Genomic DNA, 50704 nt, shown 5'->3' with positions numbered 1-50704 from the left:
ACTATTTCTCCAGCGACAGTAACCAGGGGCTGGGCTGTGGGTGGAGCTGGGCGAGTTTTGCAATGTTGAGCTAGTTTTCCTTGCCTTTCCCACGGCCCTCACATTGTGCTTAAGGTATAGGCTGGGTGCTCTGAGCTGCTTGTTCTGCTGGCTCATGGGTGTTTCTTGACTCCAAAGGCTCATGGGCACTTTTCTTTTGAGATTCCATGTATCTTTTTTCTCTATGTCCCTAGTTCCTCTCTCAGTATCACCCATTACCAGCTGTATGACCTTAGGTTATTTAATTAGCCTGTGCATCTGGTTATTCATCTGTGAAATGGGAATAATTTGGAAACTTCATTACATCGGGACCTCTCATCTATGAACATGGTATGTCTTGCTGTTCAGCCCTTCTCTGTCTTCTCATTGCTTATTTGGACTTGACACTCAGAGGCAGAATGGCTAGGTCCAATGGTGTGGCCATTTGAAACTTCAACACTCAGGTTTCATCATTGCTCAAGGCCATTCCTTGCTCAGCCTCTCCTATTACTTTGATCCCCAGGTTGGGCTCCATGGCCCTTTTGTTCCCTCACCGTTCTCTCTAGTTCTGCAGATGGAAGGGGCTGGTCTCTGGAGTAGTCCACGAGTTAAGAATGTATTCATCCACGTCCAGGAGAAACTACCATTCTCTTGGGCATTTTGTCAACAGACCAAGAACAACAGACCTGGGTGTAAAAAGTAGAGTGGGGAGAAAGGATGGGGCTGGGGGACCCTGACCCAGGTCTGGAAGGAGGAGACAGTGGAGGGCACAGAATGTGTGGAATCTGGGGTTGTCGTCTTCATTGTATGCCCTGCCCCCACCCCACAGCATAGGAAGTCACCCAAAGCTCCTGTCCCAAGACTGCCCTGATTCTGCAAAGAAGTGGGGTGGAATAAGAGATCTCAGGGGCTGGGGCTGGGGCTCAGTGGTAGAGTGCTTGCCTAGCATGCACAAGGCACCAGTTTCGATCCTCAGCACCACATAAATGTAAAAATAAAGATATTGTATCCACCTAAAGCTTAAGAATAAATATTTAAAAAAAAAAGAGATCTCAGACAGTCATGTGTCTGCTGCAAAGATCCAGTCCAAAGCCCTGGGGGAGGTAGGAGAGCTTCTGCAGCGTGCGGCAGGAGATGGGGGCCAGGAGGGTCTGCACCCATTCACCTTCCCAGGCACCGCATGACATGAATGTAGAAATCAGCACCTGAGGCCACGTGCTTTGTTCATAATCAAATACAACAATATTCATGACATTATGACAAAAGCTAGTATATATTCTGAACCTGAAATTCAGAATGTGAGAGTTCAGCATTATTAACATTTGCTCTAGACCCCAGAAAGCAAGACTGATCTTAATGATCACACACTCAATTCAGCTCGTGGTCAATTTTGAGGAACTTGGGTGTGCAAACACTTCAACTAACTTGCAAAATGAACCCCCCACACACACTAGAATTTCTTCTTGCTGTTTTCATGTGAGTCTTCGTAAACAGGAATCTGGAAGCAGAATTTTAGAGGCTTTTGATTTTTTTTTTTCTTAAAACACAATCTCGTTAGTGTTTAATTAACCTTACCACTGGAAAGCTCTTCCTTAGGATTAAGTTAAATCCTTTTTGCTTTAATTATCATTCATTTTCTTCGGTTCTACTTTCTGTGGAGATGGAAATTTCCTGATTATATTCCTTCCTGAAAGAATCCTGCCAGTCCCTAAAGCTGGGAGGTGGCTGATATGTTCTGCTTTTGTTCTGGTGCTGTGGGGAGGAGGAGGAAGGTGGGGGGAAAGGCCCAGCGTCCAATGGATCTATATCCCAACCAGATAGATGGATCTATGTCCCTCCGCCATAGCTGTGTGACCTTGGGCAAGTTCTCTAGTCTCTCTCTGAGCTTCACTGATGTACCTCGTAGAATCGTGATGATCATGGTCTGTCGGAAAGCTCCTAACCTTTAAATGTTCCCTTGTCTCTACAGGTTAAAATGCCCCCTTAGAAGTTCCATCTTCCTACCTTTGTAGACTTTAGGAATAGCAGCTCGGGTCAGGGATAGAGCTGGAAGTCAAAAGTCCCATGTGAGGGACACAGACGTCGGTCCTGGCCCACTCCCTCAGTCACTGGCCTTTGGACACTGGTCACTACCGTGGTCCTGTCAACACCCCAAAGGCCTCAGAAACCACCGTGTTACAATGGGGAATAAGGATTTGGTTTTCGATCCTGGTGCCGAAAACCCTTGGCATTTCCTGAGTGACAAAGGTGAAAGGATACCTTCCTCTGTGCGCTGACCTTGGTGGTCCTCAGCAGCTTCAGTGTGGTTTGAAACTGGAGAGGCTGGGGAGGCTGGAGAGGCTGGAGAGGCTGGGGAAGCTGGGGAGGCTGGAGAGGCTGGGGAGGCTGGGGAGGCTGGGGAGGCTGGGGAGGCTGGAGAGGCTGAAGAGGATGGAGAGGCTGGGGAGGCTGGGGAGGCTGGGGACTGAACTACCAGGATGGTTCAATCAACATCGCCTACGTCAGGAACAGGCTCCAGGGAGCTTCTCAGCTGGCGGACACACCCAGGTGCCAGGAGGGCAGCACCCAGCTCCACTGGGGACAGAAACCCTTCCAGACCCCACCCTTACGCACCTCTTCATCCGGCTGTTTATCTGTATCTTTGTAAGAAGCTGGTGACCATAAGTAAGTGGCTTTCCAGGTTCCATGAGCCTCTCTATCAAATCATCAGGGGTAGTGGGACCTTGGCCTTGCAGTAAGCAGGTCAGATGTGCAGGGGACCCAGGACTGGCACCTGCACTGAGGATGGATCTATGCCCCAACTAGTGGACTGCAGATGGAAAACACTGGAAGGAGAACTAGGCGGGAGCTTGGCGGTGGGCACTGTCCCACACGCCCCAGGCCTGGGGTGACCCCGTGCAGTGGGACAGACCCACTGGAGCACCTGCCCTTGGCGTATCCTCATATAATAAGATGCGGATGATCTCGAGCTTCACTGAGTGCTGTCCTAGGCGTGCACGATGGGACAGGCCAGCTGCAGGGCCAGCTTCCATGCTGTGGTCAGGCTGAGCACCATGAGGGAGCCCCTGCCAGGAGGGCATGTCACTGCCTGTCTGGGTGTCCGGGCTTGGCTGCCCCATGGGTCCCCATCTTTAGACATGCTGTGTCCAACAAGGGTCTAGGCCACTAGTGTCTGCGCTGAAGTGACCTCAGGACTCCTGGCTGGGGCAGAATTGGCTAGCGTTGGGGAAACCGCTCCTCAGGTGCCAGCACTGGAGAGCCATAGTTTGGGAACTTCAGCGCCCACTTGTGCCACGGTGTCTGAGTGTCTGGGTGCATAGCTCTGCTGCTCCCCAGATCAAGCTGCTCAGGCTGCACCCAGGGCCGATGGGCCTGGCACTCTGGCTGCCGTAGCCTGGCTGGGCACAAAATAACTGGGAGGTCACAAGCCACTTGTAGGTTCAAACAGGAACTACTTTATTGCCCGAACCTAACGGGAACTCTCCAGAACTCCACAGAAACTCTGCAAGAACCAACGAGAACTCAAGGGGAACTCAAAAGTAGCGGGCACCCGAGGTAGCAGGAGCCGCCTTATTGCCGGATAGCAGAGGTTTATATACACAACTGAATACATAGCTTGTTTCAATTTAGCATCATCCAGTTACAGCAATCAGTCATTATCTTAATAATTATACACAGCTTAACTTAATTATCATCATCTTAATGGCTCGCTGGTGTTACTTCTCAACCACTCCTTCTGGCAAAATGCCAGGCGCCATCTTGACTTGGTTGTGGCTCTCAACACTGGCCACACCTGGGTCTTTGCTAAGCTTACACAGCTTTTGGCAGAACACACTTCTCTATTAGGGTGGCACTTGCTTCTTCCAGCCCAGCAGGGAAGAGGTGTCTCTTTGCTTGAAGCCTCTGATGGTGCAGGAAACCGTGGTGCTCAGAGAGCACTCTCTGCAACCTGGATGCTCTCATTCCTGATGGGGGACCTCAACGACGACGATGTCTGCAAACCCCTTCTCAGGCCACAAGGTGATGTCATCACAAGAGAGACAGCCCCTCACCCTGGACGTGTTCTCTGTAAGAGGCAAGGCCTGGATCTGCCTGTGCTCACAGACAGAGTGTATAGAAGTGCACTCAGGAGCAGGGTGTATGCACCACGCCCCAGGGAGTGATCTTGGGCCCTTCATTTCACCTCTGTGCCTCACTTTCCAGCCTTGTCAAATGGAGATGGTCACAGTGACTACATCATGAGGTTGTTAGGAGTCTTAACACACATAAAAATACATAAAAAGGGACACGTACCGAGTGTGCAGTGATGTTTAACTGTTTCACTTTAAATAGGGACCATTCCTGCCCCGTGACCTCCTACAGTTGCTCCAAACCCTGGGGTGGGAGGTCTCTGTAGGCCGAGGGGCTGAGCAGACAGGGTGGCCTGTCTTCTCAGGACCCGGACTGTGAGGAAGAGCAACTCCGTGGGAACTACCTTAAGCAGAATTGAGGAAAGAGAACCCAGGAGTTCTTTGATTCCCGGGGAGTCCTACACAGAGGTGGCTGAATGTGCACACTCGGGTGACACTGTTGGGGTCTGGCTGTCCCCAGCCACGCTTGCTGAGTCTTCAGAGAGACTTTCCCGGGGGAGGAAGGCAGTCGGGCCCACTTTTACCAGCTCAGCCCCTCTAGCAAGAGCACACCTATTTCTGGTCCCGTAAAATCGCAGGGTGGATTCTAACTGGGTCATCTCATAGCACCTGTGGTTGGGGCCACGTGGATCACTGATTGGCCAGACCGAGGAGGAGGACCCCAGAGACTGGACCCCAGGGACTGAGGGTGTGGAAGGGAGCATCATCTCCAGGGGGAAACCGAAACGCTGGTTCCAGCCGGGGAGGGGGTGTCGGCTTTACAGAGTGTGGGCCCCAAGACCAGACCCGCCCTCCAGTAAGACAGGGTCAGGGCTGGGGTGCAGCTCAGCAAGAGCAGTCGCCAGCTCACGCCTGACCCTGGGTGCCAGCCAAGCACAAAACAGCAGCAGCAAACCGCCAAGAATGAACAGAATGCAGGAGTCACTTCTGGAAACACCTGTGGTCTGGGGTCAGTCAGACCATCTGCCGCAGGGACCCCACAGCCACCTGGGCCAGACGTCACCCTTGCCCTGCATCTCTGATGACAGTGGCAGGCACCCTGGGATGCTGCCAGCTGGGCTGCTTTCTCTCACCCCCCTGCCCTCTGCATGTCTAGCCAGGGCAGCGGCTTGCTGGGCATGCCCGGTTTCCTCTGTCCTTGCTGCCTTAGCACCCACACCCACCTTGCATGCCTGGGGTGTCTTTGGGTGAGGCGGGGAGAAGCGCTCAATGGGCAGGTGAAAGCACAGCATTGGATGAACCCTAATCCATAATGGGCCAGATCACCAACAGTATGCAATGCTCACTTTAAACCTGTGTGTGTGTGTGTGTGTGCCGTGCACACACATGATAAAATACACCCCAACTGTGACTTCTGAGCACACAGCATTCCTGGGTGGTTGCCCATTCCTGTTGTCCAGGAGCAGATGTCCAGGTGGACACGGCCACAAACCCGAAGGACCTCCTCCTCAAGCAGTGGCTTTGAAGTCCTTTCCCTGGAGGCTCTGGACCTAGGGAGCCCGCTATTCTTCACAGTTTGAGGGAAAGCCGCCCCTTCCTCTGCTCTCCCGTGACTGTGCATGGCAGGGTACACGGACAGAAGCGAAGGCGGGTTGGCCTCACCACCAACCCCGTTTCAGGGCTGCCTGGGCCTAGGAAAGGCGGGCGGGCGGCCTGTGATCGCTGTGTGAGCCCAGAGCTCACCTCCCTCCTGCGGGGACAAGGTGTGGGACACATGGGGTGGCACTCTGGGCCATCTGTACTGGCCCTGTGCTGGACCTGCTCTGGCTCCCACGCGCCCAGCTCCGCCTACGATCTCCTGCCTCCAGTCGCCGCCGCCCACACTGCCCAGGGTCACCAGATGCTTGGTGTCCCTCTGCGGACATGGACTGTCCAGCGTTCTAGGCACGAGACGGCCCTCTGGACACCGCGGAGGAGCCAGGTTCCTGGAGCCAGAGGAAGAGAGCTGGGGAGGCTGGTGTGCCAGGCTCCCAGCTCCGCAGCCCGCTGACGGTCCTGCCCGGAGCCCTGCCGCTGGACCTGCTCGCCCCTCCAGGGGCAGCGGTGGCCCGTCGGTCCTCAGATGGCAGACCAGGACTTCCACTCTCCTAACTTAATATAATCAGGTCGCCCACCCTCTCCACTGGGAAATAAGTTATAAATAACAAGCCAGAGAGGCTGTGGTTACTAGGAAACGGCCCGCAGTAGGGTTCTCAGCTGTCACTGTCACCATATGGCAGGGGATCAGCTCAGGTTCTCTGTCCTTGGCCTTTCCAGTGGTTCTCAGATGACAATTCCTGCAGATGACAGGATTCTTTTGTGCACTATAAGGGGATAATTCTAATTTGGTTTGTCGTTGATTTGCTGTGCGACTTTGAGTCAATCAGTTGGGCTCTCTGGTCCCCAGTTTAATGCTCCGTGAAAGAATTGTGAAGGTTGGGCTAGGTCAAGGTTGGCACGCGGCAACCACAGGCCAAATTGATTCTGCCATGTTTACGTATGGCCCACAAGCTAAGAATGAGTTTTACATTTTTAAATGCCTCAAAACCAAAGAATGATATTTCATGACACAAGATGCAATACTTTTTTATAGCTTAATATAACATATAACATGCTAATAATAATAATATAATACATAGTTACATATAATTATACAATACAATTTGCAATGATATCATACTTTGATGTTTATGAAATTTAAATTTGTGCCATAATAAAGTTCTGTTGCAACCCAGCCTCATTCTGTTGGCATGTTGTCTATGATGACCTTTGCCCTCCACAGCAGAGCTGAAAACAGCAACTGGACTCTGTGTTCCGACAACCTTAAAATGCGCGTTATCTGCCCTTTTGTAGAAGATACTGACCACTGAGCTAGGTGATCTTCAGGTCCCTGCAGTAGATCTTACAAATGACCTAAGCCTGGGCACAGCTCCATCTGGGCTTGGGACAGGAGGCCCAGGCCCTGGCTGCCCCTCCGGGCCATCTGGCACTTTTGCCAGGTCCTGAAGAGGATGGGGAAATGTGTTGGCCAGAGAAGAGACCACAGCTGGCCCTGCCCTGGGGGGGTGCCGGCCTGGAGGCCAGGGCGGTGAGCCGTGGATGTACCTGGAGAAGCAGGACTCGGACCAAGACAGCAGAGCCGGGAACACACGGAGGCCTGTGGGTCTTTCCCATAAAACTCTCTTTCTGTGCATGAGAAGAGACACGTCAACCGTGAGAGGCGGGATTTATTTGCATTCTACAGAAAAATCATGACATATCTGGGGAAAGTTAAACCCTGTATATATTCAATAACAATAAAAAATTACTGATTTTTTTAAAATGTGGGATAATGTTATTGTGATTATGCTTTTAAAATAGAGTCCTGAGATACATATTAAATATTAATGGATGAAATGGTATGATATCTTTGCCTCAATATAATCTGGGGGGCAGGGTGGAAGTGATTAAGACCATATAGATAAAATAGACTGGCCAAGAGCTGGTAGTTGAGGATATGTAATGGGTACTGAGGGATTCGTTATCTAAGCGTGCAAACATTTTAAAATTTCCACAATTAAAAATGTAAAATATTTAAGGTTTATAACCAGTGATTAGAACTTCGTGCTTTAAAAAAATTTAGTCCAAGAAAAACCTCACACAAGGGCCAGAAGTCTACACTTACTTCGTACTTCTGTTTATAATAGAAATATCTGGAAATAAGTTTCCCTATGATAAAAAAAAATCCTTGAAAAAGAATCGCCATGTCAGAAATTCAAAATACTTAGATTTTTTGATGGATGAAATCAACTTCATTAATAATTTTTTATTGCATATAGTCACTTCAAAATTTTAAGTAGGTAATGAATTAAAACAGAAATTGCCACCGATGTCCTTGTCAAATAGGCCTATCTTGTTTTTCTGTATTTTCAGTCGATATTGATCATGAGAACATTAAGCATTTGCAGGGTACTATGAGACTGTACAGGATATGTAGCATTTTATTACTTCAGCACATCTTGGCCTTGGAAGCAAGCCTGGCTGGTTGTGCTGGGTAGATGCTTCTAATCCTCAGGTACCCCTGTCCTTCCACTTTGTGGCTCTCCCATACTCTGATCGGACTTTCATCTCATGGTCCAATATAGTTGCTGTGTCTCCTGCCATTAAACTGAATTCCAGAGTGAAGAAAAGGGAAAGAGAAAGGACATGCCTCTAAAGGGCATGTGTCCCTTTTGTTCATATCCCTCGGGCCAGAATCATGTGGCCACCAGTTGCAAGGAGGTTGTACATGTGGCCTCCACGGGGCAGCCGTCCATTCTGCTGAGAGCATTACTATGACACAGGAAGGGAGGCTGGCTAAAGCAGTGGGGTGCGCCTGGCCCAGACGCCCTATGGCGAGGTGGGGTGCAGCTCCAGGGCCCCGCGTGGTTGGCTGAACCTGTTCCTGCCTTTCCCTCCTGGCCTGCAGACACCAGCCCTCCTCCCTCCCCTGCCTTCTTGACAGCGGCTTGGGTCAGGCCTGATGCCCCATCCATCCAGCCCGGGTGGTTCTCTGCCATCTGCTGTTGTACTGGACAGTCGGCTGCCCCTTCCCCACCCACAGATGTGGTTTTGGAGCCAAGTGGGCTCGAGTCCTGCCTTCCTCATCCTATCTGTGGCCTTGGGAAAGCCACCTTCCCTGCGTACACCTCGTTGTCCTTGCCTGAGGAAGGCCTTGCTGCATGGGGCGGGCAGGGACAGACCCCGGCTCCACCCACTTAGTGAGAGCGTCCTGAGGATGCTGGCGGGTCAGAGGGTGCCTGCTGCGAGAGGCCTTGTGGGAGCCCTGTGCAGCGGGCCTGCCCCTCCGTCCCACTACCTGACCCTTCGTCCCATTGCCTGCCCCTCAGAGGACTGTCTGCACAAGAGCTTACCCAGCCAGGCTGGTTGGCACCAGGTGGAATCTGATTGTGTCTTTGGACTATGGCACTTAGACTGGCACAGAGTCCCATTAGTGGCTGAGGATTGCGGGGACCATGCACAAACTGTAGTGCTGTAGTCTTTCTCCTTGAGCCACGGAGGTCAAACGTCCTGTGTTCTGAGCGACGCCTTACTCCTTGCATAAATGTCATTTCTTTCCTTAAATGTTTTAGTGTACTCTGTCCCTCTTACAAGCAACCTAGCTAAGCAGTTGGATCACTGGCAAAAGTGACAGAGTTTAACATCTGATGTCACCTAAGCCTGTGCCCTTCCACCCTCAAAACAAAAGGTGAATTGCGATTTCTTCTCTGTTTCATGTTCTTTCTCTAATCGAAACTTGCCATTAGAAGAGGCCCCACCAGCAATGACGTGTCATCCACATGCCCCCCGAGTGACCACATGAGCCTTCCTTCTAACTATGTCCTAAAATGCATTTTTACTGATGAGGAATTCTACCTGTTGGAGAGCCAAGGAGTTGGGCTTTCTGTAGGAGGAAGAGCCCTTGAGCTCTGCATCTCCTCTTGCTCCATGTGAGGTGGACTTCCCTGGTTTGCCCACACTGTGGGCTGGGCCAGGCTGCCCTGAGGCCAGCGGCCCTGCTCCTCCTTGTGTGGCCCTTTCTACCCACCCTTGGAGGCATCCCCCAAGCACCGAGATACCTGCACGGAACCGAGAGGTGCCTGGCCTTGGGGCCTCCCCCAGTCTCCAGCTCTGCCCATCTTCTGGCTCCTGGTCCACCTTGCAGTGTGTGGGTGGCTTGTTTGGGGTGTCATGAAAGGGCTGTGTACACACACCTGGCAAAGCAGCAAGTCAGACTTTCTGTGAACTGCTGCAAGAGGGAGCCAAGCCTCCGTGTGGACCGAGGGGACCCCAGCTTAGCCAGGTCTGTCCTCACTGCTCACACTTCTTGTCACCAAGTCCCGACTGGATCTTCTTGTACCTCTCCACTGTCTAGTCAGTCCTCAGCCTGCAGGTGAGTTTCCTTGAAGTATCCCACTGGCTGGCTACTCTCTGGGCCTCTCCGTCCCCCTCAGGCCCCGGAGTGCTGTTCAGTCATGCAGACCGACCATGTTAAGTGCATTCCAGGGCCTGCTGGAGAAGACCCCCCCCCAGCCTCCCAGGATCTGGGCTCATGCCCCCGTGGTGCCTGCAGAGGGGACCTCCACCAGGGCGCCAGCACCTCCTCATGGGCACTGAGCATGCCTTCCCTGGCTCTTGGGCCTGCACATCACACTCTCTCCCTGACTTAACCAGTGTAGGGATGTGGCCAGGATTAATTTGACTCGGATCTGCAGAGTTTGCAGCTCAGGAAGGGACAGAGACTGAAGCTTCTGAGCCAGGAGCAGATTTGGAGAAGCGCCTGACACCCCAACTGCCCGTTTCAAATTGGCCACGTAAAAGTGTAAAAGATGTGAGCCTTTCGCTGATCAAAGAAAAGCGAAAAGGAGCTGTGACCTAAAGGGAGAAGGGAAACGCCTAAGGACAGCTGGGGACAGCAGGCACCCTGTGCAGAACACACTGCAGGATGCCCCTGACGTGAGACGTCCACATAGGGCGGCCCTGGTGCCCTCTGTCCACCAACCAGGGCAGCAAACGCTCCCAGCGAGGGCTGCCCCCATCAGGTGGTGGACTGCTCCCGGCCACTGGCCATGCTAGCACGAGGGGCGCCATCTTTCATGTGGTAGATGAAGGCGCTACAGGCTGAATCCTGGCTCTGTGGAGTGTGGGCTGGAGAACCTTCTAGATGCATTGATCAGACATTGATGAGAATGGACACGCATGAGACTTCTCCTTCTGCGTCGGAGAACATTTTGCAGCTGGGTGTCTGGTGGGAGAAGAGCTAGTGTGGGTGGCCCTGTGGCCGCCCAAACAAGAGCCAGGAAGGAGGCATCTCAGCGCTGGCTCCTCTCCACCTTGCCTGCTCCATCATGGCCTCACGTGCTCCACAGCTGCGACTGCACAGCGTGTCCCCATCGTCCTGGCCAACAGTTTTCTCCCAGGCGCCTCAGGTGGATGACACACTGAATTCTGAGGACCCAGGAGGACTTTGAAACTCCCAGAGTGACATGGCAGGGACTCAAATACAAAGCAAGATGGGAACAATGCCTTGGTTTTCTATTTGTAGGGGTGTTATTGTTCCCACCTGGCATGTCTCCCAAAGACCCACGTGTTGAAGGCTGGATCCCCAGGGCAGCCCGGTTCAGAGGTGGAGCTTTGGAAAAGGCATTGGATCAAGAGGGCACTGACCTTACCTATGGATTGATCTATTAGGGATGCATTGGTGGTGGTGGCATTATTGAAGGTGGTGGAAACCGTAGGAGGTGGGACATGGAGACCGTGTGGGTCCTTGAGGGTGTGTCCTTGAGGACTATCTAGTCCCTGGCCCCTTCTTCTCCCTCTTCTTCTCGGCTGCTGTGTCCTGAGCAGCTTTCCTTCCCATGCCCTTCCGCCATGATGTTCTGCCCCACCTCAAGCCCAAGCAATGGACACGGCCACTACTGACTGAGACCTCCGAAACTATGCGCCAAACTAAGGCCTTCCTCCTTCAAGTTGTTTTTCTCAGGGATTTTGTCTCAACAAAAGCGGACTGACGCAACAGCTCCCAGGAGCCATCGAAACTTGGGAATTAAGACTAGCGCGGTAGTTATTTATGCTCATGCGCTGGAGGAGTCTGGAGATGTTTGGATTAGTTCTGGACAAGAAAATAAGGGTCAGGAAAAGTTAGTTTACATCCTAGCATCAGAGACCTGCATGGAGGAGAGCCTAGGCTTAACCTTCTTCCCTTCCCCAGTTCAACAAGCTGGGTCAACTGGAGAAACCGTCCCCACGTTAGGGGCAGTCTGTGGTTTTTGGAAACTGATTGAAGACAGGAGCTGGGACCTGCACTTCTGTTCTGCAGGGCCCATGGTCGAAGCTCATTCTGCATCTTAGGAGCCGTTTTATTCCTTGCGAGATGCAGCACCGCGGTCTTCCCTCCAGGCAGAGCATGGCAGCATCGTGGTGGTACCTCTCACACGACTCCCTCCTTCAAAGTGGAGGTGTGGTGGTCTAATCAGAGCTAGATGGACGTGGAGGAGGAGGACATGAGTGCTGGACTGTAGCAGGATCGCTGGGCGCAGGGACTCGTGCCTCACAATGTGTCCAGCAACGTTCTGGGTTCAGCAGGGCAAAGAAACTGACCTCCAGAGACCCCGTTTTGAGAATCAAGCTACATGTTACATACGTTTCTCCTCAGTCCTGTACAGCTTGGTTTGCCCACAAGACTTGCAAAATGTGTATCCCCCCTGTCCTTTTCTGGGGAGTACTGGGGATTGAACTCAGGGGCTCTCCACCACTGAGCCACATCTCAGCCCTATTTTGTTTTTTATTTAGAGACGGGGTCTCACTGAGTTGCTTAGCACCTCACAATCCTCCTGCCTCAGCCTTCCGAGCTGCTAGGGATTACAGGTGTGTACCACCGTGCCTGTCCCACCTTGCAATTTACAAAATTGTGTGATTAATAAAGAGACTATGAATTTGAAGTAGAAAAGACAGATGTTAAGTAAATACATGGCTCCAGAACTTAAACTTGAGCTAGGAATGCGTTGCTGGTCCACAGATATTCCCTTGAAATCCTGAACACGGGGCTACAGATGCAGCTGTGGACTCCCAGAGACTACCTACAGCATTGGCTGTCCCACCCCGGGACAGACAGACAGCAGCAGCCACAGAAGCAGCTGTGGAAGGGGAGCGGTTACTTCTGGTACTCAGGCCGGAAGGAGACGCCTCTGAGAGTCCTTCAGAAGTAGGGTGCTCGGTGGGAATGGCTACAGGACTGTGTCAGGAACAAGATGCCCTGTGCGTGCTGTCACCTTGAGCTCAGGGGTGGACCTTGTGAGCTGATGGGGCACCTCCAGGTGAGGTCGCCTGCCGTGCGAGGTGGCAAGGACGTTCAGCCCAAGCGAAGGTGCATCTATTGATCCTGTGTGTGTCTCTAGAGATAAGGAGCTTCTGTGGGATTCACAGCTGGGCTGAGGCCAGGTGGGGGGGAGATGAGAGGCTCGGTGGCAGTGTACTGCAGAGAGTGGCGCATTGGCAAACTTGATCAGAGCATTCTCAGCCCGGCCGGCTGGTTCACCGGGTTCCTCTGGTGGCCACAGGTGTGCTGTGGGGAAGGAAGAGGGACAGGATGCAGACTGTCACGTCACAAGAGACAGAGTATGTGCAGGAGGGAAGCCTCGAATGTGCAGTGCGTGAGTCCCGGGGGCGCTCCTCAGGCAGCTCAGCACATGTGGACAAGGTGCACACAACGTTGAGCTGTGTGCAAAGTGGCGATGTCTTTCTCTTTCTGACTTTAGAAAACAATGAAACGAGTTGGAGATTGTGAAGAACTCTACAGCAGGAAGTCCTCTAAGTTAGTATTAAGTAAAGGACACAGTGTGGCCTTTAAACATCCCAGCCTCTGGGTGGTGTGGGGTACTTGCCAGTCCCAAATTCTCCTCTCTGAGAACCAGGCTGTCCCCACTCTGCCTCTGCACCCGGGCCCTGCAGCCCTGCTCGTCCCCCTCACCTCAGGTGTGCAGAGCCAGGATGGCATGGGACCTTGGGGCCCTGGCCACAGCTGCTCTGGAGCTGGAATCGGGTGACAGAGTGAGGCATGGCAGGCGAGTCCAGCATCAGACGCAGGTCCCAGGATGGAGGGGGAGCTCCGGGGCTTAGGAAAAGCAGAGGTGAGTGGGCAGAGAAGGGAAGGAGCCAAAAGCACAGGGAGAGTCGAGGCCAGAGTGTGTGGCCTCAGACACACACGGACATCAGGCGAGCGTGCGCACACATGCACAGACATGCACACACACGCGTGCAGGCCCCACCATGCCATGGGGGCAGGGAGGGAGAGGGAGCTGCTCCTACTGCCCACTCCTGCAGCCACCGTCCCCGGGAAGACACTCTCCACCCGCATCCCAGCGTTGTGGGGGACCCACGCTTCTTCCTGCTCAACTCTGCCTCTCCCCCGGTTCTGTCTTCAGGATGGTGTATGTGGGTTTGGGGTCTCACATTTAATGTCCCCCGACCAGAACATGGAGTCAAACAGGAAGCCTTTCTTTTCTTTGAAGTAAAGGACAGAGGTAATCACTGTGGCATGCATGCTGTGGTTTGTACACTTATATTCTTTGAGAAAGAAATAACAGACTTGTTTTGGGAAGGGCAGCCTTGAAGTTTGTCAAATAGCAGACAAGGAAATCTGAAGGGCAGGATTCCTGTCTTAGTGTTAATACGTGTAATGAGATCCTACATCTCGTTGGCTCTAGTGGACGTGCTCCTTGCTCCCAGATCCTCATTTCACTTCACCAGCGCCCTGGAACCTCTGACTGGCCCAGGGACTACACATATGCTTTGGGGAGAAGGGGTTGATCCTTTTTATTGTTGTTGTGTGTGTGTGGTGCTGAGGATTGAACCCAGGGCCTTGTGCATGCAAGGCAAGCACTCTACCCACTGAGCTACATCCCCAGCACAGGAGTTGATTTTTGATGCAGAGAACAAAAGTGATTTTTAAGTTCAATAGCATATCAGGAGGCTTTTCATTACTGTAACAAAATACCTGAGGCAATATAAAGGAAAAACAGTTTATCTTGGCTTCTGATTCTGGAGGTGTCAATCCAAGATCAGGCAGCCTCATTGCTCTGGGCCTCTGTGGAAAGCAGCACATCACTGTGGGAACACAAGTGGAAAAAACCACTTTCATCATAGAACTAAGAAGCAGAAAAAGACTGAGAGATGGGACTTCTATAGTCACCACCCTGTAGATCAAGACTTTAACACATGGACTCTCAGGGGATGCTCATCCATGTCATACCCAGCTCAGGTGTAAATCATTCCTGCAGAATGAGCTTGTTTTTGTCCTCAGACTAGTAGAGAATTCCAAGATCTGGAACAAGCAGGACGAATGTGCAAATCTAGATTCTGTTGGAGCCAGGACCTGAGTCGGCACCTCTTCTGCTACCAAGCCAACAGGGAGCCTGGCGACCGGCCACCACCCTGCAGGAAGGGCTCCTCTGGGCTCCAGGTGCACTCTGATCCAGAACTGTGGGCAGTCTCCATTTCAACGCTACCTGCCCAGGGGGCTGGGAGCAGCCTGCTTCCCAGAAGGAGCCAGGTGGGGCTCCCAGGGCTACCGAGACGGAAGCCTCCCACTTCCCAGTTAGCTCTCTAGATATATTTTTGAAACTCTCCTTCACATTACTGGATTAAGTAGCTTCTTAGAGAATTTGTGAAAATTGAAACTCTAGGATAATTGTTGATTTTTTGATATGACTTAAACTTTTCAGGAATTTCACCTGATTTTTTTTTCCTGACAAATTTTCAAAACTCTTTCTTTAATAATAAATTAAAATTAAAAAAAAATAAGGAGTCTTGAAGGATATTTTTCTCTGCAGTCAACTAAAGATCAAGAAGACTGTTTTTCTCCAGTTCTTCTATACTGGCTTCCCTCATCTTCAGGGCCTGGTACCTGGCACATCAGTAGCAGATGCAAGATAAAATCTTTTTGGAATAATGAGAGGAGACACATTAATCCACATTTGGAAAGAATCCTAAAGAGGCCAGCAGCATAAGCAAAAAATATTTATTTACTCCTTAGATATTTTTTCAGAAAATCCATTCTTCGGGCTTCATCTCAGCAGGTGATGGCAGAGGCCAGAGGGCCACACAGCACCACGGAGGGGTGGGGAAGCCGAGGATGCACCTGGCCTCAGGCTGTACCCAGAGCCCTGGAGAAGCCACTGGCTGGCGGGAGTGGAGCCTTCCTGGAGAGCAGCGCCTTGCTGGCCGGGTCAGGACAGGCTGGGCCAGGGCAACAAGCAGCCATCAGAGCCCAGCGACTCTACAGGAAGCCATTTCTCACCCTTGTCATCCCCCAGTGCCACCACCAGGCCATCCCCTGGGAAGCCACCTCCCCTCTGCAGCCCACAGAGGACCTCTCAGCTGCCCAGGCTGCAGCACCAGAGCCAGAGCAAGTGGTCTGTTGCATGGGACAGTTCTCAGGGCCATGCCTGAAAGTGGCCTCTCCAGCCTACACCCTGTGGGCACAGGCTCTCAGGAGGTCCACCTCCCTGGAGGCTGGGAGGGCAGCTGAGCTCATGCCCAGGAGGAAGTGTGGAGAACAGGTGGCACTGTGGCGTCTGGGGGGGGAGAGGTGGCACAAGGGGCATGAGTACCAGCAAAGGCAAGTACACACCAGGTCCCCAGGGCCTGCGGCTGGGTGTGGACAGTCCTGCTGGTCATCGGTGGGCAAGTGGAAAGATGGTGGTAAGTCCAAAGCCGACCATGGCAGCACCAGCACACTTGCCCCTGAGTCAGCTGAGACACTCTTTTTGCATATGTCACATCTATGATAAATGTGCATCCGAGGGGTCTCCAGGACAGGGCCAGCAGTCCTGTGTGTGCTGAAGCTCATACCTCTGGAAGGGCACCAGCTTGAGCTCCTGCAGGGCACAGCCTCCTCCACAGCCCTCTCACCTACCAGACAGGGAAGGGAGGGACAAAGGCCCTGGCTTTCTCTGCACAGTGGGATCTGCGACCAGCTGTGGGGGTGGGGGGCGGCGCTTCCCTCTCCTTCCCTCAAGGGAGGACCACCTATCTTTTTTTTTGAATTTTTTAATATTTATTTTTTAGTTTTCAGTGGACACAACATCTTTAGGACCACCTATCTTGCAACCCACTGTCCATCATCTTTGGAATGAGGCCAAAGCCCTTGGACCAATGTCCTAGCCGAGAAGCCCAGTCCCTGGGGACCCTCATCTACTCATTGCCGGTGGCTGTCATAGCACCATAGCTACCCACTGCCCCCAGCCTCCAGCCTCCAGCCCCCAGCCCAGGGCCTGCGGCCACAACTGAACCTGCCATTAGCGCTGGCAGGGGACTGGCTGGTGCCTCTGTCGTGGGTCTTTAGACTTTCCAGATAACCAGCTCTGGGTGTGACCTCTACAGGTATGTCCAGCTGGGGGCAGGGGCAGCAAAGTCTGTAAATCAAAATATAACTCCGTTTGCTTCTGTGGCTCCAGGAGCTGGAGGGCTTCCCCTGAGGGGCCCCAGAAGCTTCTCCCTCCCTTTAGTTGCAAGAAGTGGGCCCCTTTTCTCTAAGATGACCAGCATGCTTGGTCCCTTGTCACTCAGAGGTGGCCCCTAAGCTCTGAGCCATGGCCAGCTGTCAGGTTGAAGAGGGTTGAGAAGGACATCAGCCAAACGCTGACCACGGAGACAGTGCAGGAACGTCATCCTGTGTCCCTGCCTCTGAATTCCATCTGATACACTTTCTTTTTTTTATAGAAAGGGGAGAAGGGGCAAAAGGCAGAAAATCAGGGCAAGTGGCTCCAGACGGGTCCCAAAACAGCCTTCTGTAATAGCCACTCTGCTATGAAGGACACCAGCTCCTAGAGGAGGTGTCCCTCTGCCATGTCCCCCAGATACTTGGTCAGCCTTCTGCAGATACACAGCTGGGTGAATACCCATCTAACGGCAGCCCATGCCCACCTTGGGGCTTGTGTGCTCTCCTGTCACCCGAGTTGGGAGGCCAGCCCCTTGTCCCAGGCTCTCTCCCCCAGGTTGTCAGCCCGATGCCCTGGCTTGTGTAAATGTGTGAGCCACCAGCCAGTCAGACCTCCCTGAACACCTGTGAGTGAGGCAAGGCAGCTTCCTGGAGAGCAGGTGGAACCAGGAGCCCAAGGTCCAGGACGCACCACCTGTACCTGTGCCCACTGAGTTCTGGGCCCTCCCACCCCAGGCAGCAGCAGGGTCTACCTGGAAGGACTTGGGCTGGCTCTCATGGACTCCCCTGCCACTTCTTCCTGGCGACATCATAAGTGCTGGTGTTCAGGTGACTGGTGAGAGTGGAAGGCCAGCCAAGGCACCCTGCAGGCTGCCCCCGAGCCAGCAGGGGGCCCCACTTCCTCATGAGAATGCTGGCTGCCACTTCAGGGGAAGAGGCGGTCACAGCAAAATGAATGTCAGTCCCTGGGCCTTTGGTCCCCAGTCCCTGCAGAGAGGGGCGGGTGAGGGCTGGCCAGAGCCACCTCCAAGGGTGACCGCAGGCAGGGCGAGAAGAGCGAGGTGTCGTGCACTGCTGCGAGTGACCAGACGTCTGGTTCAGTTTGCAGGGATGTTCGGGGACTGTGACAGCCCTGCCTCCACTTCCTGCTGAGACACATTGCTGATCTGTCTCTGAGGCCCTCATTAGATGCCGAGCGGCCACTCCAAAGTCTCTTTCTCTTTTTATAGAAGAGAGAACAACTGGAGACTTGTTTTCTAAAGAAGAAAGCTTGGTGTTGGAGGATGTCTCAAGCCCCTGAGAGGAGAAAGAGGCCGCGCAAAGCTGGGCCTCAGGCACCCTTCCCGCCACCCCTGTGGCTAGAGTGTCACATTCACTTCAACTGGACCTAGCAGGCCTGCGGGCCTTGCAGCTGAACTGACCCTGGGCTTCCAGGGAGACCCAGGAGGACTGAAGATCACAGTTCTACTGGAGACTCAGGGAGCGTTGTCCACCTGTGAGTGGCAGATCACCCAGGAGTGGCTCTCAGGATCCCAGTAGGTGCTTCCTCCTTGTAAACTGTTCCAGGAGGAAGAAGACGAAATAACACACAGAATAACCTCCTGTGGGGCTTTTTGAGTACAGAGCACCTGTGGCCGGGGGGCGGGGGGGGGGGGGCGGGGGGGGAGACTGGGGCGTGTTCTCTCTGTTTTTTTTTTTTTTTTCCAGAACACTTTTCTTCTCTTTTTGGCACTGGGGAGTTGAATCCAGGGGTGCTCTACCACTGAGCTATACCTCCAGCCTTTTAAAAATTTTTTACAGGGTCCCACTAAGTTGCTCGATTCGACCTTGAACTTGCGGTCCTCCTGCCTCAGCCTCTCGAGTCCCTGGGAGGACTGGTGTACATAAACGTTGCACCTGGCATGAACAGTTTCTTGAGCTCAAGAGATTGAGCAGAAGGAAGGGTCTGTTCCAAGCTCAGCTGTTGGCCTTTGGTCAGCTGCAGGTCAATTTCATAGGTATTTCAGGGGAAAGTGACTGGGTCATGTGTTGTCACAGTGAAGGACCATGGTGACACAGTGGTAGCATGGTAATCCCGGGGTAAATCTGCTTTACAGTCAGGCCTTAGTGCTGCTTAGATGCTACTGGGCCAGTCGTTTTGCATCCTATTTGTCAATAGAAGTCACTTTTCCTGATTCTTCCTTTGGTGGTCCCAGCATTTATGTCCAATGAAAGTGCTGCTGTGGGTGTGGGCAGGGCCCAGCACCTGGGGGACATTGCTCAAGTCACTATTTCTCCTTTTTTGTCTTTTTGAGATTTGTCGATTCTGGCGTGGTTCATAAGACTGTGCTTTAAGCAAACTTAAAAAAAAAAAGTGCCTTGGTACATTTTGGAGCTGTTCATTTGATGCACTTTCATTTTAGGAAGGCAGTCACAGCTCTGCTTTCTGGTATCTGGGGCAACAAAGATGTGACTGTATCAGAAATAGTATTTGTTTTTATGAAAATATATCCTTCGTGCCTGTTGATGGCTCGCTGATGGAACTGGCGTCCTGCGCTTCCGCCTGTCCTCTCCCCAGCCTTGGCCCAGCTGGGTCAAGCACCTTCCCCCTCTCCCGGGAAGCACGTGCCACCCCTTCCTCTGCCTCCCTTACCTCCCACCCACATCCGCAACGCAGTGTGTAAACACCACCATGAGGGGTCTGCTGCTTTATGTTGTCAAAGGAGGGACACAATCGACGGTCTCTAAAAGTGACCAAAGCAAGTCCACTCCTTACCTGGGAAAACCACAGAGACCGTGGCTCTTCAGTACATCAAATCCGCGGCGACGTTGGTTGTCCCTGTATCTTTGGATTTTGCAAAAGGAAACTGGAATCCCGCGAGTCGTATTAGGAGCCCGTTGAGAAAGTGAACCAAGCAGCAGGTGAAAACCACCCAGAAGGAGGTAGTGTAGCTCTCCCGCTGCGTTCTGTAGGCGTATGTCCCTTCGGCATAATTTGCAATTTTTTCAGAGAGATGGTGGATTTTCACTTCAGAGGCAAATAAGATCATGACCAGACAGCCACAGGAGCCTGCGACAGAAGGGACAGACACACGTTGGACAGAGAGCCCCTGCGTGCAGGGGACAGAGAAGAGGGTCAGTGAGCCAAGCAGGGACACCTTCCACCATCATCCTCACCCTCTTCCTTCCGCAAGCATCTGGATCATTGCAAATCTGAGATCAGCAGCCTGATCCTCCAGCCCACGGGTGGTGGTGCTGGTGACAGGCCCAGGCCTCCCCTTGGAAGGGTTACCATGACCCCTCCAGCTCCAAACTGGCCACAGCGGCCAAAGGAGCACCTGTCTGTCACTTCCCTGTCACTCATTGGTAGCTGTGGGGGAGATACGGAGGCAGGGCACATCTTCTTTTGTTTGTTGCTGGATTCCAGGTTTTAGCTGGGCTCATGGCTGTCTTGAATTAAAACCTTATGTGGCTGAGATGAGGGTGACTGAGATGTAGGGCTGGAAAGTTTTCTTGAAGTATAAGATATAAGGGACCTACTCTGTCTTCCCCACTTGCTCTTTCCTGTAGTTGAAATATGGATGCAACGTATGGTTGGAGCACCAGCAGACATTTTGGATCAGGTGGCCTCAGAATGGAAAAACAAGAAAGGAAGAATATGGACCCCAGACATCTAAAGCTACCAGATCACCCCTGAACTTAACCTCTAGGCTTCCATGTGGGAGGAAAATAAACATTAATGTCATTTAATTCATTGTTATTATCTCCCTGTCACTCATTGGTAGCCTAATCCAACCTCACTGCAAGTGTGGTCTGGGTGAGATCTCTGTAGGGTGGGGTGTCCCACACTGTGTAGAGCCTGGAAACCTGGAAGGGTAGTCTCCCCTGAGTGGGAAGGACAGGAGACCCCTGATGGCTGGTCTTCTACAGGGGCAGAAGCAGGTGGAAGTAGGGTGGAGGGCCAGGCCCCCACAGGGCTTCCACGGGTACCGCTGTACCTGGGTTGCTGGGAAGAAAGTGCAGACTATAGGACACTATAGGATGAGTTTCTGACTCAGGTCAAGCCAATCTGGGGGTCAAACCTAATTCCTTCACTTACTGTGTAAAGTGGGCAATTTGAACCCTGAGTGTCAGTTTCCTGGTCCATTCCAGGTGGTTAGCACAGTGAGCGTGACTGGCGTGTGGCCCTGGAGTGGGAGTGCTCACCATGACCCCTCACTCACCCCGCCCACTCGAGGGGCGCTTGAGTCCACCAGGGTGGACTCCCACCGTGAACCACAATGCCTCGGGCCCCAGGTACCCTGCCCTTCAGCTCACCTTCCTTGAGGAAGGCAGATACTTTGCCTTTTTCAACCACAGCTGCCACCATCCTGGGAGCAGGACGTGTAGCTACAGCTCCCAACCATTAATTCACTTATTCATTTCTTCCATCACAGGCCAAGGTCGGGATGGTGGTGGAGACTTAGAACATTCAAGAAGAGACTCATGTTTCTGTGCTCTCAGAGGATGATTGTTAAAAGCAGCTGTGGTGTCCCCGGAGCTCAGCTACAAGAAGGTCTGGAGGAGAAAGCCTGGGCCGTACCCTTAGCCTAATCAGAGAGTCAATCCCGGTACGAAGGCAGGTGGGTGTGGCCGGAGAAAGCAGCTCACGGGGCACCTGGCTGCAGGGCCCATATTTGTATCCAGCAACAGAGATCCCTCTCTGCTGCCTGGTCACTATGGGAACCGCTTCCCTCTGCCACACTCTCCTACCATGATGTTCAGCCTCCCCTGGAGCCCGGGGAATGGAGCCAGCCACTTGTGGACCAAGATCTCTGAAACCAGAAGCCCTAAATAAACTTTTCCTCCTCTACAATTCTGGTTGGGCCTTTCAGTCGCAGCAGTGAAAAAGTTGACCAAAAAACAGTGACCAAGCCAGGAACGCAAAACACCTGGAAAACTAGCCACAACGGTATGGTGCAGGGGTTGGTGCCATTACCAAGAGGCGGGCAGCACCAGCACCAGCACCAGGATGCTGCCTGAGAGGTGACCAGAAGGAGCCACAGGAGTTGGCCTTGCAGAGAGAGATGGCCCCATGGAGGACAGGGCAGGGCAGGGCAGGACAGGGCAGGACAGGCATGGGAGCGCTCATGCCAGGGTTGGCCCCATGTCTTTCCTAAAGGTCAGGGTTGTATGAGGATGGACAGAAAAGCTGACCTTACTTTCTTTTTCCTTAGGGTTCCATCTGGGACCGGTGCATCAACTTGGTCACCGCCCTGCCACACCCCAGCAGTCAAATGAAGCGATGTCCTTAAAACCTCCCTTTTCCTTAGTAAGATTTGTCAGCCTAACTATTTTTGCATTCCAGGCTTCAAACCAAAGCTCTCCCTTGCAGAACCACACTCTTCCTTTATTGTCAGATCCCAACAGAAAGGCCACCGCGCTGTGCTCTCTTTATCTTTTATTTGAAAATTGTGGTGAAAAGCCATTGCTTTTACCCTAAGAGCTCCCTTTGTCTGCAGAGATGGGGATTTCAGAGGCAGCCAGCACTGTTTCCCTAGTGTCTGAAAGGGAAATTCAGGCTCAGTTTCCTTTTCACGTTGTTAAATATTTTAAAGGGTCTACTTTGTTAAGGAGGCAGCATTGTGAGCCTGCATTTCAAAGTCCTCAGGTGGAAGTCACTGGTCACGTCTGGGACTCAGAGCCTTTGGCTGTGACCCGCCTGTGAGGTGAGGAGGCCCAAGATGGAGCACTGGTCCAGGAGATCCCAGATGGGCTGGGACTCCGCTCTGGACCCGGGTCGACCCTGAGGTCACTCTTGTCGCCTCAGAGGCAGAGGAGGGCAAGCAGGGCAAGCCTCTGATGCCCTGTCCCTGACTGCCCAGAGACCCGAGGGAAAGCGAGCTCGGTGCGGATTTAGGATATTTCCCCTCCTCTCTGTCCACTCCATAAAAGGGCCATAGGATCAAGGAAAACTGTGACTTGCAGATGAAAAGATGCACATGGAGACTCTGAGTGCCCACTGCAGGGGACATGGGCTGTGGGTGACGGCGAGAACAGGGCTTCGCACATTTCCAGCCTTCAGACTCTGCAAGAGGGCTCCTACGTGGGTCCCACACTCAGGGGGCCTGCTCTGCTCCTCCTCTACAGAGGGCTCCCCTGCCCCCACAGGGTGAGGACTCCTCCAGGTCGGTAGGACATAGCCCTCTGGAGAGCTTGAGCTGCACAGACCACGCTCCTGGGACCCTGGGCTTGGTTCCCCCAGAGCCCTGAGCCTATTCCAGGGCTGGCATGGAGCCTCCCCTGGGTCAAGCCCTCCCTCCAGAGAGCAGTGACTGGTGCTGTACTTGGCTGAGGACTCAGGTGGCCAAGGAGTCGCTGTTGGAAGGGAATGAGTGCCTGGGGCTTGGCTGAGCCGTGGAATGTCCGCACATGGGCTCCAGGCCCTTCACCTGGACAGGCCAGGCAGGGGTGAGCGTGGACAGTGCCGAGGCCGGCTCAGCTCAGCGTTCCCAGACTTGAGAATTCCTTGCATCTAGCCTTCCGTCTCCTTCTGGAGGGGTGTTTCTCAAGGTAGAAGGAGAGAGAACCCTTTACAGTGGGTTAGCTTGAAACCTTTAAAAGCTTAGACACAAAGGACATGTGTCTTCTTTTGCACTGTTCCCTGCAGTCTCTCGAATGTCAGGACTGGCCTGTGATTCTCTCCCTTCCCTCGTTATCTGTGTTGGTCAGGGGCCCGACTCAGCTTCCCAAACCAGCACTTTGGGAAGGCTGCTGGGCAGACCAGGCACAAGACCATGGTCACTGCCCAGAGTCGCACCCAACGACCTTCAGCATTTCCCCATCCTCTGGTTTCCCCACCATCTGGCCAGTGCTGTAGCTGGTCCTCCCGGCCCCCTCCAATGGCACTGATTACTGAGTTGTTTCCTGACTAATGGGACTGCTGAGTCACAGGGCTGTCACACTGTGAGTGCCCAGGCAATTACCAAACACTGGTGGTCTGCTAGGCACTGCACCCAGAAGGCCCCTGGCAGCTGCCTGGGTCCATGGTACCGGGCGCCTGCCCTTGCAGCCCTTGCACACAGGTACTAGGTCCCAACAGTGAGACAGCTGCTCCTTGATCCCTGAGTGTGATTGGGCTTTCCTGGGTGGGGACAGTCTGCCAGGCTCACTGGTGTCCTGGGCTGCTGTGGCCCAGGCCCACTGGGGGCCTCTGATATTCTATCCTATCATCACTAAACTCATATTTGGAAAATCATTAGCATTCCAATTCCTCTTAAAGTCATGACCAATATTTCCAGAGTGAGAAGACGTCACCTTTCAACTCTGACAGATGACAGACTAAGAGGCATTCCATTTCCAAGACAATGTGGTAAGCTGATCATCAGCTTCTTTCAGGACCCCCAAGAGATGACAGAAAGGGTACAGGAAAGGGCCAGCTCTGCAGGTATAAGTGCTGATTTTCTGGAAAATTACACAATCTCTCTAGAAAGCCTGTAATCAAAGGTGAGCAGGGTGAAGTGGCCTTCCCAGGGGAGGTGGGTCCAGCTCTGCCCGCCTTCAGAGAGCACTGGTCTATCCAGAAAGGGCAGGTAGTGGCGGGAAGTTAAGCCAGTCAGTACCGACCAGGAGGCGAGTGCGTCTGCCACGTGTTTCCACAGCACAGAGTGGGGAGAGAAGGAACCTTGCTGAGGGGTGCTCTTCCTCCTCGTCCCCTGCTCTAGACTGTCCAAGAGCCCACACTGACCTAAAATTTCCGAAAGCCTTGTTAAGGAGAAGGGCAACTAACAAAGAAGAAATGGTTTCAAATCTCCATCTAATTTGAATGGATTTTTAGAAAAGAAGAATGCCCATTGTTCCCAGGAGCAGGGCAGTGTCAAAGGTTTCTTTGGAGGATTCAGTGAAGACTTGGGGTGGACTCCTAGTGACACAGAGGGGAAGGCAGGCTATCGCAACCATGACAGGCAGAGACCAGGCATCTCCTTGCACAAGGTCATGGCTGGGCCCTGGGCAAAGCCAGGCAAACTCGGCACTGCCATTGCAGCTCAGCCTGAGTGACCGGAACCACAGTGCTCTCTTGACACTGCAGCTTCACGGCGGCCACAGGTGTGGAAGGGGACTCCTTGCCCTGGCTCATGGCTGACATTACCCCTCCATTCCTTCTGAGCTTCTTTTCAAAGGTCTGTGCTGTGACAGGTAGGACACTCTTGTTGCTGGCTTTTCCGTGCCTGGACATCCCTGAACATCCCTCTCAGACTCCTGAGCTCCTTCCTAAGGACTGAAGTGGAAGTAAGATGTGGGCTTTTCTCACTACCAATTGCAGGACAATGTCCCTTGGGTGAGTTGGGCATACCACAGAGGTATGGTGGATTCTGAAACTGACACATGACAGGAACATCCGACTGTTTGGGGATTGTTTTCCATTTTCCTGTCTTTGTGCTACATATATGACTGTGTCATACCTGTACTGACCAAAATCAGGCCGTACCAAGGGCACCCCCTCTAAAGACAGGCAGCAATTTTATGTGTTTGCCTTGCTTGATAGAACTCATAACAGGAGGCCAGAATTTGTCCAGATTTTCATGGTTTTCACTGTCCCCCAAAGGCCTGAGCCATCTCACTCCATCCTTAGAGAATACTCATTGAACTACCATGTTCTGCCACCAACCCGTGGAAGACTCCCCCCTGCAGGTCCAGCTGAGACTCTGCCACTAACCAATTGGGAAGCTTTGAGAAGGTGCAGACAGAAGACACACACTCAGCCCCCACCCCATGCTGCCTTCCCCAGCCACCCACCCCGTCCACTCTCAAAGGTGACCACCTTTGACCAAACCCACTGGTGATCAGTACTTCTGAACCACATCCCTCTGGCTCTGCCCAGGCCTTTCTGCTAGAGGTTCACCTTCCCTATGTGGCAGCACCCGTTCCCATCACTCCACATGACAACTACCTCCCGACAATGCCTGGTTTTTGTCTTTCATCTGGACCTCTTCTCCGGGCTCTGGACTCAGAGCTGACCGTCTCCTCAACACCTGCCCTTGGCCGTCTCACGGCATCTCAGGCTCTGCATGTCCCAGGGAGAACATCTGATTTCTAGCGAAGCTCATGTCTCTTCACCGTGCTTATGCTGAGTCTGTTCCTCCCTTGTCCCATCCATCCTGATCAGTGCCACCACTATCTACTGAGCCAGCTACCTGAAAACTCTTTTAGGTCCACTTTCAGGGTGTTTTTAGAATCCCTTCATCTTTCTCCATTTCTGACGCAATAGCATCGTCTTCTACCAGACATTGTTTGAAGAGACAAGTCACCTATCACATATCTTCGTCATGCCTCAGGATGTCAGGGCCCCTGTCCAGCAGGGAAGTGGACATCTGAAGGCATGGTCCTAGCGTGACTTTGGCACAAAGAAAGGGGGAGCTTAGGGAACATGGGTGGGGGAAGAGTGGGAGGAGAAAGAGAGAAGGCAGCAGCTTTCTTCTGCTGGCTGAGCAAGGCCACCCGGGAATGCTACAGTCTAGAAGTGAGGTGTCCCCAAAGCTCCCATGTGGGCATGCAGGAAGCTTAGAGTGGAATGACTGGCTCTGAAGCCTTAACCTCATGAGTGCATTTACCCTCTATAGGGATCACCTGGGTGGTGACTATAGGCAGGTAGGATGTGCCAAAAGGAGGTGGGTCCTGGGGGTGACTCAGTGGCATCTATTTTGTTCTTGGTGAGCAGAGCTCTCTCTCTCTGCTTCTGACCTGCTTTTCTCCACTACACCCTTCAGCCATGATGTTGGCCTTTCCCTGGGGCCCAGAGCCATGTGGTCGGCTGACCATGGACTGAGATTTCTGAAACCACGAACCCCAAATAAACTTTTCCTCCTCCAAAATTGTTCTTGTCAGATCTTTTGGTCACAACAACAAAAAACACTGATGGAAGCAAGGAGGAAGTCCCATTGAACACAGCTGTACTCACACCTCAGATAAGGCCCCTAATGTCCCGGCCTGCAGGGTGTGACCGTCCACTCACATCTGGAGGTCAGGTGAGTGCGTGAGCCCCGCCCTTGGGTGTGAAGCTGGGACGTGTGACATCATGACTTCAGATGAACACTTCCCAGCGCCAGGCTTCTGGGGGCCATATGTGGACTTAAGGAGAAGGAGGTGCTCTGTGCTCCAGGAGTCACAAGCCATTGGTCCACCTGACCCTCAGGCACATTTGGTGGCCATGCACAGTCTTTCCAAATGTACTGGAAACTTCAGTATTTAGAAATAAGGTGGGAAGTTTGAAAGAGCTCTGTGGCCCCAAGCCCCAGGCTTCACCCTGGGCAGGTAGTAGAGCTGAGCTGGCTCCTCCCTCCAGGCCCTCCTGTCTCCCATCCTGACTCCCACCCCTACTGAGCACCTGCTTTGCCTTTCCAGCTCCAGATGATGAGACAGGGTGAGCACAAGGCTGGTGATTCCCGCCTGCGCCCCTGCGTCCCGTTCTCCTGGCATCAGACTTTGCCAAAAGCAAAGACCTAAAATTGTGCATCTCTGAGGCATCTTGCTGCTCAGTGCTGCTAGTCGGTTCTGATCGACCACCAGAACTGTCCAGTAGCCTGTCTCCCAGGGGAGGTCGGGCGGTTTATCCAGATGCTAGAGCGCTGCGTGGCTGTGCCGTGGACAAGCTGTGGTCTCTCTGCTTCAGCCGGCTTGGCTCTGCTCTTCTCTGGACATCAGGTCCACCCTCCCCAGACCAGTCCCACCTATCAACTGCTTCCAGTTAGACTCTGAGTAACGTGAGCACCAGGGGGAGAGGAGACGGAGAGGGAAGGAGAGCCCCCTCCATCTGCTCACAGTTCTGCATGGTACAGAACCAGGACCGTCCCTGGCCTCCAACCCCTGGGGAGTAGCCCAATGCTCCCACCTGGATTTGCCTCCTGGTCACACCCAGGGTCTGCGCCTCTTCTGCCCTGGCTGCAAGCCCTGGCTGTCCTTGGAGACACTGCATCCTGTTCCTGGTCCCACTGTCTCTGGGACCTGCTCTGCTAATCTCATCCCATCTGAATTCTGTTCTCTAACCTGTACCGTCTAGTGGCTCAGGGAATGTCTCCTTCTGGACTTAGCTTTTCAAGTCAACAAACATCAAATTGTTCTCTGTGAGACCTTCATGCTAGGGGTGTCTGCCATAGACAGAAAGATGAGCAGGGCTTAGACTCTGCCCTCACAGGGAAATTGCCATCTGTACCACTTTACACTGCTCTGTGCTTGTGACAGACATGAGAAACCTGAGCAGACTCCCCCTGGAGAGACCCTGCTTTGAATGGGTGAATATGAATGGGTGAGGCTAAGAGGTGACACTGTGCGCTAAGGTGAACCAGCCCTGGGGACTGCAGAGCTTGGCCTTCTAGGTGGGACCCATGCAGGTCTGTGGCTGGGGTTGCACCCTGGGCAAAGGGAGTAGCGTCAGGATGAGCAGGGGCCTCGTGCCTGCTGACTGGTGGCTGGCAGTCAAGGGCAACCTCAGGGAGGAAGGACCCGTCCACCAGGGATTGTTGGCTGGTGGGAGTTGTCATTGCTGTATTACATTAGCAATTAAATTAGTTCCTTCTGGGGAATATGGTCAAGTGCTGAACCGTTTTGCAAGTTTAGACTGGGGTAAAATCAGAGCTCTCCTGTGGAAGAACAGCCACATATGAACTAGGTATCTTATTTCCGTTTTCTCATCTCCTTCTCCTCCTCACTAATATTCCATAAGCACGCTGTGGCGCAGCCTGCACCTTCTATTCACCGGCTCTGGAGATGTAGTAGCACATGTTTATCAGGGAGCGAATTTCCGGGTTTGGAGTTCCTCCCTGCCCAGGTGCCCCTGACATCAGGCTGTGGCAACGCATGTGCGGGGAGACACCAGCCCCTTACCCTTTCAGATGGCATTTATTCATTCTTCTGATTTTGAATAAATAAAAGCACATCATGGAATAGTTAGAAATAGTGACAACTGTGAGCAAAGATAAAAAACACACCAATCAATTAGACTGTCCCCTCCCACCCGGCCCCGTGAACATATCGAGAGATGGGCAATACACATGGACGTATATGAAGTTCAGTGTGCATTTTTTTTATATGTTCATCTCTCAATTATATATACACAGTCAAACTGGGCTTACAATGTTTATATGTTTATAAAATCTTTCTGTTTTTTTTTTTACTTAACATTTAAAATGACTTTATTTTATTTATTTATTTTCATGTGGAGCTGAGGATGGAACCGGTGCCCGGTATGTGTGAGGCAACGCTCCACCATTGAGCCCCAGCCCAGCCCTTACATAACATTTTAATACTAGCATTTATTCTCTTGATCATATCTTCAAACTTATGATGTCAGTATCACAGTCATTCATACAGACTTCTGCAATGTCTCCACTGAACTCCACAGTGTTGGACAATGTTTCAGGGGGCCTTTTGTCCCTGTGACCAACACACCCAAGAAGAACAGCTCTGGGGCTCAGGTTTCCGGGTCTCCATCCACTGCTCTGGGCCTGCATGAGGCAGAGCGTCTGGTGGCAGGGCCCAGGGAGGACAGCTGCCAGCTCCTGGAGGGTCAGCAAGTAGAGGTGGGGGAAGGGGCCGGAGGGAAGATTCCCCCCTCAGGCCTCAGGGACCCTCCCTCCTCCAGCCCTGCCTACAGTTACTGCCCAATCTGCCCTTCAAATCAGGATGGACCAATTAGGTCACAGTCTTATCCTCTAATTATTTTGCTTCTGAATAGTCAGGCATTAACAGGAGACCGAGGGATGCCTCATAGCCGACCATAACACATGCTTCTACCACATTTGCTGTCATGGATCACACGACAGTGAACATTCACATGTATATAACTTTATACCTTTTGACACATTGAAAAGCATATTTGCATTTGGAGGTAGGATTTTTTACTTACCTGAAATGAAACTCAGAAGATACAACCCAAGGGGCCCATGCAGGGTCTCAAAGGGTTTGCCAAAAGCATTGTACATGAAGAGGGCAGTCCCCGCCATGGTCACGACCGTCAGGATCGTGGAGAAGAGAATGACGTTGACGTGGATGCTCACTGGGATGGCTTTGAGCAAGTCTGGGAAAACTGAAGGCAAGCCAAGAATTAGAATTCCATGATCGGTATCTGCAAGCGTAAGCTTAGAAGTTAAACTCCTTGCCAGGTGCGGTGGCACATGCCTGTCATCCTGGTACTTTGGGAGGCTGAGGCAGGAGGATCGCGAGCTCGAAGCCAGCCTCAGCAAAAGCGAGGTGCTAAGCAGCTCAATGAGACCCTGCCTCTAAAATAAAATACAAAATAGGGCTGGGGATGTTACTCAATGGTTAGTGCCCTGGGGTTCAATCCCTGGTACAAAAAAATTTTAATTAAATCCCCCTTCTTTTTTATAATTTTTTGAGCATTTCTAATATCACTAAAATCTTGTTAATGAGTATGTTCTTACTAATTTATGAGGAGTTTACAAGAAGATTTAAAGACAGCACCATTGTATTGAATTCACCTGTAAAAAGTGGCAAAGGGGAGATTTGAGGGAGTCTTTTTTTTCTGTGCTTGGTCATATGTAATTGCTTAAAGAAATAAGTGTTGGCTTTATAAATCAAAACCATATCGTTTGATGACCAAACTTTTAATGACATTTCTCAGTAATAATTTTTTTAAAGTCTCCCTTAACTTGTAATGACATTTTACGTTTGGGGATATTTGGGGGAATTCAAATATCAGGAGGTTTTTATATTTTCTTTGTTATGAAAAAATTTAAAAATTGGTTCCTAGCCCACACCAAGATTAAAGAATGGGGTATTTTCAGTCAACTTCAATATTTTGATGTAGCACAAAGCTGTGGGAAAATAATTTCTGGTGCTACAAGAAATATTTTCCATTTAGAAACCACGCCAAATCTATTTCTAGACTTTGTGTTCAGGGCAAGTTTTTCTTGTCTGCAGAGGAAATGAAATATCTTATAAATGTACGGCTTCCTTTATCGGGTGAGGGATCAGTATGCTTGCTATCAGCAAAACTGGCAGATGATCTGGGGAAGGTCAGTTTAATTTGGTTTTACAACCACTCATTAAATGGTTAATTTATTGAGCACCTACTAAATGCCAGGCACTGTTCTAGGTCTTGGAAGTGGAGGCTTAGAACAAGATAGACAAGGTCCCTGTTGTCTCACAGAGCTTATTACCTAGTGAGAGTTAGCAAGCAAACAAATGTGCAGGTGATATCTATAGAGCATGAAAATGCATTCACAGCAAATTCACTTCCAGGAGTCTATCCTACGAACATTTTTGCATGTGAATCCAATGAAGTATTACAAAGGTAATCATTGCAGCATTTTTTGTAATAACAAAAGTTTGGAAATACTTTACGTGATCAGTAATGGAATCTTAGTCCATCACCATGAGTGAAGCACATCCCGTAAGAACAGATTGGAATTATCATCAAAATGTGGGTTAGACGGAAAAACAGACCAAACAAATAAAAGAAAATGTACATCACCCCGCCATTTGGAGAAAAGCCCCGGGGGAATGTACATGGTGACAAATAAGTATTCAAACCCTCATCTGATTTAATTCTCCCAACGACCCCTTGAGACAGGTACTGTCATCAACCCAAGACACAGGAACTATGTTCTGTGCCCAAGACTTATGCTCAGTAAGTTCAGAGCAGGGGTTGAACTCACCTCCTCCCTCCTGCCCCCAAGCTATACTAGCCTCAGGGGTTGTTGTGTGTACTGAGCCTCAGGGTTTCTAGAAGCCACTCCCCACACTGGTAACCTGGCTTCTGGGAAGAGAGACAAGGAGCATTTCACCGTGTACCTGTCTTGTGCTGTTTGGGGGAGGAAAGGGTTGACACTGCTGCGAACATTATCTATTCATACTTTTTTAATAATTAAAATTTTTAAACCTGTGACTGTCATAGATTAAAAGAAACTTAAGAGGCACGTTGACCAAATACCAAGCGTGCAGATGGTGGCTGTGGTTTGTGACTCGAACCAGACACATATAAAGAGACAATTTTGAGACAACTATGGACAACTGAACAGGGACTGGGTATTAGATGATATTTCATAGTTAACGTTGATTTTATTGATGCTGTTAATTGTTTGTAGTTGTGGTTTTTCTAAAGTTCTCATGTTAGAAATGGGGTAAATGATGGATGGATGGACGGATGGTTGGACGGATGGATGGATGGATGGATGGAGATAAAATCAAGCGCGTCCTCAGCTCTGCCTGGAAGCTGGGGCAGTGCAACGTGGAGGCTGAAGTTCAGGTGCTGAGCTGCCGATGGCTGTGACCACCATGGTGCACGCTGCCTCTTCCCAGGGCATCAGTCCTTTCTAACTGTGACTTTTTCTCTTTTCTCCCTTCCTTCCTTCCTGTTCTGGGACTGACCTCAGGGCCCTGTGTGGCCCTGTGCCAGGCAAGCCACGGAGCCACACCGTCCTGGGCATCACAGGCATAAACTTCTGGGTGCAGCTGGTCTTGTGCCCAGAACCCTGTGCTCTGGCCCTGCCCACTACTGACTCAGTGCAACCAACCCAGCTGTGACCCTCACAGCTGGTCCTCACAGTTGGCCAGCTAGTGACTTCGTTTTTGCCAGCAGTTGTTCAAAACCGCTCACCTCCATCTCCCCACCTGTGGAAAATGTGGTGACCTCCCTGTGACAGTGTTTCAGTCAGCTGCTTCACTGCAGTGAATAAATGACCCTCCAGAACAATTTTAGGGAAGAAAAGTCTATTTGATGGCCGTGGTTTCAGAGTCTTAGTCCATGGACAGCAGGCTCCATTCTTGGGGCTCAAGGTGAAGCAGATGTCATGGTGCAAGAGTGTGGCAGAGGGAGGCAGCAAGAGAGGAGGGGGGGAGAGAGAGTGGGGGAGAGAAGGAAAGAGGGGAAGAGAGGGGGAGAGGGGACAGAGGGAGGAAGGGAGAGAAAGGGGGAGGGAGGGAGAGAGAGGGAGAGGGAGATGGAGAGAAGGAGAGATGGGGAGGGAGAGAAAGGGAGGAGGAGGGAGAGGGGGAAGGAAGAGAGGGGGAGGGAGAGAGAGAGGGGAACGAAGGAAAGGGGGAGGGAGAGGGAGGAAAAGAGGGGGAGAAAGAGAGGGAGAGGTGGGGAGAGAAGGAAAGAGGGAGAGAGGGGAGAGGGAGAGAAAGTGGAGGAGGGAGAGAGTGGAAGAAGGAGAGACATGGAGAGGGGGAGAGAGGGGGGAGAGAGAGTGGGGGAGGGAGAGACAGGGAGAGGGAGAGAGGGGGAGAGAAGGAAAGAGGAGAGAGGGGAGGGGAGACACAGGGAGAGGGAGGGAGAGAGAGGGGAAGGGAGATGGGGGAGTGGGGAGAGGGAGAGAGGGGGAGGGAGAGAGAGTGAGGGAGAAAAGGAAAGAGGAGCAGACAGGGGAGAGAGGAGAGAGGGGGAGGGAGAGAGGGAGGGGAGGGAGAGAGAGGGAGAGGGAGATGAAGAGAAGGAGAGAAGGAGGGAGAGAAGGGAGGGGAGACAGGGAGGGAGACAGGGAAGGGAGAGAGGGGGGAAGGAAAGAGGGAGAGAGGGGGGAAGGAAAGAGGGAGGGAGGGGGAGAGAAGGAAAAAGGGGGAGAGAGAGAGGGAAGGGAGGGAGAGAGAAAGGGTCTCCACTGCCTCCCCCCATCCACACCTGCCACCTCAGTTATCTCAGTCACCGTCAGGGATTAGTTAGCTGATCAGCTCAAGGCTCCCACAGCCCAATCATTTCCCCCAGAACCCTCTCCCATTGTTGATACGTGAGCACATCTGAGCCCTAGCAGAAAGGGTAGCGAGGAGAGGCCTCCCTGGGAATGGGGGGTTATACAGGTGGCTCTGTCAGTGTCCTGGGCAGGGGAGCCGGGGCAGACACCAGTCCAGAGCCTTTAACCCCTGTGAGGCCTTTGGGATTCCCACTGGGGTCAGGAGATCACCCAGCGGGACACCGAGCCCCACTATTCCCCTCACCTTGGGTCAGGTTCCTCCTCCTCCTCCTCTTCTTGTAACCAGAAGTCCCTGCCCGTGATGATGAACCAGGACTCTGGGACACTAGGGTGGCCCTCCCTGGTTGAAGCCCAGAGCAGACAGTTCAGAGCCACATGGGAGGCGGCCCTGGGAGGGGACAGGCTCGACCTGTGGAGGAGGCGGCCCTGCTTGGCCTTCTGCCCCTTCAGGGATCATATTACAACACAGAAGGACATGGACTCCTGGGTCTGTGGCGGAGTGTCCCTAACCCGCAGGTCACTTCTGACCTCCAGATATGACTTGTGAAAGGGAGCTATTTGCTGGAACAGGCAGCTGATGGCCCGTGGGGAGCATGGCTCTAGCCTGTGTGCTCTGTCACTCTCTTCTGTTCCCTTATCACGGGTGTCCCGCACTCTCCGTACCCGGTCTCCTCTTCCTCCGACCATCCCAGTCACCCTCTCTTCATTCTCACAAAACATCTTCGAAGAGCCATATATGAATAATTACACGAAGAATGAAATGACCACCCATAACCACAGAGCACTTGTTCTACTCCAGGTCCTTTACACATATCGCATGAATGAACACATTCAACTCCTCCAGGATGAGTAAGGTATTATTTTTACCTTCAATCTATAGATTTTTTTTTTAAAGTGAGGCACAGAGAACTTAAGTAACTTGCCTGAAGTCACACAGTGATATTGCTGCCTTTGCTTTTATTCCTCCCACCCACCTCATTTTTAAGATTAAAGTTAACACAGTGAAAAAAATTCTTCCTTTTTAGTTCTGTAGGTTTTAAACAATGCACAACGTTGTGTAACCATCACCACAATCAAGATATAGAACAACCCCCACTCCAAAGACTCACTCCAGCCCCGCTTCAGCGCGTGTAACTGAAAGAATGTCCGTGTGAGTCCCAAAGCCATTGTGCCATTCACCTTCCCACCAGAGGCACAGGAGGGTCCCAGTTGTCCCACCTGGCTCTCAGCTCTCGGCACTTGGCAGGTTGCTACAAATGGTGGCCTTCTAGTGGCTGTGTAGTTTATCTCACTACAGCTTTAATTTGCATTTCCCAAATGACAATGAAGCTGAGCCTCTTTTGTGGGCTTACTTGAGTTACATATACATGTCTGGTGGTGTGTCTGGTCATATCTTTTGTGTGATTTTCATTGGATTGTTCATTATTACTGAGTTCTGAGAAGTCTTTATGCATGCCGGGTACAAGCCCTTGATCAGATAGGAAATTCACAAATATTTTCTCCAAGTCGGTCTTTTCATTTCCTTATCAGTGTCTTTTGAAGAACAGTTCTCATTTTTATGAAGTCCAATTTATCAGTTTTTGCCTTTTGTGTATCATGCTTTAGATGTCAAATCTAAGCTGCCTTTGACTAATGCAAGGTCACAGATATTTTCTGCTGTGTTTTTCTTCCTGAACTTTTTAGTTCTGGGTTTATGTGTGATCTGAGTTATTTTTTTGTGTGGAGTACTATTTGGGGTCGAGTTTAATTTTTTTTTTTTTTTTGCATATGGATATCTAATTGTTCCAGAATTTGGAAAATGGCCTAGCAATCCCATTTCTAGGTATTTACCTAAGAGAATTGAAAAACATATGTCCAAACAAAAACCTGCATGCAAATATTTACAACAGCTTTATTCATATTCATTGAAAATTAGAAACAGTTTAATACCCATCGACAGATGAATGGGTTAAAAAGGTGTGGTGCGTCCATAGGATCAACTGCCCCTCAGCAATAAAAAGATGCACCTCTGTAACCCTGGAGTAGCAGATAGACCTGGAAAGCATTAAGCCGACTTTAAGAAATGGGATTCAAGAGACTGGGTATTCTGAGGTCCCATTTACATGACATTCTGCAAAAAGCAACATGGTAAGGACAGAAAAGTGGCCAGTGGTGGCCTGGTCTGGGATTGGGGGAGGAGACTAACCACCAAGGGGCATCTGGGCACTTCTCAGGGTGTTGGAAATGGACTGTCTTGACTGTGACACTCAATGCATTAGTCAAAATTCTTAGACCTGAATGTTTTAAATGGTGGATTTTATCGTATATAAGGCATCCCTTAGCAACCCTGACTAAAACCAGAGCGGGGGTGGGAGGAACAAGCTGGAGTGAGCACGAGTGCCCAGGAAAACTTCCGTGTGGCCTGGAGCAGGAAGGAGGAAGGGAAAGGAGAGGCGCCCTGTGGCTGGCCGCAGCCCAGTGCCCAGGTCCTTGTCCCCATGCTGACCCAAAGGGAAAGGTTACGTCTCCCTCTCTGTGAGATGAGGTATGCCTCTGGGCACCTGGGAGAGAACCAGGCACCACTTGAAATTCTGCCGGGGAGTTTGCATTCCCATTTCTTTTCCAACCGTGGTCTCCTGAAGCCTTGACTCCCTTATCTGGAAACTTGGACTTGGGTGACCATGCGAGAGTCCCTGGCTATAGTGGTGCTCTGCAGAGGGCTGCTGTGGTGGTCCCTCTGCACAGCCAACTCCTCCACCTCCATGAAGGTGCCGCTGAGGGGTCCTCTGCTCTCTCTGCTGCGTCACCCCCCCACCACTGGGTCAGTCCCCTAGCACACAAGCACACCGTCTTTTTCATGAGAACAATTGTCCTCAAGTCTTCCTCTAGCTGCTGCCCCTCCCCTTCCCCTGCAGCAGGCCCCCGAGGAGCTGCCCGCACTGTCCCTGTCCCCTTCCTATTTGCCCTGGGATGCTGCCTCTCCCAAGGCACTGGAGAGCTCCAAGCTGCCACTCCCGGGGCTCTTCATGGTCACCTTAGCCACCTGCACCCTCCTCTCTCCTGTTTTCACTCCTGCCTCTCTGGCTGCGCCCATCTCCTGGTCTTCTGGGGGTGTCCCCTCTCTCCTCCTTTCTCTCTTTACTTGCTCCCCAGCATTCTGGACAGGTTCTGGCCTCTGGTGGAGAGCTCCATGGACAGCTCCAGCCTGCCTGAGTTCCGCTCCCGCGTGCCCTCCAGCTACCTAGTGGGCACCCTCCCTGGGGTGTGGAACAGACATTCCAAGCCTCCAGGAGGCACCTTCCTTTCCTCTCTCTTGCTTGCCCCTTTAGCCTTCTTCATCTCAGCGCCTGCATGGTCTGTCCCTCCTGGGCGTTGATCACCCTGGCCTCCTGCCCACCAGGAAGATCTAGAGGCATCGCTCTCAGGACCGGCCACTCTCCCTGCACTGCTCCCCGTGGCCCAAGCCCCGCCAGCTCACACTGGGTGTCTGCAGGGGCTCCTGGCTGGCCTTCTTGCCTCCACCCTAGTGTCCTACCATCTACTGTCAACCCGGCAGCCAGGGGGACCTTTGAGAACCGAGATGCCTTCTGTCCGACCTCTGCTAGGACTCCTGGAGGGCCTTCGCCTCACCCAGAATCAGCAAGGCCCACGAGGCCTTGTGGTCAGACTCCTTGCCAGACCTTGGACTCATCCTCGAGGCTGGCCTCTGCCTGTTTGCTGTTTTCATAAGCTCCAGGGGCCTGTACCTGGGGTCCACTGTCTTGCTGCTCCCTGTGCCTCAGGGATGGCTCTGATGGCTTGGCAGGTCTGGGGGTTCTTGGTAGATACCGTCAGGTCAGACTAAAAGGGGTTGGAGCTGCACTGGTGAGGAGGACAGTGTGAAAGAAGGGACAGGTGGATGGTTAGAGGCCCAGGGCCAGAAATAGGCAGTGTCCGAGGCCTGTCTCTGGCTAAGGACCAGACTGTGCCCTTAGGTGGAGCAGCCACAGTTGAGCTGGGTATGAGCGCCTTCTGGGGACAGTGTGGCACGTGGGGTGGAAGGAGGTTGGGAAGAAGCCAGGGTAATGGAGACACATGGAGTGGTGGCTAGGGGGGCCAGTACCCATGTGGCATTCTTTTTCTTTTGGTTTTACAGCTGAAAGACGGGTTGGCAACTGAAGTGGAATTTCAAATCCTTCCATTAAAAGAGAAAAGCCTAATCCAGCCCATTTCAAAGAAAGTGACTGCTGCTTAGACCAGGGTCAGTTTGGGGTTTAGGAAAAGGGTTTATCTTAAACCTCAGCATGGCTGCCCCTTTTTGCTAGCAGGGTGGGGGGACGGAACGAAGACGGTCTTGCTCCTCACCCTGTTTCTGTTACTTTGTCTACTGGGGTACCTTTTAATTATTTATTTATTTTGATGAAGAACATTATAGCAATGAAATTAAAACTGAGACAACTCACTCCTCCTAAGCCCACTGACATGGAGAGCTCCCTTCCCACCTCTGCCTGTCATGCTGCGCATTCTGCATTCCCGAGCCGCCACCACGCAGCCCTGAGGCTCTTTCCTGCCCACGGGGAGGAGAGCGCTTCCTGGGTGCTCATGTCATGTTCCTCCCTATCCTTTGTATAACTGCATGGGGCGCTCCTCACACTGAGTCACCCGAGTCACCGCGCGGACTATTAGGTCACCTTCCATGATCTCCGGACTGCGGCTGGGGCCTCAGTGAGCATCCCCATGCACCCCTTTTTCTTTCTCACTCTTGGGAGGCTGGTAGGCGGGAATAAGCTTTCGGGGTGAATTCCCAAGAAAGGGATTGCGTGAGTGGGTTAAGTACAGGGACAAGGTGCCCACCCAGGAGTGACGTTTGGTAACACAGGTGCTACTTGGCCTTCCCTTGCTGGTTCAGAGCTCCATTCTCTCCCCTCAAGCCTTCAAGCAGAGAAGTCCACAAAGAACAGTTAGAGGAACCTAGGGCCCCTCTCCTCACGGTAGAACTGAAGCACAGGACAAGATGGAACAGGAAGCCTCCCTCAGGGACTCTTCAGCCACGGGAGCTAGGGAGCCTCGTCTGACCCCGACCCTGAGTCAGTCAAGCCATCAGTGTGACTTGAGGTGGAGCCAGCGCTCCTGTGGCCACCTGGTGGGGGCTGCACCTGGGCTTTGTTGCTGGCCTCTCACCCACTGTCCTGCCCAGGTGCTGACCCCTCAGGCCTCTGATCCATGTCCCCTTTCTGTAAAGCCTTTTCCGGTCGGTGCCTTTTGTGTCCCCAACAGATTCCAGAATCCCCAACTCCTAAGCATCCTTCAGTCCCTTCACGTCTCCCCTCATCTTAGCACCTGGCTCACCAAGGGCTCCTATAGCTCTGTGAACTAAACTCTCACTGGACAGAGAATGTAGTGTGATCAGGAGAGTCCCTCAGCTTCTCCAGTCCCTTGGCCACTCACCCGTCCCTTTGTCCTTCTCCGTGGGTCATGCCCAACTTCCCCTTTCTTAGTGAAAGGCATGCTTTCTCTCCTGTCCGAGGCCTGACCTCCCAAGGTCTGTACTCAGACCCTGCCCTCTCGCCTCTGCTGGGCAGAAGCACGCTGGGAGCTTCCACTGAGCATGTACATGCGTGCACACACACACACACACACACACGGACTTACACAGACACACAGACCCCCACACAGAGACACACACACACATACACAGACACACACACGGACACACACAGACACATACGGACACACACAGAGACACACACACACACAGACACACACGGACACACACAGAAACACACAAAGACACACACACAGACACACAGACATACAGACACACACACACAGGCACACACAGACACACACACATACACACTCCGGCCTGGACTGGGGGAACCATGAGGGTCTCCTGACCTCAGTCTTCCCCTTTACTCCCCCACCCTTACCTCTGGGTGCAAATAACTGGGGTCGCCCATTTTAAATCCTTGCTGCTTTCTAGAGATCATGAAGGACCATAGGAGGAAAGTGAGGTCTTGGTTTAGCTGAGGCTAGTCTGCTCCCTATTGCCGCTCTTGGTCCACGTTTTAGCTGATGTCTCTAAACGTACGGCTTCTTTATTTATTTACTTTTTCTACCCACTGGGTTCTTCCGTCCTATTTTATCTGGATGCCTTGTTAGCCTTTTATCTATTCTTGACTCCGGTCCGGCAGGCCTGTCTCTTACCCTATGAGTCTTAACCAGGGGAGCTGGTGAATTCAATTCAAGCCGACACTCGACCCCATTTACCAGGATTAACGGGTGAGTGAAATATATCATATCTCCAAAGGCAACAGGGTGGAGTTGCTGGGAGGAAGGAAACACGCAGCCGGGGGCTGGCTGCCTTTGCCAGGGTAGAGCATGGTGCCGCAGCTACCATGCCCTTGCACACCTTGTCCCCTACCAGCAAATGCGGGTGGCAGAAGGTCTGAGTGCCCAGTGCAGAGGGTGGAACAGTGGTGAGCAGAGACAGGCTGGGTGCGGGGAGAATGGACAACAGGTGTGTTAGACAGGAGGAGCACGGCCTGGCGTCCAGCTGCCATGGGGGACCACAGTTAGCAACAGTGGATCCTCTATTCAAAATGCCCAGAGGAAAGGGTCTGAGTGTTTTGCCTCAAAGAAATAACAAATGTCTGAGGTGATCCATATGCTAACAACCCCGATTTGATCATCACATCGTGCCCTAAAAATATGTACGATTATTATGTGTTCATTCAAAATAAAACCAAGAAGGAGAAATGTCTCAGGACTTAGGAGAAATACAAATGAGATCATTTATTGGAAGCGCTTTTTAAAGTGGAAGTAATTGCCTAAATATTTTTTAACCTGATGAGAACAGCAGGAGGGCTGTGCTCTGAGAAGAGAGGGGATGTGGGAATCAGTGCCTCCAGAACATCTGCATTCTCAAGCTTCAGGATCCACCGGGTGTGAGTGACAGCTATGGGCCCACAGGTGGTGAGGTAGTGTCTGTCATCCGGACCAAACAGCCCAGCAGGAGTCCTGGGTTGCGTGGAGCTCTGGCAAACTTTCTGTCTTGCAGCTCAGACTTACTATTTTTTCCAACCAGGTTGGTGACTATTGCTATAAATAATCCTGGAACGTTGGATTTATAGCTAATTGCTTCCTTGATACCTGTTGCACACTTTCCCACTCTCCTTTCTATTTTCCTTGTGCAATTTCTGGGACATTCTCTGTAACAGATTGTCTAAAATGATCTTTGGGGATAATAAATCTCTAAAGGTGGCCACTGCCCTTCCATGAGACATGGGCAGAGGAGGTCAAAGGTTAGCTTTATTCCTGATAAAGTGAGTAGAGAACACGGCTTAGCTTTTCCACCAAGCTCGCCTCCTAACTGGGCGGTTTCGTGCATGCCGACAGGCAGGGCTGGGCAGCTGGCCTCCCTGTCAAGGATGAGCGGAGCTGTCAGGGTTGACCCCGTGAGGCCAACCAGCTGGTGGACAGGCTCCTTAACTGGTTGGGCAGGTGTGCAGAGAAAGAGGCTTCTGGGCAGAGGGCCGGACGCCCAGCTTTCTGCAGCAGATGCATCCTGGCCTCCTCGTTCCCTCCAAGGTCAGGTGAATGTGGACCAAGAAAAGGCCCTCCCAGAATTTGGCAGCTACAGGAACAGAAGCCAGGATCCCAGCCTGGGCTTGAAGGGAGACCTCCCGACCGTGGGAGCCAGGTACATCCTGCTGCTCACCCCTGCCATCCTTCTGGGGGTTCCCTTATCCCTGAGGGTGTGGGCTGCGGTCCCCTAGATAGCACCAGTCTTGGCCACCCTACCCTCAGTCACCTGGCTGTGCCTTAGAATTACCTGGGGGTGTCGAGCCCTTTCCATGCTCAGACCCACCCCAGAGGCCCAGATTCAATCAGAGCCTTGGCATCGCAGTTGTAAGACTCCCCAGGTGATTCTAAAGGCAGCCAGGGTCACGGCCCGCTGGTCTAATGGTCCCGGTCTCATCAACCCTTCCTGCCTGCATCTGGCCAGATGTGAAGGGCAGACAAGGCCATCTGGGAAGGCCTCGGAGATAGGCAGCCCGCATCATGACGTCAGCAGTGGCTCAGAGCTTCTTCCCGGATTAAAGCCACAGGGTCGCCTCAGAGGCTCCCCTTTCCTTCTCAACTTGCCCTTCTTCACATAAAAGGGTGTATTTTTTAAAAAAAGTACCTGGCCCCATGGTGCTCAGCTATTCACTTTCTTGAAAGTCAGTAAGTGGGAAGATTTCTTTCTTTTTACAGAAATGCTCTTGATCTGACTTTCCCCTCAGCCCACTGTAGCCAGTCATTATAGAAGTCCAGTGACAGACGTCCCCTGACGTCGGTTTGATATATTCATCTCCCTAATGTCACCCTGGTCATGAACCCGCTCTCAAGCCAGGCTTCCAATAGCTATGTGGTCGGTACACCCCAGCACTTAATGGGAGGGAAACTGGGGTGTGATGGAGCCATTTATAGCACAGAGTTCCCAGCACCTCACCTGACTTACTCTGGGCAGAACTGGATCCCCCTCACTTGAGCCTATTTGGAGCCTCCATCGGTGAGTCTTCATCACCCGTGCTGGCTCTGGACGGCAGCTGCTTTGGCATGTATGTGTCACTGGTAACAGAACCCATTTAACTGTTCCTAGTCCAAAGGGGCTTGCTCATGTGGGGTAATAACTCTGAGAGTGGCTTTGCCACAGTACTAACACGCTGAGAGGCAGCAAAATATGATCTCTGCATAAATTAGTCTGCCAGATACAAGATCTGCAGCTTGCCAGGTCTCTCAAACCTGTACCTAAAGGTGTCACACCAAACCAGGTCTGGGCATGCCGCTGTGTGGCTACATGGGAGGTGAGGCTGTCATTAGTCCATGTATATGCATTTTGTTTTCAAAAAATATGCCTGAAACTTTATAAAACCCCTAATGTGGTTCAGACATAAAAATGAATTTTTTATTTCACTTTAAAAGTGAAATTTTAGTTGATTCTATCAGGACAATCAATTATCTATCCCACTGGCTCTTAATAAGACCCAGTGTTGGAAGTGAATTGGGTTGCTCAGACCTGCTTTTCACTTGATCCCTGGCTTTGCTTTGGAACTGTTCATGTCACCTCTGAGAAGCCTGCCATTGTGTCCAATGAGCTGGGGAAATCATTGCTGTAGTCACTTACGCACTTTGACGATGTGTCATGAAGACGTTGGCTGGTAGGAATCTTCAGTCAGTGAAACGAGGTGCCTTAAATCCAGATAGTCCACATCAGGGCATTATAATCGCATACCTTAAGTTTAGATGGAAGCCTGCGACCTGCTCAACCAATTACTAAGGAAGGCAGGGGCTTGACTGTTCTACCTACTGAAGGTCAGGCATTGGGGTCCAGATGCTGGGTGGTGAAGTGTAAAATAAAGAGGCCATGAAGGAATTCAAGTTTTAGGTCCAAATGCCATCCCATGGACACAAGAGCTCTTGGGAAATACTGACAGCAATTTTAAAAGAGAGGTGAGGACCTGGGACATTGTTCCATGGTGTGCACGCCTGAGGTCATGGGTTCAATCCCTGGCACCTCGAAATCAAGTTAAGAAATATGGTGAAGCCGATGGCTAACTTACACTGTCTTCCCTCTTTGTACACTCTTTGCACATTCTAAGGAGGCAAAATCTGGCACACAGGGTGAGCTATCATATGCATCTGAATTTGAATCCAGGTCCGCTACCTAGTGATGTGTGACCCCAGGATGTTTGTGGCTTCTCTGTGTTTCCAGTTTCTATTTTTGTGCAAGAGGAATCGCATCCTGACACCTCCACAAACAGATGGGAGATAATATACACACAATGCCTGGCCCCAGAGAGGCCCCCAAGAAAGAAACAGCTGAACTTGCATTGTCTTTTCTCCTGAATGTCTGAGAGTCACCCTCAGAGATTAGAAGAGCAAGCTGAGCAACAAACCGTGAGAACAACTCTGGTGTCATCCTCCCCAGGTGAAGTTCACGCAGGAGGCTCCGGTTCTAAACGTTCCCACTTGGGCCATCCTCGTACTACGTGAAACAGGCCACCCAGGAGGACCAGTGCCCCATGGGACCTCAGGAAGCTACCTTCACAGAGGTCCAGGGTAGGGTGGGGTGGGGTGGCCGGCCGGCCGGCAGAGTGGCGGGAGTTCAGGTGCCTCCAGAGAGGAGTGAGAAGTCCCCCGTGTGCTGGTGACAGCAGGTGACTAGAGATGACAATGGCATCCTGCATGTTCCTAAAAGCTGAAAAAAGAATCTTGGGCATTTTCACCATAAGAAATGATCAATGTTTGGGGACATAGCTACGTGGATCCTAACCTAGGTATACACAGTGTACACATGTATCAAAACATCACAGGGTACCCTTGTACACATGCACAACTTTTAAGGTTTTGTGTATCAGTTAAAAATCAATTTAAATTTTAAGACACCTCTTAAAAAAAAAAAAAGAAAAAGGCAGCAGGCTGTCACGGGCTCCGGGTGTGCTGGGTGTGTCAGCAGGTGGGGGTGGGGGGACGTGGGATCGAGAAGGGCTGGGGTACGGCGCGCCCTCCAGAGAACACACCCAAAGAGCCATTCTCAATGCTGGTGCCCTGGGGAAGGATGCTGGGCCATTGACAGGGAAAGGGACACAAAGGTCCCTCCTCTGGGCTAGGCAGGGAGAACCAGCTTCTCCTTCTTGGAAAGCGTTTTCCCAGTTGGAGGATCAGTTCTGGGTAGTTCCTTTTTTTGGGTAAAGAACATACTGATCATTTCTAAATTTCTTGCCATTACCAGTTTAAGGACTCAGACCCAGAGAAGAGGGACTTTCCAGTGAGGGTGACGGGGAGTCTCCAGGAAAAGCAGACAGAGAAAAATGTGGGAGACGAGGACCACTGTCCCTGCTTCTCCTCCTCCTTCCCTCCTGCTTTTTCAGCAACGCCGCCTCAGTCTTGGGGTGTCTGTGGCTGCTCCTGCCCTCCGAAACCCACTGACCCGTCCACCCAGAATCCACCATCCACTAGCTCCTTCTTTGATCTGCGATGTCCCACCCAGAAAGTAAATGACAGTGACAGGGAAGAAAAGCAGCCTCACTCTGATAAGGAAACTTGTCTGGGCGCCGATTACCAATAGCCATTGCATGAGTTTGAGGAGCGCGTGAAGGCCCATGAGCTCACCACCCTAATGATGGGGCTGAAATCCGTCCACGGAGGGAGACTTCAAGAGACACAGGAAGGGTCACACAGTTTTAAAGCCGGGAGGACCATGTCTAGAACAGCCAGCCTCTCATTTTATAGATCATAGAGCATTTGAACTGGAAGAGATGTTAAGAAATCACCTAGTTTCACCTCCTTTTTATAGATGCAAGAAAAAAAAATCAGTGAGCTTCTGGGATTGTCTAATGCCCAGAAATGGAAAGACTCACACACGACCACTTTGATTCACTCTAGTCACGAGGGCTAACTCCACATTTATGAAGGGGCTCTTTGTGTACCCACCATTTCAGGCCCCGGTTTGCAGAGTGCCAGGGTGAATAATACACACCCTGCCTTATTGGGGACTAGGGTCTCCTGCAGGGAATACTCATTCTCAAATACTTGCAGGTGTTCTGAAGTAATCGTGCAAATGTCAAGGTCTAGGAAGGCTAGAGGATTGTCGGGCTGAAGGCGTTCAAGGTCTTTGTTTTCACACATTACTGCTCAGTATTCCATGGGGTTGCTTTTGTTTCAATAAAAAGAAAACTCTACTTGTTGGACTGTTTTCCTAGATGAAGGAGACTGGACAACAGGGCCCCTGGGCTAACAGGCTGGTGGCCCACATGGGCCAGGCTGGCAAGTAAGTCTTCCTCCTCCGCCTCAGGCAGGGCAATAGGAGAGAGGCAGAGTGTCCAAATGGTGACCAGTGGGTCACCAGGGGCAGGTTGGGTCACAAAAGGCAAGCTTACAGGGGACCACAGAGGTGGAGTACCAACTCTCAACCATGGTCACAGAGACCCTGAGTGCCCAGGATTCTGTTCCAAATACACTGGGGAAGCCACATGAGCAGCACCAAAGTGGTTTCCACATCCCCTCCAGAGTTTGGTCCTGTTCTTCCTCTGGTAACAAAACTCTGCTCTTCAAAACTGGGAAGATTTTCCAAATCTCTCTTAAGAGTCTCACAAAATTTTAATCATAAAGTCCAAATTAAAATGCTTTTCAAAGGATGACTAAATTTGCAAGCTGTGATACATGACTGGTTAAATTTTATTTTCACATTTCAAAAGCAAGAGATTCCATATGTTTTCACCAGCTCATTGAACTGTCTTGGCAATGAACAGATCCATCCGTATATCGAGGAATGATTGATACCATATGATTCTTGGGTATCGCATTTTGATGATGTTCCACAGTGTTTCAAATCACCAAAACAGAAACCCACCCACACACTCTGAGCTCCAAACTGGCAGTTTTTTGTCTTGATGGCTACATTTGGAGTTTAAACATCATCATTAAAATTTTACAGGTGACATATCAGGAAAAATTAAGCCCGCTGGTCATGCCACCTTGGAAGGAAAACATTCCTTCATTATAATGAATGGAATTGTGTCCTAGGTACGAATGCTGTGACCTCTAGAAAATGAACCACTGACCCATAGTGGATGAGAATCCGCCAGAGTAAATGAGGCAGAAGCTCTCCCAGCATAGCTGCGCCTGCTCGCAGGGCAGAGCCCTGTTGTAATTAAAAGAGATGGAGCGGTCAGCAGGGAGCACTAATAGGGACAAACATGACCATGTCGTCAGCCCGTTGGTCTCCTCTGTTCCACATCCTCACCTTACGGCATATACTGGGTTTAAAAGCGACACAAACATCACACATGAAAATCATATGCATAGACCTGTATAGCAGAGCCAAGCCAAACCAAAATAAGATTGTAAGAGCACTTAGAACATGCACATCGTCAATGGCCGATTTATTCAGAGGGCATCGCCATCTAAATCTATACTGTTCATTCAAGGGCCATGAAAATTGAAGTGTGGCTAGTGTGAATTGGGTGCACACACCAGAAATGCACACCAGACTCAAAGATTCAGCACAAGAAAAAACAAAAGAGAGTAAAATATCCCGGTAGTCTTTTTTAAAATAGTGATTATATGTTAAATCGATGGCATTCTGGATATCTTCGGTTAGAGGAAACACACCACTGAGCTCACTTGAGCTCCATCTTCCTGCTGTGCCCTCACACGGCCACTAGAAGGATTCTCATTACACAGGTGGTTGGAATTGACGGCTCTGGTTGTATTTCTGAAGGCCATTGCTGATCTAGCTGCAGTCTGGGAAAGCAAAGTTCAGCCATCCAGCAGCAGCAGATAGAGTCATACTAACCAATGACAGCACAAGGACAGGACCTGCCACTTAGATCAGCTGCCTTCTCCATTGCTCCTACCCCAGGCAGCTTCTGCAGAGACAAATGTTTGCGGAAGAACTTTCTAAAGGAACAATGGGAAAGGGGTGAATTCTGGGAAATGTGCTGTGCCCTCTTCATCAGTTCAGTTCAAGAAGAAACAGAAAAGAGTCATCGACCTGAGCTCTCTATAGGCCCTGGACTTGCTGGAGGAAGCCATTCTGAAGGAGACAGGGTAAGGCTCTCATTCTGTATATCAGCAGGGTGGATGCTCCTGTTAGTAAGAAGCAGGGCACTCGCCTGCTTAGAAGATGGGCTGGTGAAACATTGTGGACAGAGTGATGGCATTTTATTCATTCTTTTTTTCTTTTTCTTTTCTTTTTTTTAACCAGGAATTGAACCCAGGGTTGCTTTATTACTCTTATTACTGAGATACATCCAAAACCCATTTATTTTTTACTCTGAGACAGGGTTTCACAAAGTTGCTGAGGCTGGCCTTGAACTTGCAATCCTCCTGCCTCAGCCTCCTGAGTCCCTGGGATTACAGGCCTGGGCCACTCACTGTAGTACCCACTGAGTGACAGGCATTTCAAATGGAACAATGAGAACCAGAAAGCCAATTGTATTGGGAGCATAAACTTCTAAGGGTGATATATGCCCCAAAGGCACATTGACCAGAAAGTTTTAAGAGGGATGCTTATTTAAGTGAGCATCCTGGTCTTTGAAGTTCTTTGGATCAGTTTATTCTACAGTTTCCCCAATGTTATTTTTCCTTCCAGTGAACGAGATAACTTCTGTGCTTCCGAAGAAAAACGTTAATTTAGTATCCTTCTCTGGGCCTCACTAAAATGAGGGACATTTTGACAAGTGTCTTACACGTGGTTTATGCAGAGGACAGCACAGTCTATGGTACACAGAGAGGGTCACCACCACAATGCAGATGCACGTCTCTGGAAAGGGGAGGAGGTTCTGGGTATCCTGGAGACTAAGGCAATTCTGTGACAGATTGGGGGCTGTTTAGTCCTCCGAAAGCAAGCAGAGGGGCACCTGGTTAGAACAGCTTCGCAAACGGATCAGCACAGGAGGGCTGGCCACTAAAGTCACCCATTTAGCCCCAAGAAGGTGAGAGGATTCAAGGAGACGCAGTCTGCCAAGAACCTAATGCGCGGTAAGTGCCCAGAAAACATCTCGTTATTGTTTTGAATCATGTCGAGTAAAGTTTATCTCCATCTTAGCTCAGTAAGTGCAAGGGTTCCAGAACCTATCCTGTGCGCTCCCTGACGTGGGCTAAGTCATCTGGAGAAGCTATGACTCATGGTTAAATCATCTCACTCATCTTTTTTCCTTTTTCATTTTTAATACAGTTGCAAATCACATAACGTTTGTTCTCCCCGCCCCCCTAAGAAAAGCTGGGCAACACCTGCAGCCCCATTACCTTAGTGAACTAAAACCACTGGGAGAAAGAGTTGAGAAAGAGTCGGGGTCCACTTCCTCAAACTAGTTCATGATGATGTCTTGAAAAGCTAGAGACGAATTCTTAGGGATTTTCTGGATATGAAAATTCATATCACTTTGTGGCCTGTGTGAAGGCTGGTGCCCCATGACTAAAATATGAGGAATGTTACAGAAAAATAAATAGGCAGCAGTGAAATTTAATTAGACACTGCATATGTTAATAATAAATTCAATTAATTTCACCTTCTACCTATATTGCAGGAGAAAAGAAACCCAGGCAAAATAATAATTCATTTTAAATGCCTCAATTGGTAACCTCCTTTCCTGAAGAGTGATTTATGCAGTAATTTACTGACTGTCTTCCTGAGATTGTTCCAAACCAGCCCTTTTGAAATAATAATAACTTTTGAATGTGTGTTGTGAGAGATATAACAAATGACTTCTTATTAATTTTCATTTAATGAGTTGCCTATTCACATGGTAATTTTTTTAAAATTCTCTTCTTAAGATAAACAGGTTATAAATACTGTGGATAACACTTCCATTTCACAGAAAAACACGACAGGAAAATCTGTCTCATATTTGCTACATGATTGGAAGGTCAATCAGTTGCAAATTTTCTATACTAAATAGGCATTATTTCTCTTCCAGTTATCCCAGCAGATCGCTTTGAATTTCTGTAGCAAAGTGATTCTAAATTGATTAAAGGTGAGAGCAGACAGCTAGCAGGAGCAAAGGTCTCAGCAGGGATGGGCTGAGGTCCGGGCAGGTAGGACTAGTTAAGGAGCCAGACACTGGCCCTTTTAAAGATCAAAGGCATGAAAATTATTCAAATCATTTCTTAAGGCTTTCCTATTTCCCCAAGTTCTCCTTTTTAAAAGACCCCATAATTTCCTACACAAAAAGTAATATTTAAGAATCTTAATTGCTTATACTTTCAAGAAGCTTAATTACAAAGCAACGAATTAACTACATGTTCTCATAATAAAAATAGCCAGAATGAAAAATTAATAAAATAAACAAATTAAACAATCAAAACTAGGAAGAAGAAATTGTTCAGAGTCCTGGGTATTTCAAACCGTTCACAAGGGTTTAAACAGTCCTGGAGTAGACTGGATGAGACTCCCACACCATTCCTCACCACAGTTGGAAGAGCACTCCTAAAGTTCTAAAGGATTCAGGCGCCGTGCTTACTTACATGAGAAGCGAAAGGGCCTTGCTCCTAACCCACACTGCCTCACGCCCTGTCCGTGGAAAAGTCCGTACTGCATCTCACCCGTGAACTTGTCCAGCTCCTGCCCAGAGGCATTGACGAGCAGAGCCCCGGTTTTGCAGAGGATGGTGGCTTTAATCCACAACGGTGTCCCCAGGGCTGTCACAACTCCGAGGGCACACACGAAACTTAACACCCCAGCCGTGCAGAAAATGATTTTCTTCTGTTGGTTTGGCATGATGAGAGACGGCCTTGCAGAAGGAGCAGTTCAAAGGCAGAGCTCAGTGCGCCCAGAGAAGGGCCTGCCCCTCTGGCTGCATCTATTATAGATGCTCAAGGGACAGATGCTAGCTGCAGGGCACCCCTGCTGTGGACGGGGCTCCTGCCAGGTGGCACGTCAGTGGACAAAGGCTTCCTCGTCACTCATTCCTGCCTTCTCTCCCCTTCCACTGCTTCTCTCTAAATTGAAATCTCTGGACTAAAAATCTATAAAATAAAACTCCTTCCAGCTGCCTGCGGGTGTCTCCTCGTGTGTCACTTAGTAAGAAGGTCTAGGGTAACAGATGGAGTCCTCCCTGTAACCTGAGAGGCACCTCGTGCCTCAGCCTGCTGTTGTCTGGGTGGCTGGAGTGCTCAGCAACTCAAGATGATTGTTTGCTGCTGTGTTTTTCTGTCTGGTTTTGGTTTTGGTTTTGGCGGGTGAGGGGTGGAGGTGTTTTGGCAGAGGTCGGAGAGCATGTGTAAATGTGGTTCATTAATTTTTTTTTTAAGGATTTAATTGTAGTGGAATGAAAGCCTCGCACTGCCTTGGGTCCTGCCTAGATGCCAGATGGGTACCCCAGAGCGTGTCCCCCTCACCTCCATCTCTTTCAGATCCGTGGTTGAAAAGCCATGTATCAGTAGAGAATTTGATTCCTGTTCCTCCTGGCATGTGAATATGTGGAGATGTATGGGCAGACGAGTTT

At 51.0% G+C, this 50704-nt stretch overlaps 1 protein-coding gene across 1 annotated transcript; it reads right to left on the bottom strand.

The window, feature by feature from the left end:
* Positions 1 to 18701: 18701 nt before the first annotated feature.
* Positions 18702 to 49977, bottom strand: CLRN1 (clarin 1; the record flags this gene model as incomplete). The annotated part of the gene is made up of 4 exons (XM_081302062.1): positions 18702 to 19517; positions 19841 to 20134; positions 29945 to 30124; positions 49725 to 49977. 3 exons carry the CDS (start codon positions 49975 to 49977, stop codon positions 19869 to 19871), a joined length of 699 nt encoding a protein of 232 aa, XP_081158188.1. The 3' UTR covers positions 18702 to 19517; positions 19841 to 19868.
* Between the last annotated feature and the right edge of the window lie 727 nt (positions 49978 to 50704).

This window comes from Spermophilus citellus (assembly GCF_964194105.1).
Source record: "Spermophilus citellus genome assembly, chromosome: 7".
NCBI classification, from domain to species: Eukaryota; Metazoa; Chordata; class Mammalia; order Rodentia; family Sciuridae; genus Spermophilus; species Spermophilus citellus.
The sequence above is the reverse complement of the archived record's forward strand: the minus strand, read 5'-3'. Positions and strand labels throughout refer to the sequence as shown.